The following is a 68878-nucleotide window of genomic DNA, read 5'->3' as shown; positions in this document are numbered from 1 at the left end:
TGGCCACCTTCAACCCAGGATGTGGTAGCAGGAAACAGTTGATGGAGGTGAAGCAGGAATGAATGTGTTCCCTCACTGTCTGTAGTTCCTCATGCTGGGTCTCTTTCACCTGCACAACATCACAAATACTGGTTACTATCACCAATGCACACTTAAACCTGGCAAAGTGTACTCTCTCATCTTACACATTGCAGCACCAACAACATTAAATGGTACCCTAAAAAGGGTCTAGTACCTGTAGACGTTTATCAAGGAACTCACTGCCTCCCTTCAGACCATATTTATATTCATAGGGAAAGCTCCAATCCCTGATTAGGAACATCAGAGACTGAGAAAATGGGAGAATGGAGCGACCAATATAATTAAAAACAAGGCACATATAATAATGCACTTTTAGTTAGCAAATATTATAACCTAAGCAGCAAGCAAAGTCAAAGGGAACTTAAAGATGATTGGTCTAGATTCTTAATAACCAATTGCTTTGTATTTATAAGACTTTTAGTTCTCATACCTGAAATGGCTTCAGGAAGATTTCATCCATGGCGAGGCGTCCATACTCTGTGAACAGCTGGAAGAAGACAGAACATAAAGGATGTCCTTCATTATGCAGAGGAAATAAAATAATAAATGACAAAAATTTACTTTAGGTACATTCAAATTCTCTGATTTTGAATGAGCACATTGATATCCAAAACCCGTGTCAGGTTTTTTAATCCCCTGATATTTCCATGCCTTTGGGGAGCAATGCTCTCAGGTTGTGGAACAGGTAGAACATGTTAGTCTGTCTGACACCAGACCACATGGCGAGCTGTGTACACACTGTTGGGTCTGAATACCCTGTTTATTTTTTAACTCTCATTGAGTCCAACATTTACAGTAGTTTTAGAACTCAGTTTTGAGCAATCAAGCTGATTGAGTCCTCTTGCTGCTTGGATTTGAAAAATGAATAGTTGCAATGGAAGGTGATGGGGCTGGAGGGCTGTGTGTGTGGGTGTTTCAGTGAGAGAGACCCAGAGAACCAACCACTGTAAGAGCACAGCCCCTTTCATTATCGGAACATTACAGTGTCTCCCGAGAATCGAGTTAGCAAGAGTCTGTCGTTTCAGACAGGCAAACATGTTACTGCTGAGGAAGACGGACCTGCAGCTGCTGCAGATCATCTTCCTGAATGTTCTGTGAGAGGTTGTAGATCTGCAAGAGAGAAACAATCACAACCATATTACATACATGTTTTTAAAAAGTAACATCAATTACAACAAATTACATGAGTGCATAGCAGACCACCTGTATTGAGCTGGTCATAGTACTGAGGGCAAAGATTGTGGCACAATCTTTCACGGTGGATTGGTTGTCAAATGCACCCTGGGTGTCCATCAGTAATACTGCCACCTATCGAGGGCAGAAATCAATGCATCAATCAAATGCATAATACCAACACAAACATTACAATTTGCATACTTCTGTGTTCCAATGCACATATCAATTTTTTGCACAATCATTCCAAGGAGCATAGTTTTGAATGTTGGAGTCAGTACCTCCATCCCATCACTCTTCTCCACCAGGAAGACCTCACTCCACAGCTGGATGCCGGTGGTCTCTGGCTCTGAGCCCCCCCTCCATTTAAACCCAGTCAGGGGCTCATCCTCCTGACCCAGCCACTCCTCACCATGCTTCTGGAGGAATACAGACGTCGCTACACATTACTGACTGGTCAGCAGCCCTGGGATTAAGTCTGATATCAGGAAACAATTCACGTCACAGCGAAAGATGGTATGTGACATAAAACAAATGACATACTGAACTTTGAACCAAGTGTGGCTGTACATGTTCCATTTTCAGAAACACTGACCTTCCTGTACATGTAGCGGAGCATGAAGTCCAGAATGAAGCTCTTGCCTTTCCGGAAGGCCCCGGCCACCGAGAGCACCACCACATGTTTATCCCGAACCTCCGGTGCAAGCAGAACCCGTCCTAAAGCCTCTGTATCCAAGGCAAAGGAGTGATCTTTCTTGCACACTGTCACAATCTGGACTGGACCTGGCTCACTGCCCATCGCTCCCTGTGGGTGACGGGACAGACATGACATTTTGACTTATATGTAGGTACTTATCTGAGGCGTGAATTGTTTCATGTTATTGCCGGTTAGATGTAGGCCTGTCTCACATCAAGCTGATATCAATGCTGATGATACTGTATAACTACTGGGTGTTACAACTCTGGTAACTTATGCCCTTATATTTGGACATGTCATCTCACTCCTTGTATAAACAATTCAAGCTCAAACTGAGGCCATGAAAGACAGAGTAGCATAGAAATGTTATTCCCCCCCACCCACGAGGAAAACCCAATGAGAAATTATTCATACAGAGATACTCTTTAAATCATTAGACAATGTTGGTCTATGTGCAGGACTGTATCTAAGTAATGTGCGATACATCAACCCTGCTGAGAGCTAATGCACGCTCCACATCCACGCGGAGATTCCTTTAGCCTTCTCAATGAGGCTCTTTGTTGCAGTGCTAGTAGCCACCCTTGCTGAAAGGTGGGGAAAAGGCCAATAGGGCTATATCAAATCAACACAACATTCCAATTCTTTACCTGGTTGGAAGCTACATCAATATCCCACCTTACTAGACATTCTTAGATCAGACTAAAATGAATGTGTTCACACACTATTACATTACTCCTGTCATAGACAAGATAGCCAATTAGCAATTATGACCGGTGCTCTGAAGGTGTGGTACCATGACTGTCTGACAGGCAGTGTACAGAGTAACACAGGTTTCGCTTATCTGTGTAACTAGCTAACAGTACATAGAAAGGCCCAAACAATTTCACACTCCTTTTATACTACTACCAGTCTAGACAACAGTTTATGCCTACTCTAAATCAATAACAATTTGATACATTGAGGGCATTAGTTGGCAAGTGAAATTATTCAGCAATCTAGCTAGTTGACACGGCATAGTACAATATTTTAGCTAACGTAACTGACCGCACGCTCAAATTAGCGATGCTTTTAGCTCGCCGAAAAAAGCAACTAGCTAACAAACATTCTCACAATTATTAACATTTTACTGTTCATTAACAGTCGTTATTTATTAACTGAAACACTGTTTTACCTTTGGTATCCCAAATGAGCGAATTTCACAGGAACAAGCTAGATAGCTATGAGTCAGAAAAATAACAACACTGCAACCATGAAAACTTTCCAACTACGAATTGTCACTTCCGTGTCCGATCGCCTTGTAGTTTTAGTGTTGATCAATGGTGTAATCCAGGGAAGTAGTTAAACTACATTTACAAAGATCCTCCAGGCAATAACAGTTGCGCTAATGATGATGGCAAATGTAGTTTTATCGAAGTGCTACGAACGCGGAATATAAAGTGTGGTTATGCCATCAACACCACACCCAAAATCGACTTTCCTACATAGCTATGATTTTTTTCAACATGTTAATCTTGCGCTTTGGCTCTTGACATAATACCTAGACGGACACAAATAAAAATTTGCATTTATTTCGGTTACTTGTTATTTCCAGTCAAATGTCTCCCCACTAATTAGGGGGTGTCAGTCTGCACATTGAATCCAAGGAATGCAAAGATCTTTAGAAATATAAAACTATAGAAATATTTGATTCCTTGATAGATTCCCATAAAGTATTTGAAAAAGGTGTACATGATAAAACGTTTGAACACAAAAAAATATTAACAGTTCGTATAAGAGTTTGGTGCTTTATTGTTAATACAATTATGAAATGAAAAAAAAAATAAGAGTTGAATTAATGACAAATGTCTAATGTTTCTTTCTAAACATAGACAAAGCCTATAAAATAAATTCTGCCCAATAATAAGTGTTCAATAAAAGATGCACTTGGTAGAGATTATTATAAATTCAGATTCAGGATTCAGAATTGAACATACATTTCTTTGTCCCCTGAATCTGAGAGTGGATTAATTGGCAGTAGATTTCTCATGTTATCATTCATCTGTTGTATTCCATCAAAATATAGAGGCCTTGATTCTTATCAGTACAGCGTCAATATTTTTCCTCCTCAATTTATACCAAAAGCATACGCCAATGTCTGGTATATGTCAATGAGTGTGGCGAGTGGCTTAAATGTGTTTACATGCATCAGGTAAGGTGGCTTGGATGTGCAATCATAGTAGCTACAGTATATCACTTTATGACAGCAAATCAAATCTCAGGCAGTGTCAAAATGTCAGCACACAGCAACGTATTGCCAATTTATATTACTCAGGTTACACATAATCCCCTTACATCACAGTGTACTTCAGTCTATTGGTCAATTTGTTTAGACCACACTGCATGTCCTTATCTGTAGATCAGTCTAATGTCCACCCCCTGCCAGGTCCAGAAGTGACCCAGCAGCCTCTTGGGCCTCAGCATCCAGCTGCAGGATCTGTACGGTCTCCAGATCCAGTTCAGTGTCCCCGGGCAGGACCAGATACTGGTACTGGTGATACTGGTAGTAGTGTAACTCTATGTAGCCACTGTCTGACAGGGGGTCTTTCTCCATCTCCTCACCAACCTCTTCCTCATATTCCATTGCCTCCATGTTGACCATCTCCTCATGGTCAGGGGTTAGAGGGCAAAGTGGATATGAGGAGAGAGGTGGGTTGTCTAAGGTCAAGGCTGGGGTAGAGGGGGAGGAGAGGAGAGTTTGACAATGGGAATCTGTGTGAGAGAGACCCAAAATAGTTTGTATACTGCACATTGAAAAATGTGGCACATCAACATCCATGTGGTTGATGTGCAATTGTTTATAATAGTGTCCTATACAGTAGAACAATTGAACAGTTTAAAGAGATTACAGTAGGTCTGGGTATTGCTAGGGACCTCATGATACGATATTATCATGATACTAAGTTAATGATACAATTGTAATTTTCACAATTCTATATGTATTGTGATTCAATTCTGCATTTTATTGCAATTTGATGTTCCAAACATGTTCCTCACAAAACAGTGCATTCGGATAGTATTCAGACCCCTAGACTTTTTCCACATTAAAGTTACATTACAGCCTTATTCTAAAATGAGATAGCCTTATTCTCCAGAGATGTTTGATCGGGTTCAAGTCAGGGCTCTGGCTCGGCCACTCAAGGACATTCAGAGACTTGTCCCGAAGCCACTCCTGCGTTGTTTTGGCTTTGTGCTTAGGGTCGTTGTCCGATTGGAAGGTGAACCTTCGCCCCAGTCTGAGGTCCTGAGTGCTCTGGAGCAGGTTTTCATCAAGGATCTCTCTGTACTTTTCTCTGTTCATTGTTCCCTCAATCCTGACTAGTCTCCCAGTCCCTGCCACTGAAAAACATCCCCACAGCATAATGCTGCCACCGCCATGATTCACCGTAGGGATGGTTCCAGGTTTCCTCCAGACGTGACGCTTGGCATTCAGGCCAAGGAGTTCAATCTTGGTTTCATCAGACCAGAGAATCTTATTGCTCATGGTCTAAGAGTTCTTTAGGGGGCTTTTGGCAAACTCCAAGCGGGCTGTCATGTGCCTTTTACTGAGGAGTGTCTTCCATCTGGCCACTCTACCATAAAGGCCTGTTTGGTGGAGTGCTGCAGAGATGGTTGTCCTTCTAGAGGGTTCTCCCATCTCCACAGAGGAACTATGGAGCTCTATCAGACTGACCCTTGGGTTCTTGGTCACCTCCCTGACCAAGGCCCTTCTCCCCCGATTGCTCAGTTTGGCCGGGTGGCCAGCTCTAGGAAGAGTCTTGGTGTTCCAAACTTCTTCCATTTAAGAATGGTGGAGGCCACTATGTTCTTGGGGACCTTCAATGCTGCAGAAATGTTTGGTTACCCTTCCCCAGATCTGTCTCTTTACACAATCATGTCTCTGAGCTTTGAGGAGAATTCATTCGACCTCATGGCTTGGTTTTTGCTCTGACATGCACTGCCAACTGTGGGACCTTATATAGAGTGCTGTGTGCCTCTCCAAATCATGTCCAATCAATTGAATTGACCACAAGTGGACTCCAATCAAGTTGTAGAATAGCAAAGGGTCTGAATACTTATGTAAATAAGATGCTGAGGCCCAAGAGGATGCTGGGTCACTTCTGGACCTGGCACGTGGTGGACATTAGACTGATCTACAGATTTAGAAAGAAACATACCTGTCTATATAAAAGGTCCCACAGTTGACAGCGTATGTCAGAGCAGAAACTACACCAGGAAGTCCAAGGAACTTTCCGTAGATCTCTGAGATAGAATTGTGATGAGGCATCCATCTGGGAAAAGGTATAAAACTATTTCTAGAGTGTTGAAGGTTTCCAAGAGCTCAGTGGTCTCCATCATTGGAAAATGGAAAACAATATTGAACTACACAGACTCTGCTTAGAGCTGGCCATCCAACCAAGGAACTGGGAAAGAAGAACTACAGACTTAATTGGCTGAGAAGGGAGAACCCACAAAAAGGACAACAGTCTCTACAGCACTTCACCCAATCTGGGATTTTTGGGAGAGTGGGCAGATGGAAGCCACTCCTAATAAAAAGGCACATGACAGCCTGCCTAGAGTTTGCAAAAAGGCAGATGGAAGACTCAAAGCAAAAAAATATTTGGTCTGATGAGACTAAGATGGAACTCTTTGTCCTGAATGCAAAGCGCTATGTCTGGAGAAAACCAGGCACAGTTCATGACCCATCTAACACCATCCCTACCATGAAGCATGATGGTGGCAGCATCATTCTATGGGAATGCTATTCAGCGGCAGGGACTGTGACACTGGTAAGGATAGAGGGAACAATGAATAGAGCCTAATACAGGCAAATCCTTGATGAGAACCTGCTTCAGAGTGCAAACGACCTTAAATCTTCACCCCAGTCTAAGTTCCAACAGGACAATGACCCCAAGCATACAGCCAAAGCAACGCTGGAATAGCTTAAGAAACATAATGTTAAAGTCCTTGAGTGGTCCAGACAAATCCCAGACTTGAATCCTATTGAAAATCTATGGAAAGACTTGAAGATTGCTGTTTACCACCACTCCCCTTCTAACTTAAGAGCTTGAGAAACTCTGAAAGGAGGAATGGGATAAAATCCCCAAATCCAGATGTACAAAGCAGATACAAACATACCCAAGATGACTCAAAGCTGTAATCCCCTCAAAGTATGACACAGGGGTGTTATTACTTATGGAAAAAATATATTTCTGTATTTCATTCTCAATCAATTTGCCCAATTTTTTAAAACACGTTTTCACTCTGTCATTATGGGATATTGTGCTTAGATTGGTACTGTATATCTCACCTGTCAAACGTTTGGACACACCTACTCATTCAAGGGTTTTTCTTTATTTTTGACTATTTTCTACAATGTAGAATAATATTGAAGACACAAAACTATGAAATAACACATGTAATAACCAAAAACAAGGTAAATTAAAATATATAAATATATATATTTTAGATTATTCAAAGTAGCCACCCGTTGCCTTGACAGCTTTGCACACTCTTGGCATTCTCTCAACCAGAACCTTGAGGTAGTCTCCAGGAATGCTTTTCCAACAGTTTAAAGGAGTTCCCACATATGCTAAGCACTTGTTGGTTGCTATTCCTTCACTCTGCGGTCCAACTCATCCCAAATCCTCTTAATTGGGTTGAGGTCAGGTGATTGTGGAGGCCAGGTCATCTGATGCAGCACTCGGGGTAACTCTGGGTCTTCCAATCCTGTGGCGGTCCTCATGAGAGCCAGTTTCATTATAGCTCTTTATGGTTTTTGTAACTGCACTTGAAGAAACTTTTTTAAAGTTCTTGAAATGTTCCAGATTGACTGACCTTTGTGTCTTAAAGTAATGATGGACTGTCGTTTCTCTTTGCTTATTTGAGCTGTTCTTGCCATAATATAAGGACTTGATCTTTTACCAAATAGGGCTATCTTCTGTAAACCACTCCTACCTTCTCACAACACAACTGATTGGTTCAAATGTATTAAGGAAATAAATTCCACAAATTAACAAGGCACACCTGTTAATTGAAATGCATTCCAGGTGACTACCTCATGAAGCTGGTTGAGAGAATGCCAAGAGTGTGCATAGTTGTCATCAAGGCAAAGGGTGGCTACTTTGAAGAATCTCAAATATATTTTGATTTGTTGATTACTACATGATACCATTTGTTTGATTTCATAGTTTTGATGTCTTTACTATTATTCTACAATGTAGAAAATTGTAAAAATAAAGAAAAACCCTGGAATGAGTAGGTGTGGCCAAACTTGAGTGGTACTCATATATATACACACACAAATCAATACTTGGAGTCAAAGTATCAATATAATATCATCCAAAATAACATCGCAAAATATAACTATCAATTTTTTCCACCCATCACTACATTACAGTGTATACCCTGTAGACAATCTAAGTGGAATGTAGGGAGTTACTGGCCTTGGCCAAAACCAGTTTTACATAAGCACTGCACTAAAAGAGAGTGACATAAAGAACTGAGCCAGCGTGTTGCTATGGCTATAAGTTGCCAAGGCAATAGAAGGTTGTTGTCAAGACAACAGCACACAAACTCACCAACCATGCAACATGCAGAGAAAGGGTTAGGGGGAGGAAAAAATTTAATTAAAAAAATCAGCAGACGAGTTGAGGCGTAATAGATAGATCAATTGTTCCTCAATTGAAAATAAGTATTTAGATTAAACTATGAATGAAAAATTAAGAGGAAACTCACATCTTAAAAAAAAAACTTTTGTAAGAGGCATTACAATACTGTCAGGGGCTGTAGTTTACCCCAAAGTTCAGCATGGTTATCAAGATCTATGAGGCTGACATGCTTAGTGATGGAGGGCTAACCTGAGATCTCCACAGTGTCACACACCATAGATACTTCGTAATCAGCTCCCTCCAACCTGCTCCACGGACACACAGGACAGAGAGGGATGAAAAATACAGTTAGTTGGACTACTGGTAAGGTTCTGACTGGGCTGTGATAAGTCTACTACTGTAAGACATATCATTAACTGACATTCATTAACCAACAAGTCTTTGGGCAAATTGGTCATGATATTTAACACTGAACTAAACTGCAAATGTGTTTGTTCATACTCACAATACAGGGTTGTTTAGTAAGTTACTGTTGGTGCCGTGGTAATAATGCGCTTTCCTGAGCACCTCCAGAAGAGCATGTCGATATTCTGGACACACACACCACAGTGAGCCCTTCCCCACAAACTGAAAAATAAATCATACCACAATCTTTAATATCACTAAAGACCATAATTTCAAACCAAAATCTAGACCATGCAAACTGACACATTGAAAACCAGTGAACACATCTCACCTGGCTCTTGTCCCTGTGAATCCGACGGAAGCTCTTACTCAGAGACAGGTTGTGTCGAACAGAGTTTCTCCATCCCCCAGGTGCTGCTCTGTAGTAGGGGAAGCTGTTCACTATCCATTCATAGATACCCTTTACTGGGAGCCTCTTGTCTGGCGAGTCCTCTATCGCCATGAAGATTAGACTACTAAAGGAGTAAGGGGGCTTGGATGGGGAGGGAGGAAGGTGTGGGGTAGGTATGGGATCCTGGGGCTCCAGCTGAGGCAGTGGTGTTGTTTTGGGCAGGGGCTGCAGGGGAAGCAAGTTGCCTCTTTGATGCAGCCAGTTGAGGCAGGTCAAGTCATCTTCGTCAGATGTGGTTAGAGAGTTTAGGCAGTGTAAGTTTTGTCCATCAAGAAACAAAGGTGGGGACAAGGTGTGTAAAAGAGGGGAGAGAGGTTGAGTCTTGAGGTGAACTGAAGCTGGGGCTGTGGGACAAAGTGAAGTAGGGGATGGCGGGATTGATAGAGGAGACAGAGGGAGTGAAACATGAACAGTGGAAGAAGTTTGCAAAAGAGAGGAAGATAAAGGCAGGCAGTGGTAGAGAGTGGCGGGATAAGGAAGAGACATAGGGAGGAGTGGCAGTGTGTGAGAGTCACTCTCCATCTCTCTACCAGCAGCAGACTTCTTATACACTCATTCAATAGTTGATCTGATGGGCAAAGCAGAGGAGACAAACATTATTTCAATGGCATGGTCAAAAATTCAGCTGAAGTTGATGGCAATGCATTTACACAATTAGAAAAATGTAGACAAACCCAATTTATAATAGCCTTAGCAGATCAGATGGTAGACCAGATCAGTCTACTGGTTCCCAACCTGGAGTACATGTACCCCTGGAGGGGGTACCGAGTGGCACAGCGGTCTAAGGCACAGCATCACAGTGCTTGAGGCGTCACTACAGACCTGGGTTCGAACCCAGGCTGTGTCACAGCTGGCGTGACTGGGAGACCCATGAGGCTGAGCACAATTGGCCCAGCGTCGTCCTGTGGTGGGCCGGGCGCATGTACGCTGTCACGGTCGCCAGGTGTACGGTGTTTTCTCCGACACATTGGTGCGGCTGGCTTCCAGGTTAAGCGTGTATTGTGTCAAGAAGCAGTGCGGCTTGGCTGGGTCGTGTTTCGGAGGACGCACGGCTCTCCCGAGTCCGTACGGGAGTTTCAGAAATGGGACAAGACTAAATAGGATACCACGAAATTGTGGAGAAAAAAAGGCGTATTGCCAGATTGAAGTGCCCGGCGGGCCGTACTTCCCTCCCCTTGCTATAGGGTGTACTTGGGAAGACTCAAAAGACCATAGGCCTACTGGTAAAATGCACACGAGGAAGTACTTCGTGGGTTCTCCGGACTGATTCGGGGTACAGTAACCAAAAAAGGTTGGGAATCACCTTTTGAATAAAAAAAAATAAAAAAAACAATCGCTCTTCAAAAGCTTCACTGTGCACTCCCTGCACAAAGAACCTTCAGTTGGTAAGAATAAAAAAAATACATTAGCTAACAAGTTAAAGATTAAGACAAAAGTCTGAACAAAGTCCTCCCCATTTCACTTCTGTAGCGGATAAATGATTTCGCTATAAACTAAGTTACTAGCATTCAGACAGCTAGCAAATAGGCATTGGACAGGTGCATGCATAAAATCCTTTTGATTGGAAAACAACTTATTTTCATAAGGGTAAATGGAACATTCTGCCCATAAAGCCTCATGGTGCTCAACAAAGGTGCTCAATGTGCTCATACTTCGGAAAATGGCGGTAGAATATAAAGTTACATTTAGCACCATCAGTCAAGCAGTCTTTTGTCAAATAGCCCTCTGGAGCAGAAATACTTGAGAATGAAAATAGACAATGCATGTCTTACCTATAAAGCAACGTAAATAGTTGTCAGGGGATATTAGTAAAAGGCTTGAGACATGCTAAATCTCCCATTCAACGGTTTAAAATATTGTTAGAGAACCATACAAAGAATCTAAATCTAATTCCCGACTATCCGCGATCTCTTCCAGGGTTCCCTTGGAAACCAAAAGGACGCTTTATAGATTGCCCGCCGCCTGCGCGTTCTCGCCTTAAAGATACAGTTCTGTCTTTTGCCAACAAATTCTTTATTTTACTAGGCAAGTCAGTTATGAACTAAATGTTTATTTACAACGGATGGCCTGCCTCAGCCAAACCCTAACGACGCTGGGCCAATTGTGCGCTGCCCTATGGGACTCCCAATCACAGCCAGTTGTGATACAGCCTGGAATCAAACCAGAGTCTGTAGTGACACCTCTAGCACTGTGATGCAGTGCCTTAGACCGCTGCGTCACGAAGGGAGCCCCTAAAATTCAGGATGATCCAACTGAGCGACAGACATTTTTTCCTTTTAAACATTGCATTCAGTTAACAAAATGACAGAGGCATGGATAAAATTATATTCCATTTTATTTTTTACAAAAATAATCAAAATGGTTCATGCTCCACAAAGTTTAGATAAATAATAAAAAGGAGGGATTAACATAGGTTAAAATGCAGAAGAGGGCACTGATAGCACATCCTCCAAGTCCCCCCTCCTCCCCTGTAACTATTCCCCAGGTTGTTGCTGTAAATGATTGTGTTCTCAGTCAACTTACCAGGTAAAATAAATAAAAAAATATAAATAATTTTCCATTTAACCACATTGCAACATTTCTGTTAAGCCCAAACGGACAACATACGCAGGAAACTTTAGAGGAAGAACTGGAGTGTGACAAAGGTTTATCATAACCATAAATTCCAATTTCATGAATACAAAGCCCTTCTTTCTTTATGGTGGCCAAAAATGACTGTCTGTAAAACACTCATTGTGACAAGTGATGTCTTGCATACAAAAGTCTCACCTACAGAAGTAAAAACTAAAATGTTCATTTTAAGCTTTAACCCACAAGCTGAACACAAGATACAGCTCGATATCCATCATCCCGCTTTCCCTGGCAGATGAGCTGGTATGTAGGTAAATGACACTCGCAAGAGCCAAGTTTGTAGAAAGCATCAACATTTTTTTATTTTTTTAGTTCGATAATAATGACCCTCAGGGTCAGACCCTGTACCAGGTCACCTGACCAGATGCGAGGTGAGCCAGTAGATAATGATTGGCTGAAAGGCTGCGGTGGCCACGGTGATGTACAGGCGGAGTCTTGGTTTGGCTGTCGCTCCAGCCCCCATGGAGTCATGGGAGAGAGACGACAGAATCTTCATTTTGAGAGAGCGGACCTGATGTGGTGATCAAAATGCCGTTTAGTCTAAAAACAAAGTTTAAAGTAAAATAAACTAATTAAACCATGTCAACTTGCCTACTATCTTGCATTAAGCATGCATTACTAGGTAATACAATATCTGAAACAGTTCCAGAGTTCTGAAGTACTTACAATGAAAAACATAAGAGCACAAGATGACCAAGTGAGAGCCACGAAGTACCCATCACTGCCAAACAGCAGACCACCCAGCACTGTGAAAATCATTCTAAAACAAAGAATCATCATGCTAAAAAAAAATAAAAAAATAAAAAAAAGGAGGTATCACAGTAATGTGTGAACAAATGTAACAACTTGAGGTTAAAAAAATATATCTATTGGATCCCTTACCCCACATATTTGTATCCACTGTATGCAAAGAGGTCAAAAATGGACAAGTCAGAGTGAACAGAGAGAATGTAGAGACACAGCAACATGACCAAGACCTCTATGACGACCCACACCAAAGCAGTGCTGGCACACAGACCAAGGACTTCTGGACTGAACCTGCCATTGAAGAAGAGACAATAATAATGAGGGAAGAACTTTAGTTTGTTGATTAATTTACAAATAGAGACAAATACAATGTATTAATTTCATTAACACAGTATCTGTAACATTACAGAAATCATATACAGTGGGGCAAAAAAGTATTTAGTCAGCCACCAATTGTGCAAGTTCTCCCACTTAAAAAGATGAGGCCTGTAATTTTCATCATAGGTAGTGCCAGACGTGTCCCCCTGCTTAAGCCAGAACATGTCCAGGCCCGTCTGAAGTTTGCTAGAGAGCATTTGGATGATCCAGAAGACGATTGGGAGAATGTCATATGGTCAGATGAAACCAAAATATAACTTTTTGGTAAAAACTCAACTTGTTGTGTTTGGACGACAAAGAATGCTGAGTTGCATCCAAAGAACACCATACCTACTGTGAAGCATGGGGGTGGAAACATCATGCGTTGGGGCCGTTTTTCTGCAAAGGGACCAGGACGACTGATCCGTGTAAAGGAAAGAATGAATGGGGCCATGTATCGTGAGATTTTGAGTGAAACCTTCCTCCCATCAACAAGGGCATTGAAGATGAAACGTGGCTGGGTCTTTCAGCATGACAATGATCCCAAACACACCGCCCGGGCAACGAAGGAGTGGCTTCGTAAGAAGCATTTCAAGGTCCTGGAGTGTCCTAGCCAGTCTCCAGATCTCAACCCCATAGAAAATATTTGGAGGGAGTTGAAAGTCCGTGTTGCCCAGCAAGGAGATCTGCATGGAGGAATGGGCCAAAATACCAGCAAGTGTGTGAAAACCTTGTGAAGACGTATAGAAAACGTTTGACCTCTGTCATTGCCAACAAAGGGTATATAAAAGTATTGAGAAACTTTTGTTATTGACCAAATACTTATTTTCCACCATAATTTGCAAATAAATTCATAAAAAATCCTACAGTGATTTTCTGGATTTTTTTTCTTATTGTCTGTCATAGTTGAAGTGTACCTATGATGACAATTACAGGCCTCATCTTTTTAAGTGGGAGAACTTGCACAATTGGTGGCTGACTAAATACTTTTTTGCCCCACTGTATTTGCTTGGCCATGTTTGTACAGTTGTAAAGAAAAAGTAGTTGAAGTAACCTCTTCTGAATGCCAAGGGCCATCCCAGCTAGCAAAATGTAGGTGATGAAAGCCATTGCTGAAAAACAATACAGTAATAATAAACAAAACAATTCAAAGTGTGTATTCCAATTCAAAAGATTCCGTCATGAAAGATGAATGATATTAAACATCTTTCTGATATCATAAAATTAACTTACAAGGTATGTAAAGGTCGTCCGCATTCACATCATGCCTGGGTGTGAGAGGAGTGTCCCTGTGGTAACGAACTTCCCAGTCCTATTGACATTACAATATGTGCAATATATTTACACCTCATAGAGAAGCCATATAGTTTTTGCTGAACCTAACATTTAATCAGGTCACAGAATGTCTAACAATTTCTCTAAGTCTGAGTATGGAACCTGATCAGGCTTGTTAATATAAAACATTGATGAAACACAAATGCAGCCGTCCCTTCTACATCTGTAATCTTCTGTGTGACATCCACATCAAAACACATCAGTGCTAGCCGAGTGATTATCTTGTTTGGAGGCCTGACTATTTGATAGGCGCATGAGACGAGACGAAGGTGGAACGCCGAGACCATCTCCATGACACACCAGTGTGTGCTACAGTGCTGTTGGGTATCATAAGCTGTGGAAATTCAAGTGTAAGGTCGTGATATGGTGTGTTTGGTGTAATAAAATGACTTCATTACCTGATGTGTGTACGGGAACACGAGGAGCAGTAGTTTCTTCATTACATATTTGGAATCGACGGCAAAGAAGTACTTCAGCTTGTTCACAGACACGTACCTGCTGATCTAAAGAGGGAGATTGCGCAAATAATTCTCTGTCAAAGACTGTTGGCGCAGTCTCATCCAGCATCAAGAGACGGACAGAGAAATGTTTCATAATGCTAAGGAACAAACTATGGAAAAGGTAAACAGTGGGCTCCATCAGGCACAAACTGAGCCAAAGGAACAGATGCAGGCTAACCCTAACAATCCTATCTTGATCCATATTTGGCTGAAGCATTTTCATAAAACCTCATCCTGAGTTGATCTGAAAGGATCCTTCGGGAAAGTATTTCAGACCCGTTGACTTTTTCCACATTTTGTTAGGTTACAGCTTTATTCTAAAATTGATTTTTTTTAAAGTTTCCCCCTCAATCAATCTACACACAATACCCAATAATGACAAAGCAAAAACTGTTTTAGAAATTTCTGCAAATGTATTAAAAATAAAAACGAAAATATCACATTCACATAAGTATTCAGACCCTTTACTCTGTACTTTGTCGAAGCACCTTTGGCAGCGATTACAACCTCAAGTCTTCTTGGGTATGACGCTACAAGCTTGGCAAACATCTATTTGTGGATTTTCTCTCATTCTTCTCTGGAGATCCTCTCAAGTTCTGTCAGGTTGGATGGGAGCGTCGGTGCACAGCTATTTTCAGGTCTCTCCAGAGATGTTCGAACAGGTTCAAGTCCGGGCTCTGGCTGGGCCACTCAAGGACATTCAGAGACTTGTCCCGAAGCCACTCCTTCGATGTCTTGGCTGTGTGCTTAGGGTCATTGTCCTGTTGGAAGGTGAACCTTAACCTGCTCAGGACCTCAGACTGGGGTGTTCAAGGATCTCTGTACTTTGCTCCATTCATATTTGCCTCGATCCTGACTTGTCTTCTAGTCCCTGCCACTGAAAAACATCCCCACAGCATGATACTGCCACCAACATGCTTCATCGTAAGGATGGTGCCAGGTTCCTCCTATGTGATGCTTGGCATTCAGGCCAAGGAGTTCAATCTTGGTTTCATCAGAGTCCTTTACATGCCTTTTGGCAAACTCCTAGCGGGAGGTCATGTACCTTTTACTGAGGAGCGGCTTCCATCTGGCCACTCTACCAAAAAGGCCTGATTGGTGGAGTGCTGCAGAGATCGTTGTCTTTCTGGAAGGTTCTCCCATCTCCAGAGGAACTCTGGAGCTCTGTCAGAGGGACCATCGGGTTCTTGGTCAGCTCCCTGACCAAGGCCCTTCTCCCCCGATTGCTCAGTTTGGACAGGTGGCCAGCTCTAGAAAGAGTCTTGGTGGTTCTAAACATCTTCCATTTAAGAATGATGGGAGGCCACTGTGTTCTTGGGGACTTTCAATGATGCAGACATTTTTTGCATACTTCCCCAGATCTGTGCCTCGGCACAATCCTGTCTCAGAGCTTTAGGGACAATTCCTTAGATCTCATGGCTTGTTTTTTGCTCTGACATGCACTGTCAACTGTGGGACCTTATATAGACAGGTGTGCCTTTCCAAATCATGTCCAATCAATTGAATTTACCACAGGTGGACACCAATCAAGTTGTAGAAACATCTCAAGGATGATCAATGGAAACAGGATGCACCTGAGCTCAATTTCAAGTCCCATAGAAAGGGACTGAATACTTACGTAAGGTATACGTTTTTTTATTTTTTTATAAATGAGAAAAAAATGTGTTTTCACTTTGTCATTATGGGGTAGTGGGTGTAAATTGCTGAGGAAATTGTTTCATTTAATCAATTTTAGAATATGGGTGTAAGGTAACAAAATGTGGAAAAAGTGGTCTGAATACTTTCCGAAGGCACTGTACCTGCAGCAACTTTAGTGCATTCAGCTGCTAGTTTTTTGGAATGTAGCCATCATCCTAATGAAAATGAGACCAGCCTCTGTGATTCTCTCACCTCCTTGTTAACAATTTCCTTTCCCTGGTTGGCCAGGGAAGAGCCATACATCATGGCTGCACTGGCCATTGGGTCAGCAAACAGGTTGTTGACCCCAGCATCCGCTGGTCCTCCAACTGGAGCCCCTCCAATGCTGTATCCAGGAGTGTAATAACCCTGATTGTTCATTGGTGGCGCTGCAGAACTGGTATCTGCAAAGAGGAGAGGGTCCCCGGTGTGGGGACCTGCACGAGCTCTTGGCTTTGCTACAGAGGGATGAAATGAGATGGAGATTTGTCCCTCTGTAGTATTGTATGACATCATATCAGAAATATTTTGTATTGATAATAAATGTGAAAAATGACACTGTCAAAAGTTGACACTCATTCCAGGTTTTTATTTTTACCATGTTCTACACTGTAGAATAATAGTGAAGACATCAAAACTATGAAATAACACATATGGAATCATGTAGTAACCAAAAGAAAGTGTTATATCAAAATACATTTTAAAATGTTAGAATCTTCAAAGTAGCCAACCTTTGCCTTGACAGCTTTTCACTCTTGACATTCTCTCAACCAGCTTCGTGAGGTAGACACTTGGAATGCACTTCAATTAACAGGTGTGCCTTGTTAATTTGTGGAATTTCTTTCCTTCTTAATGCGTTTGAGCCAATCAGTTGTGTTGTGACATGGTAGGGGTGGTATACAGAAGATAGCCCTATATGGTAAAAGATGAAGTCTATATAATATGGCAAGAACAGCTCAAATCAGCAAAGAGAAATGACAGTCCATCATTACTTTAAGACATGAAGGTCAGTCAATCCGGAATATTTCAATAACTTTGAAAGTTTCTTCAAGTACAGTCACAAAAACGATCAAGTGCTATGATGAAAGTTCATTAGGAGTTACCAGGCTCAGGAATTGCAGCCCAAATAAATGTGTCAGAGTTCAAGTAACAGACACATCAACATCAACTGTTCATAGGAGACTTTGTGAATCAGGCCTTTATGGTAAAATTGCTGCAAATAAACCACTACTAAAGGACACCAATAAGAATAGACTTGCTTGGGCCAAGAAACATGAGCAATGGACATTAGACCAGTGGAAATGTGTCCTTTGGTCTGGAGTCCAAATGGGAGATTTTTGGACCCAACCGCCATGTCTGTGAGACGCGGTGTGAGTGAACGGGTGGGACTATCATTTGTTTTTCAACAGAACAATGACCCAACACACCTCCAGGCTGTGTCAGGGCTATTTGACCAAGAAGGAGAGTGATGGAGTGTTGTATCCGATGACCTGGCCTCCACAATCACCCAACCTCAACCATATTGAGATGGTTTGGGATGAGTCGGACTGCAGAGTGACGGAAAAGCAGCCAACGAGTGCTCAGCATATGTGGGAACTCCTTCAAAATGGTTGGAAAAGCATTCCAGGTGAAGCTGGTTGAGAGAATGCCAAGAGTGTGCAAAACGGTCATCAAGGCAAAGGGTGGCTATTTGATTTGTTTAACACTTTTGGTTTCTACATGATTCCATGTGTTATTTCATAGTTGATGTCTTCACTATTATTTCACAATGTATAAACGTTCTCTTATATAGAGGCGAAGTTAAGTTTTCAGGACTGGTCTCTGGATCTGTTAGCAGCAACATCTAGTCACCATACCTGTACGCTTACCTGTACAACTGCGGTCCTTCCGCAAGGTGTCGAAATTCATACTTTTAACGAATACAACCGACATTTTCCTCGTTGCTCATACTACCTAAACTGAGATTACATTGTTTCAATGCAAACCGGGATCATTGGGACGTCAACGGGAAAATAAAAAAGAAAATCGGTAGTTGTATTCGCTAAAAGTCATTATTTTAAGTATTAATTTCGGCACCCCGCGGAAGGAACGCACTTGTACAGAACAAACATATACCGTTAAGCGTTTTCATAATCGTCTGATGGTGACTCAATGTTGTTGCTAGCAAATTCCGCGACCAGTCATGAAAACCCAACTCAGCATCCATATAAGAGAATGGAGTTGAGCCGGGGTTCGTCAACTATGGTGAAGCATGACAATACTGAGTCCCAAAGCAATTCTGAGACTCTAAAAGTGACTGAGTATCCAACCTGTAGCATGATGCAAAGACAACCTTGCTTGCCAAACTCTAGCTAGCTCCAGAGAACATTTTAGCTGTAACTAACGTTACTTACCACTTGCTCTGTAACCATGCTGTGGAAGGTCCATTGTAAACAGCTGTTCAAAAATAGAAACAATATTCGGGTTTGATAACGGCCTGCAACGCTCCTTCATACGTTGCTGGATCTTCACATCCAGTAACGTTAATTAACTAGCTATTTTCAATGGTATACACTAACGTCACTAGCTAGGAAGCTATAGCTGGTTTCTCTTGCTAGTTCGCTAATGTGTGCTAGCTAACTGAGAGATGGTTCGTTTTTGCCACCATTTCTGTGAGAACAATTGACAGTTAATTAAAGTAGAATAACATATTTCAACGTACACAATTATATTTAAAAGAAAAATGATAATAACACTATGACCTAGTTACTCATGGAATAAAATATAAACTATTTAAAAAGCCCAAACTTCACCTACATACGTATGCTGGGCCTTCGTAGAACCCGCCCCTTTTAAACATTATCTTAACCTATTATTGGTCTCCTTCTCTGCCTGCGTGGCAGCGTGGATAACCATTTGGCTATCTGGCATCCTTGGGACGTCCCAACTCTGACGTTACCTCTTATTGGAGTTAATATTTAAAATACTTCAGGTAAAATATAATTATTTATTTAAGAAATTCTGACATTGATAAAGTTTAAGTATATTTAATTCAACTGCTAATAATATTAGGTAAATTTCATATTCGCAAATGCATATTGCTAATTCAAAACCTAACTTGTGATGAATTTGAATTTCAACAACATGGCACTACTTTAACTAAAATTAAAAACAAAAAGGCAATCAACTTGTATTATTAATTAATATAATTTGTTTGTTTAGGATTCCTGGCAATATAAATAGTTTGTATGTATGTTTGTTTGCATGTGGCTATTCCTCTTTTGTTTGTTGATATTTGTTTGTTAATATAAAATAAAATGAATAAATAAATAAAAACATTCAAATAAAAAAAATGGATAAGGTTAAGGGTTCAGGGTTCAAGTTAGGTAGTGGTTAAGGTTAGAATCCATGGTAGAGACGTCTTAGAGACGATAGCACTAACTATTAGCAAAATACTTATATCAAAGTTGTATTGTTCTATTTGCGCTTATATTGGCATAAATAAAGATGGGTTCTGACTAGAGAGTGTACAGCTACTACCAGAATTTACTTTTTCGTAACAGGTTTGAAGAATTTAAAGGCTTTACATGGTAAATCTGACATCTGCATTGGCCGTGCAGCATTTACGGTTATAGGGCCTCTTGCAGAAGTAAGAGCATTCATGCTTCTTGCACTTTGCAGCACAGCTCAGAGCTGTTGCGAAGGATGTTGTCAAGCAAGTGAGTTTGTGTTTACACAGGACCTCCCGCCCCCACCTACTATCAAAACAATCATGTCAACACGGAGCTACACAGAGCCCTCTGCATTGTTACAAAATTTGGGAGGCCCACAGCCATGCGGTACTGAGCTCCGAAGTCCCCTCAATTGCGTCACCTCCATACAGAGTCTCCGACAACATTTTCGGATCAAGTATAAGTTGGCTCTTATGCATCAGGTTATGAGACTTAGGTTAAGGTTAGAGTTAAGGTCTGGACAATCTGGACCCTTTCTTTCTAAAAATTATCTGCCAAAATTGTTGCAACCCCTGTCACTAGCCTGTTCAAACTCTCTTTTGTGTCGTCTGAGATTCCCAAAGAATGGAAAGCAGCTGTGGTCATCCCCCTCTTCAAAGGGGGGGACACTCTTGACCCAAACTGCTACAGACCTATATCTATCCTACCCTGCCTTTCTAAGGTCTTCGAAAGCCAAGTCAACAAACAGATTACCGACCATTTCGAATCCCACCGCACCTTCTCCGCTATGCAATCTGGTTTCAGAGCTGGTCATGGGTGCACCTCAGCCACGCTCAAGGTCTTAAATGATATCTTAACCGCCATCGATAAGAAACAATACTGTGCAGCCATATTCATTGACCTTGTCAAGGCTTTCGACTCTGTCAATCAACACATCCTCATCGGCAGACTCGATAGCCTTGGTTTCTCAAATGATTGCCTCGCCTGGTTCACCAACTACTTCTCTGATAGACTTCAGTGTGTCAAATTGGAGGGCCTGTTGTCTGGGCCTCTTGCAGTCTCTATGGGGCTGCCACAGGGTTCAATTCTTGGGCCGACTCTCTTCTCTGTATACATCAATGATGTCGCTCTTGCTGCTGGTGAGTCTCTGATCCACCTCTACGCAGACAACACCATTCTGTATACTTCTGGCCCTTCTTTGGACACTGTGTTAACAACCCTCCAGACGAGCTTCAATGCCATACAACTCTCCTTCCGTGGCCTCCAACTGCTCTTAAATACAAGTAAAACTAAATGCATGCTCTTCAACCGATTGCTGCCTGCACCTGCCCGCCCGTCCAGCATCACTACTCTGGACGGTTCTGACTTAGTATATGTGGACAACTACAAATACCTAGGTGTCTGTTAGACTGTAAACTCTCCTTCCAGACTCACATCAAACAACTCCAGTCCAAAGTTTAATCTAGAATTGGTTTCCTATTTCGCAACAAAGCATCCTTCACTCATGCTGCCAAACATACCCTCGTAAAACTGACCACCCTTCCGATCCTCGACTTCGGCGATGTCATTTACAAAATAGCCTCCAATACCCTACTCAATAAATTGGATGCAGTCTATCACAGTGCCATCCGTTTTGTCACCAAAGCCCCATATACTACCCACCACTGAGACCTGTACTCTCTCGTTGGCTGGCCCTCGCTTCATACTCGTCGCCAAACCCACTGGCTCCAGGTCATCTACAAGACCCTGCTGGTCACCATAGCAGCACCCACCTGTAGCATGCGCTCCAGCAGGTATATCTCTCTGGTCACCCCCAAAACCAATTCTTCCTTTGGCCGCCTCTCCTTCCAGTTCTCTGCTGCCAATGACTGGAACGAACTACAAAAATCTCTGAAACTGGAAACACTTATCTCCCTCACTAGCTTTAAGCCCCAGCTGTCAGAGCAGCTCACAGATTACTGCACCTGTACATAGCCCATCTCTAATTTAGCCCAAACAACTAACTCTTCCCCTACTGTATTTATTTATTTTCCTCCTTTGTATCCCATTATTTTCATTTCTGCTTTGCACATTCTTCCACTGCAAATCTACAATTCCAGTGTTTTACTTGCTATATTGTATTTACTTCGCCACTATGGCCTTTTTTTTTGCCTTGACCTCCCTTGTCTCACATCATATATAGACCTATTTGTCTACTGTATTATTGACTGTACGTTTGTTTTACTCCATATGTAACTCTGTGTTGTTGTATGTGTCGAACTGCTTTGCTTTATCTTGGCCAGGTCACAATTGTAAATGAGAACTTATTCTCAACTTGCCTACCTGGTTAAATAAAGGTGAAATAAAAATAATAACAAAATAAAAGGTACGCTAAATTGCTCTCCTGACGTGCTACCAAAAATAACTTTCGGTCGAAGCTGTACTCACTCTCGTCACAACCATAAAGATGGTTGTTACCACAGCCACAAAGTAAAAATGGTCTATATCTTAAAATGTAAGGTTAGACATTTAAGGTTAGGCATAAAGTTAGCAGTGTAAGAAGATCAAATGTAGAAATTGGCGGGGTTTAGCCAATAATTATGACTTTGAGGCTGTGGTAATTTTATGACGACCAATAAAGATTCAGCCTGTGCACTGATTGGTTTTCCGGGATATCTGTCGTGGTGAATCAGGAATCGTGCATTATCATCAGCTCCTTCAACCTTGGCCGGTGTAAAAAGGATTGCTGTAGAGTCTTTACCATGTCAAACATTTAGAATATTATGACATGAATACACATGTATTCTAAATCAAATCAAATTGTATTGGTCACATACACATATTTAGCATATGTTATTGCGGGTGTAGCGAAATGCTTCTGTTCCTTGCTCCAACAGTGCAGTAATATCTAACAATTCACAACGATACACACAAATCTAAATAAATAATGGAATTAGGATGAGCAATGTCGGCGTGGCATTGACTGGTCACTTTAATACTGGAACACTAGTCTCTTGAATAATGTTTACATACTGCTTTACTAATTTCATATGAATATACTGTATTCTATTCTACTGTATTTTAGTGTGTATGATGTGTATATATGCTATAGAGAGCCACATAGACTGCGTTACCACAGACAACTCAATTCTGACCCTTTTTCCACTAAGTAATTGGTACTTTTTACATCAAGATCTTTTTCAGAGCTGATCTGATTGGACCAATTAGTGAAAAAAATATCTGAATAGGCTCTATATAGCACAAGCCTGCCCAACCCTCTTTCTGAGATCTACTACCCTGTAGGTTTTCAGTCCAACCCTAATTTAGCGTATCTGATTCAGCTAGTTAAGGTCTTTTTGAGCAATTAATTAGTAGAATCAGGTGTGTTAAACTAGGGTTGGACTGAAAACCCACAGGACCGTAGATCTCCAGAAAGAGGGTTGGGCAGTCCTGGTAGCATATATATACATTATACAGCCATATAGATATTTTTATAAGTATGGCCAAGATCAAGCAAAATCAGCTACCTCCTGAGTGTCTATGGTACTAGCAGTATCCTATCTCCTTGAAGAGGTGGATTGTCATCTAGAGCTTGGATACAGAAACAATTTATGCTCAAAGAATGCACTCAAACTACACATTTATCAAGAATTGTAGGCAGCTTGTGCCAAAAGTCAAAAATGTTGAACAGAGGAACATTACTTCAGCTTGACCCTGCTTGCTTCAATTAGTTGGCTATTTTCTGCTTCTATGCTTATCTGTCACCTAAGAAATGTAACAAATATATATAACAAAAACCGTTGTAAACACAGTGTTGATTTACATAAAACCAAATTACAGTGCACTATTCCTCTGGCTAACTTTAGTTTTATAGAAGGTAGCCCATGTTGTCTTCTGAAAGAAACAGTGACTCATGGTGACTAATTAAATACACTTGGTAATTGTGAAGGTTATTACTTGTAATCTGATTCATAATCAAATGAACAACATATCAACAAAACATTATTTATCAAAGATACACAAAAAAGACAGGGAAATTACTCATCCATATTAGATGTTAGTGTGTATGGTAGGAGATTGCATGTCTTTGTGTGTGTGTGTGTTATGGGGGATTGGATGAATAGGTGTATGTGATGTGGCATATGAAAAAAACATGGAGACTTAGAAAATGCATCTGGGTGTTGTAATGTGCATGGTTGTACGGTGTGTACCACTGTAGCTACCTCTGCATGTATATGTAGTCTACGTCTGTGAGGCATCAATGATGCATGTCTGAGTCAATTGGTGTGGAAAAAAATCCTGGGCTGGTCAGCATGTTGTGGCATGTCATATAGAGACAGAAACGGTGTGTCATCATGGCATTCCAGAGGCATTAAGTCATCTTCACCTTCCCCTATATTTTCATTCAACAGTCTGATGAGGTGTCATTCATATACTATGCCACAGAGAGAGAAGTGCACGTGTCTCCCCACAAAAAGAAATAATACAGGCAAAGTAAACCTGAAAATAAGGAAGTGAAAGTAATATTAGGTCACTGTGATGCATAAGACAAAAATGCGATGCTTTATAAATCTGTTGTTCTGCCCCTGAACAAGGCAGTTAACCCACTGTTGCTAGGCCTTCATTGTAAATAAGAATTTGTTCTTAACTGACTTGCCTAGGTAAAGGTTAAATAAAATTAAATAAATAAAATGTTGTATACATCTTTCACTTTCACGCATTGTGATGTGCCAAAAACAACAGTAAGAGCAAAATGGCTCAAATGATAAAGATGATAAAACAGTCATGATTCACTGTATCTTCAATACATATCAATTTATCATAATGCATGCTGCTAAGTTGTAGCGTTATTCTATATCCTAAAAGACAAGCTGGTATAAATTGCAACTGAATCATACAGTAGGCTATGTATTGGCTTTGATAATACTCGGTAGTTATTCACAAAAGATGAGTCAACCATGGCGGGAACTCAACCCCAATCGAGCCATAAGGGAGAGCAGGGACTGCAGCGGTTCAGTGATATCGCCACTACTAGAGAGATGGTTGGCAGTCTCTGCACATTTAGGATTTAAGAAGCGTTTGACAGTAGACTACATAGAAAACAGCAAGTTACTGACACTGCCAAACACAGTTGAAACAGATGGAGAAATAATTCACATTTTGCGTTCACACTGGCAAACCAAATTCTGATATTTTTGCCATAAATTGGTATTTTGACCAATCACATCACATATTTTCCAGAGCTGATCTGATTGGTCAAAAGACCAATTAGTAAAAACGCCAGTCTAAACGCAGCCAAAGTGTCATTCCGCTGACTGACCTCCTTAAGGCAGTGTTCCCTAGATTTGTGTGTTCAAGAAAAAGAAAGTGGCTGCAAAGTATGGGGCAGAGAGCGTGCTTTCCACTCCTGTTATGGGTTAGCTGACAATAACACCAAAACAATACACACGCTTCAATTGGACAGATGTCCGTGAGTTGTTGTGATTCTGGATGGCCAGATAGCTACCAACAATGACAAGAAACTGCCATGTGGGGATTGGGAATCGTACGTGAGTCATTTAAACTAGTTTAAGCTTGTTCTTGATAACACGTTTTGATTTGAGGTGCTTTGACTGATTTCATGTCTGCTAAAACTCGCAGGCTAGCTAACCAACAACTAACAATGTATTTGAGACAAGTGGTCATTGTGCAAACGTCTTTTCATGTTTTCAATAAACATTGGAGACCAAAATATATAGTTTACATGTTGTCACAAATCTAAGCCAACCCCATCTGTTTTGCCCCATAGTTTTGTAGGTTCGGGAGCTGAAGAAATTCATATTGGTCCCTAAGACCCTCACGAACTTTTACAGGTGCACAGTTTAGAGCGTCCTGTCCATAGGACGGCAACTGCACCGACCGCAACCGCAGGGCTCTCCAGAGGGTGGCGTGGTCTGCCCAACGCATCACCGGGGGACACATACAGCACCCGATGTCCTTCATGATATTTTTCGCCTTCCTGTGACATCAACCAACCGAGCCACGGCCTGTTCACCCCTCTATCATCCAGAAGGCGAGGTCAGTACAGGTGCGTGAAAGCTGGGACGGAGACTGAAAAACCGCTTCTACTGTATTTTAGTCAATGCCACTAAGACATTGCTCATCCTAATATTTAAATATTGTGTGTATTGTTGTGAATTGTTAGATACTACTGCACTCTTGGAGCTAGGAACACAAGCCTTTCGCTACATCTGCTAAATACGTATATGTGACCAATACAATTTGATTTAAACAACCAAACTGGCAATGAGGATTCCCGGGAACACTTGCTGGAGGAAACTCACCATATATGGCCAAAAACGTCATTCGCACGTGGTCAGTTACACACCGAAAACCAGACAACACCATTTCCAGTAATTTGGGAGGGGCGTGGAAAAACTATAGTATTGGTTTAGACGTTTATAATTCTACGATCACTCTATACTTTTCAGTCCAACTGGAATGATCCATGTAAGTAAGGAGTAATTTTAAATTTATTTGAGAGAATTTAGTCATACACAAGAACAAGCTTTTCATTAGAAGTTTCCTCCTTCCCCTTTCAGGATACATATTTTCAGATCCTACCAACTTCCCGCAACAAGGAGGGTTTCCCCAACGTTTGAAAAGTGAACGTGACACTACTCGAACGCTTCGTTCACTTTACCGCTTGCTCTTCATAAAACTCCTCTGGGTTACTTTGCATTCATCGGGGTGGCAGTTTACAATCAAAGATGTACCGGAACTTTGGGGACATGGGCCGCGGAGGCAGCTCTACGTACCCCAACAGCGACTCTGGGTCCCCACACACCGGATCGAGCGCTGTATCCCAGGACACCAGCACCTCAACCACTCAACAACATCAGGTAGGCGGCACACATATGGCTATGTTGATAAACTTTAATAAGAGTAATACATTCTAATTTTTGTTTTGAGTTTTCCCCCAATAATTATATTGCTTAATAGTATTAATTGCAGAATATATTAATAATAGAGTAGTAATGGAATAATAATGACATAAGAAATGTAGTAGGCTAATAATTGTATTATAGCCATGGTGTAAGTCTGATTACCACTGTCTGAGTGTGGGTTTTATGTTGACTTGATACACGTGATGGATGTATTTAACCATTAATTCTCAGTCTGGTTGCCTTTATGTCCTTTATGCCCTGATGCATGCATATGTCCATGTCAAATATCTGGTTCAAAATAATAGTTTTGCTTTAAATCCTTCTGCTTGTCAATCTCTTTACGCTAATCTCGCTCTCTTTTGCTCTCATTATTTTTTTTGCTCTTGCTCTCCTCAGAAGTTCACTGTGGCAGGAGGCAGTCAGTTTATTCCCAGTCTCAACGACATCACTTCCAACCAAGACCTCCAGTGGTTGGTCCAGCCCTCCCTCATCGGTCCAGCTGGCCCCTCGCGGCCTCCACGTCCTCCTTACCCACCTGTAGCAGGAATGAGGTCCTTCAACCCCTCACCTTCCCAACCACACCTTTACAGACCAGGGGTCATAAGGGCCGCGGCAAGTTCTGGAAGCACGACCAGACGCAGGAACGATGAACATGTAAGAATATGTTTTGTCTTTAGCCGGCAGAGTGTGAAACTGTTATTTCAAAAGGTAGGTAGGTATTGTGCCAGAATGTCGGTGGATATTTGACCAAAATGCAGATGAATCGTAAGGTCACTTATCACAACATGCATTTCGAAGAGGTGGTTGTCTTTGAAGAGGTATAGTTTAGTAGGCCATAGTGCTGAGTGATTAGTACCTTTTGAAGTCGGTTTGGTTTCAGTTCGATTTATTTAAAAAATCTCATGGTTTTTGTGTGGGCTGAATGCTTTAACACTGAATAAACCAGTTAATAAAAGTCCCATGATGGTCGTGACTTATCTCTTATTAATCATCATTTATTCACATAACTTTACTTTAATATACTTTAATAAAATATTTGTTTTATTTGATGACTTAATTATTTCATTCTGAGTCATCTCATCTCTGTAGAGCTCTGATGCCTATGCTGTCTGACAAAATCACTATTTTAATAGTTTTTCCAAATAAATAAGGCATACTTTGACTGCTGAATACCAACTATCAATCACTTAGATCAGGGTTTCCCAAACTCGGGCCCTGACTTAGATCATGTATTTTCAAGCTCGCAAAGCAACTGCTTTCTAGCCCTCTCGATCGCGCATTCTCTCTTCTGTCTCCATGTCTGCTCCGCCCCGACAAGTTTAAGCAGGAGCACAATGGATTATGGTCATTGTAGTTAATTACAACATTTTCTGAGCTAAACTGTAGAATATTGGCCTGGTGGAAACTACACCTCCCTACTACACCGGACAGTTCAGGCTTCATCTGATTTATCTCTACAGGAAAAACAAAATGGAAATCAAATAATTGAACTGACTTCTGTCAATTAGTTCTTTAAAAAAACAGTAGACATTTCGGTTAATCGCTCTGCACTAGTAGACCCTTTTCCGTGTAGTTGTCTTGTTAATAATGCTACACTGGATACAGAGAGGCTTAGAATTCCAGTGCTTCGTTGGGACTGAGAGGGGCATGGAAAGGGGCAACTAGGGACTTCACAGAGGTGTATAGACGGATGGCTGAGTCGGTGTCAGTAGTGAGTAATATCCTGTAGTGTCGGTGACTGACTTATACTTCTGATATGGCAGTGAGACATTACCACACCCATTCTGTCTGATAGGATGAAAACAAAATTACAGAAACAAATATTCCTGAGAGCTCTCTTTTGAATGGGCTAGATTTTTGGGGGGTGAAAATTTGGAAATTCCAGATGATGCAGAGGTTGACCACATCTGTTTCGGTTGACACCTAGGCCTATGTACTTTGGAACAGCTATGTACACTGACCTGCTTTATAATTGTTTGAGATACGCCGCTCATTTGACGTTAGTGACTTATTAGGCTAAGTGCTAGAAAATGAGTGCTTTTATCAGCCTGTTTTTGATTTTGAGACCAAATATAACTGACGTGCGTGCGGGTTCACGAAATGTAAGACGGCAACACATCAAGTAATTATCAAATTGCTTAACTACTATTAGTAGTGCGTTTTTGTTTTCCTTGAGGGTATATGCTTTTTATACCCGTTGGCTATCAGTTACACTTCCAGAATGTGTGGTTGATTGAGCTTGATGGGATGGAAAATGGGCTATCATGTGACTCAGCAGGGGCAAGTCATATGACTCATACCGGAGTCACAACGGGGGTCTGAGTGAATCATCATAATACAGGGGCGGGAAAAATTGCATGTAAAGAAACAAATAACTGGACAAAATGTTAAATTCAATTGGAGGAAGGGCGTGACAAAAGTCTCAGATGTTACAAAATGACGTTGTGAAAGTTTGAATGTAGTGACTCAATTTATACACAAGGTGGTAGTATTTCAAAGCACATTTTAGTAATCTGCTGTTTAGTGCAGTCCCCTTCAGTTGCGTTGAGCTAGATGTCTTTCAAGTTGTAGTACATTTTTGTCAAACTTATTGGTACTTTTTTTCATAGTCATCAAATGTCTTTCTCTCACTTTAGTTGTCCCCAGAGGAGTTGGCAAGACGCAGAATAAGGAGGGAGCGAAACAAACAGGCAGCTGCCAAGTGTCGTAACCGCCGACGTGAGCTGACAGACACGCTGCAAAGTGTAAGTTTAATTTGAAGAGGCTTATTAACATATTTTTTTACGTTTTGTGAATCATATCACCCGTTTATAAGACACTCACATTTAATGTTTTAACTACTGGGGTTTTGTGCCAATTGAAAAAAGAAATAGATTGACAATACAACCCTAACCTTTTCTCTTTCGTTTTCCCTTAGGAGACAGACGAGTTGGAAGTTAAAAAGTCCCATCTGCAGAAGGAGATTGCTCAACTACAGAAGGAGAAAGAAAAGCTAGAGTTGGTCATAGAGGCCCACCGTCCCATTTGCAAGATCCAGGACTCTGACTTGGATTCTGACCCAAGCTCAGGGCTTCCCTCATTAGGAATTAAAATCGAGCCTGAGGACCTACCACGGTCCTCAGTAAAGAGCCAATCAAAGATTAAGAAGCCCAAACCCCAAATTATTATCCCTGCTCGTCCTGTGACATCCTTTACCGTCCCCATAGAATCTGAGTCCCTTCACACCCCAATTCTTATTTCTACTCCATCTCTTACTCCTTTCATGGCTAGTCTGGTCTTCAGTTATCCCTCTGGCTCTCTAGACTCCAGTTCCACTAGTTCATCCCAGGCTCTACCGCCTCTGCCATCTTCCTCTCAACAGGATGTGGCCCAGCAGTCTCGAAACCCCCAGCCCTGTAGTATTGCCCATCGCCGTAGCAGCAGCAGTGGGGACCAATCAGATCACTCCCTAAACTCCCCTACCATCTTCACACTGTGATTTAACGGGCTTCCATATTGGAAAAGACTGAGTGACAACACTGGCAGTTATGAAGATGACGACGATTATGACAACGACATGGGTGCCATACAAAAGCTAACACACTGACACTCACAAAGCATTATGGTGACGCAAACGACTCATATTTAAAGGATTGTATTGTTACACTATTTTTTTTGTTTTCCCTGATGCATTTAACATCTGACTAACTATGTGTTATGCTCAAAACCCAAGAGGTAGAATTGTGCAAATGTTCAAACAAAAATGCATCAGCTTTGTGCACTTTGTCAATAATGGTGATATTTCTGAATTTGAAATGTAGGAACCACAGCAATTTACTGAAGCCTTACATGTTCTGTATGAACACTGGCCTTTATTACCTATAACAACATGGTAATAAACACATTGGTTTTGTTTTAGGATAATCATACATGCGTGCCAAGTTGTAATCTTTCTCATGTATGCTATTTTTATATAAAAAAATGTATACATATTGTAGTTTAATACAATAGAATTTATTTCATTTATGCAAAACCGCATTATTCTGGGAACATATAAGACAACTAAGGCAGGACCATGGGAGTAAATATAGAATATATATAGACATGTATTTGAGTGTGTAGTGTATATTTTTGATAATGTGTTCTCTTTTGACTGTGGGTTTATAGTGGGCAGTGCCTTCATTTTGATGCGATCTTACAAAGCAATGCAATAAAAGACTATAAAGACAAGGTTACGGATGTTGATTTGGTGGTGATCAAGTATGTTTGATAATGTACCGATGCAAATATCACATTGTCAAGTCCAAGCAAATTCTATGCTTTAAAATAGTACAAAAGGGTTAAAGAAAATTCCTTAGTGTTAAACCAATTAGTTAGTAGTTCCATTTTGAATAGATCCTGCTTGATGCTGCTGCCTAGCAACCTTACAGAAGGGGGTAATGGATGCTGGGGAGGAAAGGGAGTGGCAAACTGGCCATTCCTCTATGGTTGTCCTTGTAAAAGGCAAAGAACTGGATCACTGGCAGATACAAACAGATGAAAAGAACACATTAACATTTCAGATGTGCCGAGTATGAAAGATAACGAGCAAGAAGAAAATGAGGTCACAATGAGACATCTTGGTTTGATTGAATGGGAAAGCATGTTTACAGTAAGAGGGAGTCCAGGAAAGTAGAGGAGTAGATCATAATGAGTCTAGTAAATGGAGAACTGTTTACCATGACCCTGATTCCTGAACACAAGAGTTCTCTTGTTACTGTACTTCTCGCAAATGAAGTGAGTCACTCACTCACACGGGGCCCAGAGAGCATATGATAAGTATAGGGGTTAGAAGAGAGAGTGCCTATGTGTGTTCCTCGCTGTCAAAGGAGCTCTCTGTGTTTCACTAAGTTGATGAAAGTGTTACTGTCCACTCCAGATCTCCTTGCTGTGCAAACAGGTCCAACAATACATCTGATGAATATCCACAATGTCAGGCTGTATGACATGGACAGGAACATCAATCAACTGCAGTCTGGGACAAACAGATCGCGAGATCAATCAATCACTCACGTTACACCATGTAAAATGGCCTTCCTGCACACACAAAGGTCATAACACGATTGAGTGTCTCAGCCAGTGTATTTAAAGGTCTTCAATGCACTACGAGCAGCCCACCAATTAAAGCCAAAAAAGCAAATCTTATCCAATCCAGGAGCATGTTCTATATGCACAAAACAGAAATGTGTATTCATTAATGAAGTAATACTGATAGGTCAAGTTAATGAAGACAATGAGAGAGTAGCTCTACAGAATTACCACAAAACATGAGTTATATTGGGATCCTGACTACTGGCAACTTATACAGAGAATGTGAAGCAGTTATAATAAACATAACAATAATAAAGAAATGTGTCTTGCCTAGTCGCCAGCATCTATAAATCCATCATCTCGTAAACTCCAGTCTAGACCTACCAGTTTGATACAAAAGTGGCTGGTTGAGAACTGCCTGGGCAGTTCAGTTCTGAGTGAGTTCAGTTCATAGGTGCAGGTGTAAGACACAAACCAGCGGTGCCATGTTTAGTGTATTGTACAGCCTAAATTACTGTAGCACACTATGTCTCTCGTGCAATTTCAGTGTAAAACTGAAGGGCTGCCAAGACAGCGCTGATAATACACAATTTCATTGTTAGTTTGTGTTTTCATACACACAGCACTCCAATCCTGACCTGAGGGACTGAATGCATAATCTACATGATTTAAATGTTATTTAAAGGTCTCTCACAAAAAAACTCACCCTTCAAATTTTTCAATGGTTTTGGATATCATGTACTAGTACGGCTCAAATCTGTGTTGAGATATGAATCTACAGGGATCCATGGTAGCTTTGTCCAGTGCAATACGGTGCCAGGACAGTCCAGTGCATGAGATAACATCCTAACTCAACCTCCTTCCAACAACACCTTCTAATGTTAACCATATACAGTCTCAATCACTGAAAAGAGGAAAACCTCTGACAAGATTGTTCAAAAAAATAAATACAAATTGAGAAATTATAATTCCAAAAAATCTTGATCTTTAGTGTCTAATGTCTCTGTAGGGCTGTCATCTTTCCACGAAAAAGCATTTTTATTTTCTCTTCAGGGTTCTTTTTCAAGTTTTCGTTAGGACAGCAGCAGGTGCTGAAGGCACACCTGACTGGCTGCCATTTTGGAGATGTTGCTGTATTTCGTGTAATATGCTATCTTCTTAAAAGAATCCCAACAAAGTTCGTGTTCTAGCAATGAATGCTGTAAACAATTATATTCCTACAATGTCAACATATTTCCTCGACCCATATTTCGCTGTATCGTGCTTTTTCACTAATCAGTGAAAGTATCCAGCTCTGTTCCATCTTCAGTCATCCGGTGAGCAAACCAGGTGGAGCTGGTCCGGACTACCAACGCTCCCAGTGCTTGAACTTCCATCCCCGAGGTCTCGGGACACCATGCACGGCAGGTTGAGCTCAGTGGATCCACCCGGACTGGAGTCACTCCTGCTGACACACTCCTCCTCCAGGACCAGACAGAGCTCTTTCAGGTCCAGATTCTCCTTCACTAATCCGTCTTGCATGCGCTCTAGGTCGGACAGTTTTTTCAAGTAGCCGCCCAGATCCTCACGCATCACTTTGGCTGCGTGGTGACCGAACAGCTGCCATTCCCGGGCCAGTTTATTCACCTTTAGTCGGTCATCGTCAAGAAAACAGCACAAGTCGCGCAGTTCTGTGTTTTCTTCCTGGAGACGCTGGTTGATGGTTTTTAACTCCCTGATCTCAAGCAGGTGGCCTTGTAATTGTTTGTTGACTTCTTTTATCAGCCGTCCACGCTGGATAAGAGCAGAGATCTTTTCAGACTCCTCTTTACGCAGTCGCCTCACCAGTTCTTCTTTAGAGCAGGCGAGTAAATCCTCGTCAGACATCTTTGACAACTCTCTGTTGTAAATCTCACTGTCACTCCCCATATTGTTTTAACTGATTGTAATACAATAACCTGAGAAAAAATGACTTTCCTGATTACAGGCAGTTGAGGGTAAAATAACTGTAGCCTTTAATTCCTGGGATGCTCTGCAATGGGGCATGAAAAGCAAGCTTTTTAGTCTGCCCTGAATTGTGACTATCAACTGTCTCTTTCCCACCTTTGAAACAAATGTAGGCCAACAGCAATTCTTGGCTTTGCCTATGGATAATGGGAACAGTGCACATGTTTCACATGATGAAATTGACGTTTTTCTATGAGCTATAAAATGCCCTGAACAAGGTCGCTATTGCTATAACAAAACCAAGCAACAATGGCAATATTTGTTCTATCAAATGTCAATCAATCACTCTCAAATCTCACATGATAATCTGTGATTAGAGGCCTTAATGAAACAAGTATGCATTACTGTCTGTCCTGTTTCCCCTTTCTTTTCCTTGGTTACCGTCGGCAGGGTGAGGTTTTCATGCTGCTTCAATCCGTTATTTCGTTTTTATTGTAGCTGGCTCGTAATCCTATAACGCAAAACCTTGGACAAAGATATGACAATGTTCTTTCACTGAGATCTTCACGTCTTTTCAGAAAAGACCTGCTGCAGAGCATCTGCGTTCGTTGTCCGAGTAAATGTTGTATTCCCTCTGTTTGACGGATTTGTTCATGGCATAACATGCATTCCTTTTGATTATGAACCTATGAGAGGCAGTCATTTGAAATTCACCATAGAAAAACAATCAAACCATAAGGCTTTGAAGTCACTCAAAAAACATGAATCCAGACTCATGCTTGTCCTATTGCGTGGTGTGTGAAGGATAACAATGTCCGCCTTCTTCACTGTCACTTATCAAACGGATGTCTCCTCTCTCTCAAACTCGGTTTTTCTCTCCACTCTGTGAATTTCAGAAAATGACGCCCATTTAAAAAATAATGGGATTGTGCTTTTTACTCTCCCCTCACATAAAAAGTAATAGAAGTGTCAAATCATCATCCACAGGCGAGGCTTATCAAAACAACACGGATAAACACAATAAAAATGTACGAAATCGATACAGACCACTTCTTTGGAAGATATGCTCGGCTTAACATTGAAGATAAAAATATACAGTACATTGAAGTAAAAAAAAGCGGACTATTATCCTACAGTATGTCGTTATGAGCATTCAAATCTGGTTGTCTGATTGCGGTTGTGAAGGAGGCGCTGTAGGAATGTCCCCTCTGCTGAAGCCGTCTCCCCCTCTCCCTTTCCGTTTGGTTTTCCTTTACGGTAAAATAATAGCTTACGTATTGTGTCCAGTGGAAAGAAATGACATCACACATGCAATTTGAGTGCATGTGTTTATGGGCATACTCATTTTTTGTGTTCACATTTGTGTTCAAATCCATGTATAGACCTAATCTATAAAATACACACAAAGAATAGGCTATATATCATAGTATCTTTTTAGTCTATCGTTTTTTTAATATTCATTTTTTAATATATATTTTTAAAGACTTCCTGCACTCTGCACCCGCCCCCCCCCCCGCCCCCCCCAAGCTTTGGCCCCCTCTCTCTCTCTCTCTCTCTCTCTCTCTCTCTCTCTCACACATACACACACACACACACACCACACACACACACAAAGCAGAATATGACACAAAGGTATCAGCATCACACTTTGACGCATAACAAGAAGTGTAGCACAGTTACAGTGTACACAGTTTCATATACACAGTTTCATATACACAGATTCATATACACAGACAGAAAGTGTGACAAATGGCTCTTCTAAGGTTTAAGCTGCGGCATTCGGCTCTATCCTTCCGCCCTCCACTTCCTACTCTATTGTTTCAGTGAGGCCTTAACAATATAGGGTGTTAGCCAGGACTGGGGTTCGCTTGGGACAGAATCAGGGCACTGTGAGGTTAGCTAACAGAAGGGCTGGAACTGAGAGAGGGAGGGGGTTGGCTGGTTTGCAGTGAGTGGTGTAAAACAAAAAGACAGTTGACTATGTAGTTTTTCTCTTTTGTAATTTTGAAAGGACACAGACAGATAAAGCAAAAGAAGGATGGGAGGGGTGAGGAGAGGGATTTGGTGAGATTTAGTCAGATTCATCTCTGTGGGGGAAGTGTGCAATGCGCACACACACACCACAATTCCTCATAGTATCTTTCTACTCTTTACTATTTTATTTGTGTTTATTATTTGAAAATAACAGTTCTGATTTTCCTTTTTAAATAATTTGATTGAGTAATGCGGCGTTCCTAACCAATTGGGAAGTGGGAATTTACCACCATCTAATTACATGGAAGACTCTAAATGGATAAAACCCATTTTGGCATGGACATTGCCATTGAGGGCTACCACCATTTTAAAGTAGTCAACTGAGTGCGTCGTCCTGTGGGTGAAGGAAGGATTTACATGATTCCATCCGGGTCATCAGGAGGAATCAGTCAAATAATGATTCTTGTGAGCAAACATTCCATAACTGTAGGTGGCAGTAAATGACCAACCGTGGCTTTATACCCATTCAAACAACACACTCTAGATGGTAGTATGCACCCTTTCAGTTTGTTTGCCAACTCGTAAAGTAGTAGTAAAAAGAAAAATGTACTACTTCAAAATGGAGATGGTCTCAATGGCACTGCCCGTGCACCCACAGACATCATAATGGGACATATATAAAGATGATATCTCTATCATTCTCTATGTTTACCACATACAACTGGGAAAATTCTATTTGAACGGCCCTCCAACTGGTAGTTACTAGTGGGAAACCCGTCTGTCATCCTTAAGCTTCTCTCACACATCTCCCACATGGTGACTGCTGACAGCGATAACAGCATAACAACATTTTCAGCAGTTAAATGCAACTCCAAAACATTATTGTTTAAAAGCAATCTATTAATATGCTTTTTGAACAATATTATTTGTTTAAAAGCCTGATAGCTGTACTTTTAGTTTATGGTTGACACAACTTGTTGGCCATTAGCCAATCGGCGCTTCTCAACGAGTTCAAAGCATGTGAATGCATCCAACTGGTATTTACAACTTCACAATTCCCACCTCCTACTTGGAGCTCAAGGATGATAGATGAGTTTCCCACTAGTAATTACCAGTTGGAGGGCCATTGGTATGAGGTTCTTAACTTGGAATGCAGTGTTTGGTTTTCGCCAGACATAATGGGAACCATCTCAACCAAAAAGTTGACTGAAGTTTTCCAAAAAACACCTGGAAGCACCTGGATGATCATCAAGACTCTTGGAAGAATGTTCTATGGATAGATGACACTGCATTCCACAGTAGGAACCTCATATCAACGGTCAAGCATGGTGGTGGTAGTGTGATGATTTGAGGATGCTTTGCTGCCTCAGGACCATGGATGATTTGCCTTAAAAAAGGAACCATGAATTCTGCTCTGTATCAGATACAGTGGGGCAAAAAAGTATTTAGTCAGCCACCAATTGTGCAAGTTCTCCCACTTAAAAAGATGAGAGAGGCCTGTAATTAGGTACACTTCAACTATGACAGACAAAATTTATTGTAGGATTTTTAATTTATTTATTTGCAAATTATGGTGGGAAAAAAGTATTGGGTCACCTACAAACAAGCAAGATTTCTGGCTCTCACAGACGTGTAACTTCTTCTTTAAGAGGCTCCTCTGTCCTCCACTCATTACCTGTATTAAGTCTCTTCTTCTTATCGGTGTCCTTTAGTAGTGGTTTCTTTACAGAAATTAGACCATGAAGGCCTGATTCACGCAGTCTCCTATGAACAGTTGATGTTGAGACGTGTCTGTTACTTGACTCCAGGAAGCATTTATTTTGGCTGCAATCTGAGGTGCAGTTAATTGCTGATTTCTGAGGCTGGTAACTCTAATGAACTTATCCTCTGCAGCAGAGGTAACGCTGGGTCTTCCTTTCCTGTGGCGGTCCTCATGAGAGCCAGTTTCATCATAGCTCTCAATGATTTTTGTGACTGCACTTGAAGAAACTTTCTTGAAATGTTCCCGGGTTGACTGACTGCTATCTTCTGTATACCACCCCTACCTAGGAAAGAAATTCCACAAATCAACGTTTAACAAGTCACACCTGTTAATTGAAATGCTTTCCAGGTGACTACCTCATGAAGCTGGTTGAGAAAATGCCAAGAGTGTTATCAAGGCAACGTGTGACTACGTTGAAGATTCTAAAATATATTTTTATTTGTTTAACACTTTTTTGGTTACTACATGATTCCATATATGTTATTCCATAGTTTTGATGTCTTCACTGTTATTTTACAATGTAGAAAAAACCCTTGAATGAGTATGTGTGTCCAAACTTTTGACTGGTACTGTGTATACTCTACCGTTCAAAAGTTTTGGGTCACTTTAAAATGTCCTTATTTTTTAAAGAAAAGCACATTTTTTGTCCATTAAAATAACATCAAATTGATCAGAAATACAGTGTAGATATTGTTAGTGTTGTAAATTACTATTGTAGCTGGAAACGGCTGATTTTGAATGAAATATCTACATAGGCGTACAGAGGCCTTAGTGAAGAGGTGACTCCGGGATGCTGGCAATCTAGGCAGAGTTGCAAAGAAAAAGCCATATCTCAGACTGGACGGAGGAACTCTGCCTAGAAGGCCAGCATGCCGGAGTTGCCTCTTCACTGTTGAGACTGGTGTTTTGCGGATACTATTTAATGAAGCTGCCAGTTGAAGACTTTTCAGGACCCTATCTTTCACAGATAATTAGTAAAAATCCAAATAACTTCACAGATCTTCATTGTACAGGGATTAAACACCGTTTCCCATGCTTGTTCAATGAACCATAAACAATTAATGAACATGCACCTGTGGAACGGTCGTTAAGACACTAACAGCTTACAGACGGTAGGCAATTAAGGTTACAGTTATGAAAATGTAGGACACTAAAGAGGCCTTTCTACTGACTCTGAAAAACACCAAAAGAAAGATGCCCAGGGTCCCTGCTCATCTGCATGAACATGCCTTAGGCATGCTGCAAGGAGGCATGAGAACTGCAGATGTGGCCAGGGCAATACATTTCAATATCAGTACTGTGAGACTCCTAAGACAGCACTACAGGAAGACAGGACGGACAGCTGATCGTCCTCGCAGTGACGGACCACGTGTAACAACACCTGCACAGGAACATCACACCTGCGGGACAGGTACAGGATGGCAACAACAACTGCTCGAATTACACCAAAAATGCACAATCCCTCCATCAGTGTTCAGACTGTCTGCAATAGGCTGAGAGAGGCTGGACTGAGGGCTTGTAAGGCCTGTTGTAAGGCAGGTCCTCACTAGACATCACCGGCAACAATGTCGCCTATGGGCACAAACCCACCATCGCTGGACCAGACAGGACTGGCAAAAAGTGCTCTTCACTGACGAGTCGCGGTTTTCTCACCAGGGCTGATGGTCGGATTTGCGTTTATCATCGAAGGAATGAGCGTTACACTGAGGCCTGTACTCTGGGGCGGGATCGATTTTGGAGGTGGAGGGTCCGTCATGGTCTGGGGCGGTGTGTCACGGCATCATTGGACTGAGCTTGTTGTCATTGCAGGCAATCTCAACATTGTGCGTTACAGGGAACACATCCTCTTCCCTCATGTGGTACCCTTCCTGCAGGCTCATCCTGACATGACCCTCCAGCATGACAATATCACCAGCCATACTGCTCATTCTGTGCATGATTTCCTGCAAGACAGGAATGTCAGTGTTCTGCCATAGCCAGGGAAGAGCCCGGATCTCAATCCCATTGAGCACGTCTGGGACCTGTTGGATCGGAGGGTGAGGGCTAGGGCCAATCCCCCAGAAATGTCCGGGAACTTGCAGGTGCCTTGGTGGAAGAGTAGGGTAACATCTCACAGCAAGAACTGGCAAATCTGGTGCAGTCCATGAGGAGGAGATGCACTGCAGTACTTTTTGGTCACACCAGATACTGACTGTTACTTTTGATTATTCCATTTCTGTAGTCACATGTCTGTGGAACTTGTTCAGTTTATGTCTCAGTTGTTGAATCTTATGTTCATACAAATATTTACACGTTAAGTTTGCTGAAAATAAACGCAGTTGACAGTGAGAGGACGTTTCTTTTTTTGCTGAGTTTATATATAAGTTGACACCTGCTCATCGAACATCTCGTTCTAAATCATTGGCATTAATATAGAATTGGTCCCCCCTTTGAAGCTGTAACTGCCTCCACTCTTCTGGGAAGACTTTCCACTAGATGCAGGAACATTGCTGCGGGGACTTGCTTCCATTAAGCCACAAGAGCATAAGTGAGGTTGGGCACTGATGTTGAGTGATTAGGCCTGGCTCACAGTCGGCGTTCCAATTCCTCCCAAAGGTGTTCGATGGGGTTGAAGTCACGGCTCCGTGCAGGCCAGTCAAGTTCTTCCACACCTATCTCGATAAACCATTTCTGTATGGACCTCAAATTGTGCATGGGGGCATTGTCATGCTGAAACAGGAAAGGGTTTTCCCCAAATTGTTTCCACAAAGTTGGATGCACAGGATCGTCTAGAATGTCATTGTATGTTGTAGCGTTAAGATTTCCCTCACTGGAATTAAGGGGCCTAGCCTAAACCATGAAAAACAGCCCCAGATCATTATTCCTCCAACAAACTTTACAGTTGGCACTATGTTTAGCCTGGACTGATGGTTTCCCATGTGAACAGCATCCAAACTTATCATGTTGGACAATTTTGAAAGTCAGAATGAAATTATGAAAGAGGTCATTTTAATGTGAGATATTCATCTTACAACGTACAACCAAAACAGAATGGCATTTGGAGTATACAGAAGGTGCTTTAGGTCTTGACTTGGAGGGGTATCATGTTATCATCATGGCTAAACCAGTTGGACATTACAAGCATCTAGCCTAATCTGAATCCTAAAGAAACCCGCCCCTCCTCACAGACCCCTTTTTCTACACGTGACATTTCTGAGAATGTACCACGTGTACAATGTACCAATTCTAGCTTGGCATGGCAACAGGACTATAATGAAAGCCAGAAAGAAAATAACACAAGAGGCCTTTGGCAGTATTTCTTGCATTTCCATGAGTGATCAAAAAGGATTTTCTCATGGCTCTCTTGTCTCACTGCAGCAGACATATAGTGAGCAATATGTTTAGAACATTGAATTGCAGAAACGCAATAGGCCATATATAGAATAGTGAGAATTGCAATGCATATAGTGTAGGCACCTAAGTATCGTGATATTGTATTGTGAGGTCCCTGGTGATATTCACCCTTTTTTTCATGGTTTGTCACAAACTGTATTCCCACATATACCATTTTAGAAACAACTGCTGTAAAAGATGGGCCTTGTTGTATTTGTGTCTGTGTACATTCCCTCTGAACTTAAAGGATATTAAAGAACAGTATTTTTAACAGCCAGATGTCTAGAGCTCCACAAGGGCTCGGATATCATCTACGCATGAAGTCTTCCTCTCTCTGGGGAAGCCAAAAGCCTTCTCCACCAGATTCTGCTTCTGACTCTTGATGCTGTTCTCCTCACTGTGCAGTCTGAGCAGGCTAGACATTACAGCCTCCACCTTGGAGCTGCTCCTCCAGTTCTCTGAGAGGTTGCTCTCCTCCTCTTCCTGAGGAAACTCCACCAGCTCATTGGCATTGATCTGGCCTCTGCACAGAGGGCACCACGTCTGCTCCTGCTTGGTACATATGACCTCTGCGCTGCAGAGTCTGCAGTAGACCTGTGTGCACAGTGCGCGGTGAAGGGCAAAAGGACAGTCCAGACACACAGCACACTCCTCATCAGAGCCACTGCCCAGCACCAGCCTCAGCATCTCTATCAGATGCCCTCTCAACTCTGCAGGAGTCACAGCTACCACACCTGTGTGTTTAGTGGTCTTGCCCAGTAGGGGTAGCAGCAGAACCGTCTCAGTATGACCAGAATAACTAAAACATCCACGTAGTTCCTGAGGAAGGACCCCTCCACAACGTGCCTGCGGATGGTGGTGCGTCCCTCTGCGCGTGCCATCACCACCTCTTCTATACTAATGCTCCTTTCCGGCAGAGAGAACAGAGGCTGCCCACACACATGGCTGGTCTTTGTACAACGCAGCGTGATACACTTCACCAGAGCCTGCAGGTTCTGAAGGCCGGTCCTGTCCCCCGATTGTAACAGGTCTCTATATGACTCTGTTTTACCATTCTCTCATGTCGAATGGTTTCAGACGCAGAGACGCCACCAGCATCCACAGATCCCTCTGAAATGACAAAAACTTAAATACTAAGTGTTAACGGAAGGGGATGCAAATAGCCTGGCTAGTCTATATTAAACAAGGTTATCATGTGATGACAGGGGAGGACCTAGTCAAATTAATGGTAGGCTTTATGTGGCTAGGCCTATGTGTAGCTATCTGCAATATTATTACCCCCCCCCCCCCCACACACACATTTTTTTACGCTGCTCCCCTACTGGGAAATCATCATTTTCCATTTGATTAAGATATTATGGCGCAATTACTGTAGCTACATGTGCTTACCTCTATGCGGCACAGACTTCAATCTGTGAGAAGCATAAATTACCAATAGTTTAGTAAGCTAGCTAGCTAGATGAGTTGATAACGTTAGCTAACAGTCGCTCACAGCAAACAGTACTCTCAATGATGATAGCTACTTTAACAGCCTAGGTTAGTTAATGTTAGTTTAGTAGATTATAGCCACGTGAATGTTAGACAGCAATAACAAGCTAGTATACATCTACGAAGAACTTAGGTAGCTACACCAAAGACACAGCTCAAAGTGAAAGGCAAAATGATAGCCTAACTGTAACGTCCGTTGTTTGAAGGAGACCAAGGTGCAGCGTAATTTGTGGTCATCATATTTATTTAAATGAGAACCAGCAACAAAATAACAACGTGAACCCAAAAGACCGTTCCGTAGGCTACAAGAGCTGTACAAAAACAAGATCCCACAACATAGGTGGGAAAAAAGACTACCTAAGTATGATTCCCAATCAGAGACAACGATAGACAGCTGCCTCTGATTGGGAACCACACTCGGCCAAATACACAAAGAAATACAAAACATAGGATGCCCACCCCACATCACACCCTGACCTCACCAAATAGAGAAATAAAACAGCTCTCTAAGGTCAGGGCGTGACACTAACTGAACTTCCTTACCGTCATCTCTCCCGACCAAGACCACACACATGGAAAGTTTGAAATCACAGCAGCCAAACAAAATAAAATAAAATAGTATTTGTCACATGCGCTGAATACAATAGGTGTAGACCTTACTGTGAAATGCTTTTAAGAAAATAGTTTACCAAAAATGTACCAAATAAACTAAAGTTAAAAATAGTTACACAATGGGGGGGGGTCAATGCAAATAGTCCAGGTAGCCATTTGATCAGCTGTTCAGCAGTCTTATGGTTTGGGGGTAGAAGCTGTTAAGGAGCCTTTTTGACCTAGATTGGCGCTCCAGTACCGCTTGCTGTGCGGTAGCAGAGAGAACAGTCCATGAATAGGGTGGCTGGAGTCTTTGGAAGTTTTTAATGCCTCCTCTGACACAGGAATCAGGAGGATATAATTATGGTCAGATTTGCCAAATGGAGGGCGAGGGAGAGCTTTGTATGCATCTCTGTGTGTGGAAAAAAAGGTGGTCCCTCTGGTTGCACAAGTGACTTGATGGTAGAAATGAGATAAAGCGGATTTAAGTTTCCCTGCATTAAAGTCCCTGGCCACTAGCAGCGCCGCCTCTGGATGAGCATTTTCTTGTTTGCTTATGGCGGTATACAGCTCGTTGACTGCCGTCTTAGTGCCAACATCGGTTTGTGGTGGTAAATAGACAGCTACGAAAAATCTAGATGAAAACTCTTGGTAAATAGTTTGGTCTACAGCTTACTCTTACTCAGGCGAGCAAAACCGTAAAACTTCTTTAATATTAGATTTTGCCCACAAGCTGTTATTGACAAATAGACACAGACCACCACCCCTTGTCTTACCGGAGGTAGCTGTTCTGTCTTGCCGATGCAAGGAAAACCCAGCCAACTGTATATTATCTATGTCGTCGTTCAGCCACGGCTCAGTGAAACACAAGATATTACTGTTTTTAATGTCCTGTTGGTAGGATAGTCTCGAACGGAGCTCATCCAGTTTATTCTCCAATGATTGCACGTTGGCCAATAGGACGTATGGTAGAGACGGGATCAGAATTGTCCAGTGCGAGAGAGGCAGGTTGAGCTGGCTAGAGTAGTGCAGAAGATGTCATATGCTGAGACAGTGAAGAAAGTAGAGGAGGATGGGTCAAGGGTGAGGTATCCTGAGAGGATTCCTGTGAGTAGTAGATCTGTGCCAGCACAGAGGGATAGGCCAACGAGTGATATACAGTATGCTTCAGTAAGGTTGGCTTCTTAGCGTTCATTGCAATGGTTGTCAATTGTACCACAGAAATGGAACGTGAATCACAGAGAATAGATGTTGTGGTGGCAGCTGCAGAGAAGTATTTGGGTATACCAGACTTGACTTCAGAAAAGTTACAGGGTGTGTTGACTGGTGGTGTCCTGTTCTCCCAGGCCTTTGGCATGGTGCAGTGGCAGATAGGGTTGAAGTAGTGAAATGTGTAAGGTAATTAAAAATATATTTTTATTTTATTTTTCCCGTTCCCCCTTTTGTATCACAAAGTGTAATAGATGCAATGTTCCCTCTAAGCTGTGTGTGTGCATTCAGGACTGCCGTGCAGAGCACAGAAGCCCACAGAGAGAAGCATAAGATTGAACTTCACTCAACTTTCTATAGTTTTCCCTGTTCGGTAGTTAACACTATCAACATTTCCCTTTACTGTGGCAATTGTGATTGATTAAATGCAATATTAGCTACTTCAATTCAACATACCGAAAACAAAACAAACTATGCAATAGATTTTCTTGTAGGCAGAACGCATCAGAGTAGGATTCTACTGCTCATGACAGCCTGTAGTCTAGACAGACCGGTGCTGCATAACCAATCAGAGCTGCAGTAGGCCTATATGCAAATAGACCATTGCCATAAATTAATCTGTGCCATTTACTTAGAACTGGACGGTTTTTACAGCTGTGGTCTTTAGTAATGTGCTTGTTTTGAGATCAAAGCAAGAGCTGCATGTAGCCACGTGCACATTTTGTTCATATCCTTTGCTAGTTAGTGACTTATTAGCCCAGTTATAGATAATTTGTAGTCAGCAATGAGCACAAAACATGTACATTTCTGTCTTAAAGGGGCAGTGTTGTATTTTGAGACAGGCTTGAATAAGCCAATAGGCAGAGGGTAGAATAATTTGTCTGATTCTCTGTAATAATGGTATGTGAATCATGTATTTTAGTTTATAAAGTGGTTTCTTGCATCAAACAACACAAACATTTTCAGTCACCTACTTGTCTGAAGGACAAGTGGATAAAGGTTCATGTCAAGCCCTGCATGTTTTTTTTTCTCTCATAAGTCTCATGGATTGTAGACCTACATTGAACGCCACACATTGGCTGCTACTGTAGGCTGAATGATAGAACAGCTATTTCCATGTTAAACTGTTATGGGATGCATTTTCTCCATAGTTTATTATTTTAGGCCACTCTGTTAGGCCTATATTGTGATCAAAAAACCACAGTAGCCTACTTGGCCACTGTTAAAACTGTAATTTAAAGTGGGTACAGCCTCAGGGTTCACAGTAAACGTGCGCTGGAAGTTGCACAGAATTTTCACAACGTTCAAGTTTGCTCTCAGCAGACCTAACATTTGCTCAGTGACGTTTTTTAAGGGAACATTGAAGGGATGTACACTATAGTTCCTTTGGGGGCGGCAATGCACATATTGGATGCCAACCGACGTTAAACTCCACCGAAGAAGAAGAAGGACCTACGACTCCATCTGCGTGACAAAACACGGAAGTGCTCAGCTGTATGGAAGCAAGTCTGTTGTTGACAGGTCTTTTCTTCTTCTTTTTTTTTAAAGGGCATCACTACAGCATTAGCAACGGATAGAAATGTCTCCTGTAGTAAATATATATTTTATATGAGGTTATTATCCGATATGTTTTTAGATACTAATTCATATTTCACCTGTTTTATCTTGGGTGATAATCGCTGGTCAACTCGCTAGCCACCTTAACCAACGTTCATTTACCAATTCTGGACAGCCTATGGATTATTACTCCCAGTTTTTTTTAAACTTGCAGTATAACAATATAGAATATTGGAACTATAATTTAAAAGGGTAAGTATCTTCTTGTTTAGTCAGATAATGTATGTAACTTTAGTTAATATAATAAGTAGCTAGCTACCTTGATTTGATAACTTAGTACAGTAGTTATGGTTAATGATATTCCACAGGTATTGTGACAAGTTAAATGAAAACTTTTAAGCTTATTAAAACAATTGTTCTTGTTTCTGCATAGATGTCAGTTGAACTTGATGTGTTTGTTGTTAACACCACCATTATGGATGAGGAAGTGTATCAGCTATGGCTGGATGGCTACACAGGTTTGGGCCACAACATTAACCAACTCACACACATAGATATACTAGACACAGTCATCCATCAAAGTTATTTAATCAAATTCTTTATGACGTAAACCGTGAATCCTGTTACCTTTCTGCCCCATCCTCAGTGAATGATGCAGTGAAGGTTCGTATGGAGGGAGGGGTATTGGAGGGGTGTGAGGCCAGTGCTGAGGTTCTGCACAGTGACACCATGGACCAGTACAGAACCTTCCAGATGTGTGAGCGCCTCCTACACAGCCCTGTCAAGCTGGCCAATCAGTTGTTGTTCCAGATCCCACCTCATCGCCAGGTCATGCTCATAGAGAGGTGCTCTACCAACTCCTGATACACATCTTTATATCTTATCTTCTTCTGGCTTAAACGTCACCTAATCTGTCTGTCTCTCCTCTGTGTAAAGGTACTATGCGTTCGATAGCGTGTTTGTGCGAGAGGTCCTTGGGAAGAAGCTCTCAAAGGGGACCAAGAAGGACCTCGATGACGTCAGTGCAAAGACTGGTGTCACACTGAAGAGCTGCAGGCGGCAGGTAGCAAAAACCTAAGACGGACTCTCCCAATAACAATGACTATATCTCTGACCTGTAACATTAGTGAAACTGTCCTGCCTGTACAGATTCTATGAGCTTCAGAGCTCTAGACACTGCAATTTTAAGGCCAAATGTAACTGTTTTTCTACATGTGGACTTCTGAACTATCACCTTTTTCTCCTAGTTTGATAACTTCAAGCGTGTATTCAAAGTTGTGGAGGAACTGAAGGGACCCCTGGTGGAGAACATTCGTCAGCACTTCCTTCTCTCTGACAAGCTGGCCAGGTAAAAGTAGAAAATAGTGGAATTTAAATCTTGTATCTATCTGTTTTTTTTATTTGTATAAAACTCCCCTGTGTCTCCTCTTCTCAGGGATTACGCTGCCATCGTTTTCTTTGCCAATAATCGCTTTGAGACTGGGAAGAAGAAGCTGCACTATCTTACATTCCAGGACTTTGCCTTCTGTGCAGGGCAGCTCATCAGCAACTGGACAGTGGGAGCATTGGGTGATTCCCTGGTCTATCAGATCTGCAGTTGTACAGTGCAATCAGTCCTGATTCCCTATGAGACCCGCATTATAATTGAAGTTCTGCAAACAATTATACGATCCCAGCACTGTAATCTAATATGACAACATCAGAGGTCTGAAGTAGTTTTGTCTTCTCAGATAACATGGTGGAAGACATGGACGTGGATCTTGAGAAGGAGTTCTTACAAGATCTAAAAGAACTGAAGATTTTAATCACTGACAGGGATCTGCTGGACCAGCACAAGAGGCATGAGAGTGTGGTTGATTTGTTATTGATCGCCTGATGTGTATGTTATTTTTGTATTTTTTTTTAAGTTCCTGTCAAGAATTCACAAATTTTTATTTCTCTCCATATTATGTGTGTTCTATTATTATGAATGATAATATTTGGTAAGGTCCCTCATGCCCTTGCTCCTGTTTTCTCTCGTCCCCTCTGCTCCACTCAGTTTGGTGTGCACGGCTCTCCGGGGGAAGACCAAAGCATTTAATGAGATGGAAGCCAACTTCAAGGTGAGTGACAACACATGCTTGTGTTTATCCAACACGGCTGGACATCACCCATTTTCATCGGTGATGTCCAGCCTACTACAACAATCTGTAAATCAGTCAATAGTAATTGTGGTAACCATGGCTATATGGGGTCAAATGTGCACGTACGTTGTCTAATTCAATCAGTTCACTTGAGTTTAATTATTTCTAAACTGCAGTATCAATTATTTCTAAACTGCAGTATCAAAAAGCTTTTCATTATTTGATAAATATTTGAAACAAACTCTTCTCTCTATTTTCGCCAAAGAATCTCTCCAGAGGCCTTGTCAACATTGCTGCCAAACTAACCAACACAAAAGAAGTCAGAGACTTCTTCATTGATCTGGTGGAAAAGGTACATTTATAAATCATTAGTAGTGTAGTAGTACATCTTTCGTCTCTATATTCAACACTGGCTCTGGGTTACGAGGCCAATAAGGTCTACAGACATTTCTGCTGCCCATGAGACTGATGTCATCTTTCCTCCTCCCTCCCTGCCAGTTCATTGAGCCGTGTCGGTCAGACAAATGGACAGCAGGAGACATGAGACTCTACCTCACTCACTACACTAACTCTGCACACGTACTCGACACATTCAAGTGAGTATAATATAATTGTTATGCATATTGTGCTGTCTGGCACTCATCAAGGTCACAGGCTGTTTTATGTTTTTCTTCATATTCACATCCCAGTTGTCACCAGTGGGTGTCACTGCATCTCTCTCCACGTTTCTTTAACCTATAGTTACCTTGTTTCTAGCGCAGCCATTCTGGAATGTAGTTAACGGTTTACACAACCCTGCACCACGACACACTCAGCAAAGACATATTCATCAGACAACCATATTAAAACATAGGCCTCTCCTTAAAGTGAATTAACAAAGAATCGCTCCATATTAGGAACCTTGGCCAGTGCTCATAATGAGAATTTGTCTTCTTCTTTCTTCCTCCTCTCTCTCAGACACCAGGTAGTGTGGGACAGGTACATGGGAGTGATAAAAAGCTGCATCCTCAAAATGTACCATGACTGAGACGTAGACCTCGCTCAACTATCTACTCGGAACTTTCTGTCCTCTTTTATATCGGAGTCATGTCTTCTTTCCCTCTTTCTGTCTGCAGTCATCATGTAAATCCTCCGCTCTGTCTGTCAGATGTCTTCCTCCTCTAATGCCAGTGCCCACATTTCTCCATCCTTCATGCCGTTATGCAGTTTTTTCCCCCCTCAGTCTCTTCTGACGACCTACTTTGCGACGTCATCATGTATATCACCTCATTTTTATTGTAAATAAAGTCAACTGATTTTATACCGACGGTGTCTCTGTGCTGATTGTATTGCAGATCTGTGAAGGAGATAAGGTGTATATTTGGGCTTATGTTGTGAGTGCTTGTTTGTGTTAATGTCAGATGCAAAGTACTACGATTAAAAAAACTGACGGCAGCTGCAGGTGTTGGGACCCTTTTGGTTTAATGTAACGCTTCGATCTTTCACAGTTTTAACATGCCAAGGAAGTGGTTAGAATCTCATACACCCCAGTATGGATGAATGAATATTGGTAATGACTATATTGGGAATGCATCTGCATAGTAAAAATAAGCCTGAGTGGATTATGAAATGCTAAGACCGTAGTGAATTGTGTCTGTGTGTGGCCACTGGGGGTTGGGTAGCAGCAACGGGAGGGGGCGCAATTTGTCAGCTGGGGGAGGGTTGGGGATTTCTGACAGTGATGTCTCCTGTGACGACAGCTTCCCCCCCCCCCCCCCCACACACACACAAAAGCAACCCATGATTAGGTGTGTGTAATGACAATAATGACACTGCTCATTTCCTTGTCAACTAGGAATTTGAAATTATAACTAACAATTTAGACACTTCGATAATAATATTGTAAAAAGGATGAACATATTTCTCTGTCTGTATACGGTAGTAGAGCTGTCCTGGAGTACACAGCTTTCATGTAATTGTTAGAAGAGATACTGTGTTGCCAAAGTAGTAGTACTGTAGTTACAACAAAACCGCTTGAAGAAATGGATGATTACTTCAGTCACTCTTTCCATGCTTTTACATATAAACATGTCTGTCTCTGTATATCATCCAGAAAGGACCTCCAGTTTAAATATTTATTGGTAGTTAGAAAAGCTAACCACTTTTCCAAGAGGGCTTGTCTCTTTCCCTCTCTCCTTCGCAATTTTTTTTTGTCCACATTCCACCAACTTCTCTCCCAAGCTATAAATATCTGTCTGTGTCAGATTGGACGAGAGTGAAGGAAACTAAGTGGCTGTACAGAAAGAGAGAAAAAGATGGGGGAGGTAAGGATAGATAGATGGGGGTGAGTGGGGGAGTGAGTTGTGAAGCTGTGAAGGGTGATTTGAAATGAAACCAGGTGCGTTACGTGACCAGTGAGTGGGGGCACAGGGGGGAGGTGGGAGTATGTGTGTGAATCTATGCAAGTTGTTGTTCCGCCTGTGATTTGGACAGATTTTGAATTTGGGCCGCAGACCAGGAATTTGCATCCTGGGGGGTCAGGGAGGGGGGTCGTGGGAGGGTGGAGGATGGCAGTGCAGGGGGCCAGAGTGGGGGTAGAAATGGGCTGTCCTTCTCTCCTCTCTCCCTCTCTCTTTTTCTCTCTCCCTCCCCTGCATGCATTCAGCTGCTCCAGCTGTCGATCTCCCCACTCACTCTCTCAGGGCCATAGAGGCAGGAGCAGGACAGACAGAAGGACCACTTCAGCTCTTCATGCTCACAACACACCAGGGACTACCACCACCAGCGGACTAGAACAGCACATCGAGCACAGAGCAACAGGGACACAAACTAGGGACCTGAAGATAGCAAGAAGAAGAAGATTTCACACAGGAAAGAAGACTTGTCTGTGAGTTCACCATGTTTTACAATGACAGTGTGTGCAGGTTTGAAAGAGCGGGGGGGGGGGGGGGGGGGGGGGGTTGTGTGTGTGTCTACGAGAGTGTTTGCGAGTGAGTAACCAAGTGTGTGTGTGTCACAAAGAAAAGGGAAAAAAAGTGTGTAATGCCTCTGACCCTCTGTTTGCTCCTGGAGGGGGTGGACACGTCACAGTTAAACCATTCTCTCCTCTCAACCTCCACAGCTGCAGTTCAACCCTTACAAGAGCTGAGGTGGCAAGGCCCTGCACTTGTGTATGTGTGTGTGTTAGAGAGGGAGTGGGAGGGAGGGACAGAGAGCATGTGTAATATAGTAGGTGTATTTGTTAATGGAAATGTATTACAAAACTCTCTTACAGATCCAACTACTATTTCACAACTATTTAATGTCACAATTGCAAAGTCTATTAATATCCCCTGCGAACCTTTTGCATGACAAATCCTGCCAGACAACATGGTCAGTTAAGAGAGAACCTTAAGTTCAGGATTTGTTTGTTGGAAAGTCTTCCATTAGTGTGAGGAAGAGCAGCCAGGCCTTCTGTACCATATGGTCACACTAAGACATCCACATCAAACTAGAGAGACAGGTGCACTAAACACACCCTGTATACACCCTCACTCCTATATACACACACCATCACAGTACAGGACACTGCCTTCCCACTCCGTTACATACGTACCACTTCTGTGCAGAGCAGGGCCCCATTTTTATCGCTTTGTTTATATACTCTCAATAACTAACATTTGACAGAAAGAATAGTCTGTTCATAGGCCTGCATGAGGCTGGAATGACTACAGTGATTCAGGGGAAAACGCAGAAGCATGCCAAGGAGGGCCAGAGAGTTGCACCCCAGAGGACCAAACTCCCCCCTCTGACCCACCCTGTGTCCATTATCTCCTGCCCTCGGCACGCCTCACCTCATCCATTTACTACAGCAATGTACTCCCCAGCAGACTGCCGCCCTGTGCTAATGGGACAACAGGCTAACTCCATAGGGAACTGTTATGTGTTATTCTGCAGAGCTACTGTCTGGCAATGTGAAAGAAATCTCCCATCACAGGAGTTCAGTGGTATCACATGTAAGAAGTTCTGGCCTCTGGGTGGCAGGTTCAGTGCAGCGAGGGGAGCAGAGCACAACTTGAGCCCACCGGGCCACCATGTTAGGGAGAGAGCAAATCCATGCGCTACTGAGCAGAACAGAACAAAGCTGGCTATGTACAGTATGCACATCTCAAGACAAGACCATCTCTGGTTGGCTCTCCCACGTGTGTGTGTGTGTAGATGTAGTTGTATGTGTGTATAACTGTGTGTGTGTGGTCTCGCTGTGTGTTTTGCCTAGTCCCCATGAGGTCATTTCTTTTTGACCCTGTGGATATTTTGCTTAGTCATTCTGCTGATGGTGTGGATTCAGGGAGAGTGATGCCTCCTGTTGCACGAGTTAACATACTACTGATGCCAGTAACATAAGTAAGCACCTGGGCCAATTAAAGACATCACATTGTCCCCCAAGAGTAGTTGAATTCCTTGTTCAAACCAAGTAAAGTTTCCAGACCCCTTGACTTTTTCCATTCCACACATTTTTTCCATTACTGCCTTATTCTAAAATGTATTAAATACAACAAAAAAATCCTCAGCAAGCTACACACAATCACTCATAATGACAAAGAGAAAACAGGTTTAAACAGAAATATCTTATTTTACATAAGAATTCAGACCCTTTGCTATAAGACTCGAAATTGAGCTCAGGTGCATCCTGTTTCCATTGATCATCATTGTGATGTTTCTACAACTTGATTGTAGTCCACCTGTGATAAATTCAATTGATTTTACATGATTTGGAAAGGCACACACCTGTCTATTTAAGGTCCCAGAGATGACAGTGCATGTCAGAGCAAAAACCAAGCCATGAGGTCGAAGGAATTGTCCGTAGAGCTCCAAAACAGGATTGTGTCGAGGCACAGATCTGGGGAAGGGTACCAAGAAATGTCTGCAGCGTTGAAGGTCCCCAAGAATACAGTGGCCTCCATCATTCTTAAATGGAAGAAATTTGGAACCACCAAGACTCTTCCTAGAGCTGGCCGTCCGGGCAAACTGAGTAATCGGGGGTTAAGGGCGTTGGTCAGGGAGGTGACCAAGAACCCGATGGTCACTCTGACAGGGCTCTAGAGTTATCCCAGCTCCTCTGTGGAGATGGGATAACCTTTCAGAAGGACAACCATCTCTGCAGGACTGAACTAATTAGGCCTTTATGAAAGAGTGGCCAGGCGGAAGCCACTCCTAGTAAAAGGCACATGACAGCCTGCTTGGAGTTTGCCAAAAGGCAAATAAAGACTCTCAGACTATGAGAAACAACATTCTCTGGTCTGATGAAATCAAGATTGAACTATTTGGCCTGAATGCCAAGCGTAACGTCTGGAGGAACCTGGCACCATCCCTACAGTGGAGCATGGTGGTTGAAGAATCATGCTGTGGAGAAACCTGGCACCCTCCCTACAGTGGAGCATGGTGGTTGAAGAATCATGCTGTGGGGAAACCTGGCACCATCCCTACAGTGGAGCATGGTGGTTGAAGAATCATGCTGTGGAGAAACCTGGCACCATCCCTACAGTGGAGCATGGTGGTTGAAGAATCATGCTGTGGGGAAACCTGGCACCATCCCTACAGTGGAGCATGGTGGTTGAAGAATCATGCTGTGGGGATGTTTTTCAGTGGCAGACGCAATGGACAGAGAGATCCTTGATGAAAACCTGCTCCAGAGGGCTCAGGACCTCAGACTGGGGCGAAGGTTCACCTACAACAGGACAACGACCCTTAGCACACAGCCAAGACAACGCAGGAGTGGCTTGGGGACAAGTCTCTGAATGTCCTTGAGTGGCCAAGCCAGAGCCCGGAGTTAAACCTGATTGAACATCTCTGGAGAGACCTGAAAATAGCTGTGCAGCAACGCTCCCCATCCAACCTGAGAGCTTGAGAGGATCTGTAGAGAAGAATGGGAGAAACTCCCCAAATACAGGTGTGCCAGGCTTGTAGGGTCATACCCAAGAAGACTCGAGGCTGTAATTACTGCCAAAGATGCTTCAACAAAGTACTGTACCAGTTAATCAATTTTAGAATAAGGCTGTAACCTAACAAAATGTGGAAAAAGTAAAGGGGTATTCAAAGGTTTGGACACACCTATTCATTCAAGTTTTTTTTTTTTTTTTAATTTTTTTACTATTTTCTACATTGTAGTATAATAGTGAAGACATCAAAACTATGAAATAACACACATGGAATCATGTCGTAACCAAAAAAGTGTTAAGCAAATCAAATATATTTTGTTATATTTGAGATTCTTCAAAGTAGCCACCCTTTGCCTTGATGACAGCTTTGCACACTCTTGGCATTCTCTCAACCAGCTTCATGCATTTCAATTAACAGGTGTGCCCTGTGAAAAGTTAAGTTGTGGAATTTCTTTCCTTCGTAATGATCACACCCTTTTTCCCCCAGTTTTCCCTTAAAATGACATACCCAAATCTAACTGCCTGTAGCTCAGGACCTGAAGCAAGGATATGCATATTCTTGATACCATTTGAAAGGAAACACTTTGAAGTTTGTGGAAATAAACTAATGTTGGATAATGTATCACATTAGATCTGGTAAAAGGTCAAACAAACAAAAAAAAAGTTTATTTCTTATTTTTTGTTCCGTTATCTTTGAAATGAAAGCGGGAAGGTCACAATGTACTATTTCATGTTAGGCGCAATGTCGATTTTGGACACTAGATGGGAGCAGTATATGTGCAAAGTTTTAGACTGATTTGATGAACCATTGCATTTCTGTTCAAAATGTTGTATCAAGTCTGCCCAAATGTGCCTAATTGGTTTATTGATACATTTTGAAGTTCATAACTGTGCACTCTCCTCAAACAATAGCATGGTATAGCTACTGTAAATTGGACAGTGCAGTTAGATTAACAAGAATTTAAGCTTTCTGCCCATATCAGATTTATCTATGTCCTGGGAAATGTTCTTGTTACTTACAACCTCATGCTAATCACATTAGCCTACGTTAGTTCAACCATCCCGCGGGGTGACACCGATCCTGTAAAGGTTCATGCTTCTACACCTGCGTTGCTTGCTGTTGGGAGTTTTAGGCTGGGTTTCTGTACAGCACTTTGTGACATCAGCTGATGTAATAAGGGCTTTATAAATGAATTTGATTGATTGATTGATTTGAGCCAATCAGTTGTGTTGTGACAAGTTAGGGGTGGTATACAGAAGATAGCCCTATTTGGTAAAAGACCAAGTCCATTTTATGGCTCAAATAAGCAAAGAGCAACGATTTTAAGACATGAAGGTCAGCCAATGCAGAAAATGTCAAGAACTTTGAAAGTTTCTTCAAGTGCAGTTGCAAAAACCACCAAGCGCTATGATGAAACTGTTTCTCATGAGGACCACCACAGGAAAGGAAGACTCAGAGTTACTTCTGCTGCAGAGGACAAGTTCATTAGAGTTACCAGTCTTAGAAATTGCAGCCAAAATAAATGCTTCACAGAGTTCAAGTAACAGACACATCGCAACATCAACTGTTCAGAGGAGACTGTGTGAATCAGGCCTTCATGGTCGAATTGCTGCAAAGAAACCAATACTAAAGGAGTGCTGCGTCAGATGGCCTGGCCTCCACAATCACCCGATTGGCTAGGCCAATCTGCAAATCCCGCAAAACACCAGTCTCAACTTCAACAGTGAAGAGGCGACTCCTCCGGGATGCTAGCCTTCTAGGCAGAGTTCCTCTGTCCAGTGTCTGTGTTTTTTGGCCAATAAAAAGAAAATATTAAGATGGGCAAGTCTGAGATTTGGCTTTTTCTTAGCTACTCTGCCTTTTTCTTTGCGACTCCGGCATCCCGGAGTCGCCTCTTCAATGTTGACGTTGAGACTGGTGTTTTGCGGGCACTATTTAATGAAGCTGCCAGTTGAGAACTTGTGAGGTATCTGTTTCTCAAATTAAACACTATAATGTACTTGTCCTCTTGCTCAGTTGTGCACAGGGGCCTCCCACTCCTCTTTCTATTCTGGTTAGAGCCAGTTTGCGCTATACTGTGAAGGGAATAGTACACAGCGTTGGACGAGATCTTCAGTTTCTTGGCAATTTCTCGCATGGAATAGCCTTCATTTCTCAGAACAAGAATAGACTGACGAGTTTCAGAAGAATGGTCTTTGTTTCTGGCCATTTTGAGCCTGTAATCAAACCCCAAAATGCTGATGCTCCAGATACTCAACTAGTCTGAAGAAGGACAGTTTTATTGCTTCTTTAATCAGAACAACAGTTTCCAGCTGTGCTAACATAATTGCAAAATCATTTTCTAATGATCAATTAGCCTTTTAAAATGGTAAACCTGGATTAGCTAACACAACGTGCCATTGGAACACAGTGATGGTTGGTGATAATGGGCCTCTGTACGCCTATTTAGATATTTCATAAAAAATCTGCCGTTTCCAGCTACAACAGTCATTTACAACATTAACAATGTCTACACTTTATTTCTGATCAATTTGATGTTATTTTAATGGACAAAAAATGTGCTCTTCTTTCAAAAACAAGGACATTTCTAAGTGACCCCAAACTTTTGAACGGTAGTGTATACACAGTACCAGTCAAAAGCTTGGACACACCTACTCATTCAAGGGTTTTTCTTTATTTTTACTATTTTCTACATTGTGGAATAATAGTGAAGACATTAAAACTATGAAATAACACATATGGAATCATGTAGTAATCAAAAAAGTGTTATTTTTAATATGTTTTATATTTTAGATTAATCAAAATAGCCATCCTTTGCCTTGATGACAGCTTTGCACACTTGGCATTTTCTCAACCAGGTTCACTTGGAATGCTTTTCCAACAGTCTTGAAGGAGTTTGCACATATGCTGAGCACTTGTTGGCTGCTTTTCCTTCACTCTGCAGTCCAACTCATCCCAAACCATCTCAATTGGGTTGAGGATGGATGATTGTAGAGGCCAGGTCATCTAATACAGCAATACATCACTCTCCTTCTTGGCCAAATAGCCAACTACACAGCCTGGAGGTGTGTTGGGTCATTGTCCTGTTGTAAAACAAATGATAGTCCCACTAAGCGCAAACCAGATTGGATGGTGTATTGCTAGCCATGCTGGTTAATTGTGCATTGAATTCTAATTAAATCAATGACAGTGTGACCAGCAAAGCACATCACACCGTCTACTCCATACTTCACGGTGGGAACTAGATCATCCGTTCAACCCACTCGGCGTCTCACAAAAACCCGGCAGTTAGGTCTAAATTTGAGGATTTTGGTTCTATCAGACCAAAGGACAGATTTCCACCGGTCTAATGTCCATTGCTCGTGTTTCTTGGCCCAAAGCAAGTCTCTTCTTAGCATTTATTTGGGCTGCAATTTCTGAGGCTGGTAACGCTAATTAACTTGTCCTCTGCGGCAGAGGAACTCTGGGTCTTTCTTTCTTGTGGGTGTCCTCATGAGAGCAAGTTTAATCATCGCGCTTGATGATTTTTGCGACTGCACTTCGAGGTTCTTGAATTTTTCCGCATTGACTGACCTTCATGTCTTAAGGTAATGATGGACTGTCGTTTCTCTTTGCTTATTTGAGCTGTTTTTGCCATAATATGGACTTGGTCTTTTACCAAATAGGGTTATCTTCTGTATACCACCCCTAACTTGTCACAACACAACTGACTGGCTCATACGCATTAAAAAGCAAAGAAATTGCATCACAATTCCAGTGGATCAGAAGTTTACATACACTAAGTTGACTGTGCATTTAAACAGCTAGGAAAATTCCAGAGAATTATGTCATGGCTTTAGAAGCTTCTTATAGGCTAATTGACATCATTTGAGTTAATTTGAGGTGTAACTGTGGATGTATTTCAAGGCCTGCCTTCAAACTCAGTGCCTCTTTGCTTGACATCATGGGAAAATCAAAATAAATCAGCCAAGACCTTAGAATTTTTTTTTAGACCTCCACAAGTCTGGTTCATCCTTGGGAGCCATTTCCAAATGCCTGAAGGTACCACGTTCATCTCTACAAACAATAGTCGCAAGTATAAACACCATGGGACCACGCAACCGTCAAACCGCTCAGGAAGGAGACGCGTTCTGTCTCCTAGAGATGAACGTACTGTGGTGCGAAAAGTGAAAATCAATCCCATAACAACAGCAAAGGACCTTGTGAAGATGCTGGAGGAAACAGGTACAAAAGTATCTATATCCACAGTAAAGCGAGTCCTATATCGACATGACCTGAAAGGCCACTCAGCAAGGAAGAAGCTACTGCTCCAAAACTGGCATAAAAAAGCCAGACTACGGTTTGCAACTGCTCATGGGAACAAAGATTGTACTTTTTGGAGAAATGTCCTCTGGTCTGATGAAACAAAAATATAACTGTTTGGCCATAATGACCATTGTTATGTTTGGAGGAAAAAGGGGGAGGCTTGCAAACCGAAGAACACCATCCCAACCGTGAAGCACGGGGGTGGCAGCAGGGGGTGCTTTGCTGCAGGCGGGACTGGTGCACTTCACAAAATAGACGGCATCATGAGGGAGGAAAATGATGTGGATATATTGAAGCAATATCTCAAGACATCAGTCAGGAAGTTAAAGCTTGGTTGCAAATGGGTCTTCCAAGTGGACAATTATCAAGCATACTTCCAAAGTTGTGGCAAAATGGCTTAAGGACAACAAAGCCACGTTATTGGAGTGGCCATCACAAAGCCCTGACCTTAATCATATAGAAAATGTGTGGGCAGAACTGAAAAAGTGTGTGCGAGCAAGGAGGCCTACAAACCTGACTCAGTTACACCAGCTCTGTCAGGAGGAATGGGCCAAAATTCACCCAACTTATTGTGGCAATCTTGTGGAAGGCTACCTGAAACATTTTACCCAAGTTAAACAATTTAAAGGCAATGATACCAAATACTAATTGAGTGTATGTAAACTTCTGACCCACTGGGAATGTGATGAAAGAAATAAAAGCTGAAAGAAATAATTCTATCTACTATTATTCTGACATTTCACATTCTTAAAATGAAGTGGTGATCCTAACTGACCTAGACAGGGAATATTTACTGGGATTAAATGTCAGGAATTGTGAAAAACTGAGTTTAAATGTATTTGGCTAAGGTGTATGTAAACTTCCGACTTCAACTTTATATATATATATATATATATATATATTTATATTTCTGTGAAAAATGGTAAACTACGTGGTTCTACACTTTAATGTCAAGTTTGTCACGCTACCCATTTCCCTTTTGTCATACAACTGTAATTCCATTTCAATGATAGTCAAGGAAATCATATATTTCTTCAACAACGCTTGTCTTTACCAGAACCACAAACAATGAACAGACCAGTGGTTGACCTGTGGAGGGCTGTCAGAGTGACGAACCATCCGCCCACTCAGAGACCAGAGGCTGTAGGGTTGGCAGCAGCTGTCCTACATGAACCATGGGGGGCTTTCCCAGAACCTGATACTCTGGGAAACACTGATAGTAGGGTATCCCTACTGGGAACTGCAGCCCACATCCTTGCCACGGGCATTCCAGAGGTCCAAACACCACTTGGTGCTCACTGGTCAGCGGTGGCGGGGCAGTACATACCCACGTCTCCCTGCTGCCCACAGTCCTGGGTGACTGAGTGGACTCGGGCGAACAGTTTTTGTTTTTTGGTGGTTTTAGGTCAGATCCCCTCCGCCCTGGCTGTAAGAGTACCACAGTGTCTACACAAGGATTCTGACGTGTCCTCATATCAGGGCTGTATATAAGTGTCCTCCTGCTTATGATGCAGACCTATTGAAGATGATATGACGCAAGGCCCACTATAAGACTTTTGTGAGTGTATGAAAGATTGTGAAGTTGTGTGACAAGGGCATTGTGTGTACTGAGTGGGTACTTGTCCTGGGAACTTAGTGGAACATCTGCTGTTGGTTTTGGTGCTTCAGAGCGAAGGTAAGGCTACATTTGGAGTGTGATGTAAGACAGTATTTACGTGTGGCACGCACATCACTCTGTGGCTTCTTTTTTGTTAATTAGCATAATAGCCAACACACTCGGCATGAGGTTTGTGTGTGTGTGTGTGTGTAGGTGTGTGCATGTACAGTAGATGTGGCTAGGTACTTCTCTGTTTTGGCAGTTATGGGCCACCTAGCTGTGTGGAGGAGAAGCTCTTTTTGTTCACGTGAGTGACTCTTGAAATGGGTCCTTTGTGATGTAATGTGATTGGTGGATTCAATAAAATATTTAAAGTGTGTGCGTGTGTGTACACGTATAAAGAAAGCAGTGATTATAGCTTTCCTCTTTATCTATTCTGTCTGGAGCCTCTGCTGACAGTTTTGCACGAACAACGGTTACTCAGAAATGGGGAGCTGGAATTGAGGATTTATTTGTCTAGGTACATGTTCTACTTAAACAGCTGTGCTTCCTCATGCCAAGAACATTACATGGAGGATGGTTGGGTTCTCCTGAAATGGGCAGCAAAGCCCTGTCTGTATACTTCTCCACCTCCATATGCAGTACTTCAGTGATTAATAACACTAGCCATGATGATGAATGAAGCCAGGCTCAGATAAAGACAACAATGGATTATGTGGTACTAGTAACAGTGATGTAGATGGATGAACAGAGCAGATACCTGTCTGAGAGCCTGCGGCATCTGGGAGAACGGAAAGTAATGTCTTGAAATTGACAGATAATACCCTGAGATTTTGGACCTCTTACAGGGTTATTGTTTTTAGTGGCCCACTCTGGTATACTACTGGTTCAGCCTCCACAAGTTTTCAATGTGAAGTCCCAGCGGGCTTGTGTGTGTGTGTGGTATGTGTGTGGGCGCTTCCGTGTGTGTGTGTGTGTGTGTGTGTGTGTGTGTGTGTGTGTGTGTGTGTGTGTGTATATTCCTAGTTACAGTGGGGCTGTCTAGGGAAATAGATGGCTGTGTGTGGAGAGCTATAATGAAAGCATTTCCTTGCTGTTGACTTTATTTTTAGCTGATGGATGGAGAACACCCTTATATTTTTCTTTCACCAGCAGGGGGAGACGTACGTCCTCTCCATAATACTGGCGTGGATTCAGGGGGAAAGATGTTTGATTAGCAAATCATGTCACATGTCACTTGTTTGACTTGACTTCTGCTCTGTGTCTGAGCCTTTGAGAAGTTTATGAGGTGGATGATTTACCACTCAGGTTGCTGAGTCTCTCTCTCTTTCTGAAGTGTTCTCAACCCAGGTCAATGAGTCGCCAGAGTATCTAACTCTGAGTGACTTCCACTACGACACGACACAACTCATATTCTCTCTCTCTCTCTCTCTCTCTCTCTCTCTCTCTCTCTCTCTCTCTCTCTCTCTCTCTCTCTCTCTCTCTCTCTCTCTCTCTCTCTCTCTCTCTCTCTCTCTCTCTCTCTCTCTCTCTCTCTCTCTCTCTCTCTCTCTCTCTCTCTCTCTCTCTCTCTCTCTCTCTCTCTCTCTCTCTCTCTCTCTCTCTCTCTCTCTCTCTCTCCCTCCCTCTCCCTCTCTCCCTCTCTCCCTCTCTCCCTCTCTCTCTATACAGATACCACTGAACTGCTCTGAGCACCACAACAAGTCGGAAGCTTCTTTCATCCTGACCTGAGGCGCCGTTACCTGTGTGACCCGCCGGCTGTGCCAGTGTGTGTTAACGCGTGCGATCCTGTTCTATCTGCCAGTCAGTACGTGAGCATGCGGGGCGTGTGTGTGTCCATCCTGTGTGTGTCTGTGATCCTTCGCAGTGCTATTTCACAGCCACCTACAGAAAGTGACACCTACACGGTAAGGATGGGTATTTCGGCGTGCAAACCAGGACTCTCGTTCTCTCACTCTCTCAATCCCTCTCTCCTACCTTGCTATCTTTTCGTCCCCCTCCCAGCATGTACCAGACTGATGATTTGGCCCCTTTTTGTACTGCAGCTGCTCTTCTCTTTTCAGTTGACCTCCGCTGACCTGTTCTCTGTGCTCATGACTATGTGTCATCATCTCCTCCTCCCTCTCATCCTATTGGTTAAAGTGCATATAATAGCTGTACATGAAAGGTTATTTGGATGATACACTACATGAGACTCTCTCTCCTGCTATCTGTAGGAATGCACAGATGGGTATCAATGGGACTCCCAGACTCAGCACTGCAAAGGTAAAGGCTCTCGCTTATCCTCATGTCCCCATGTCCGTGTCGTGAGCGAGAGCATTACAACTTGAAACCACTCGTGTCTGTCAGTCCTTTTCCTTCAGCCTTTCGCTGTCTCTCCCTCTCTCCCGTCAGACATAAACGAGTGTGAGACCATTCCGGAGGCCTGTAAGGGTGAGATGAAGTGCTTCAACCACTACGGGGGCTACCTGTGCCTCCCCCGCTCTGCCTCAGTCATCCCAGCCCAGGACCCCCCCAGCCAGCCTGGGACCAACCTGGAGAGCACTGCCAGAGAGCCCTTCAACCCCTGTCCTCTGGGCTACGAACCCCAGGGAGACAGCTGTGTGGGTGAGTACCGGCTGGAGGATGAGACAGGGGAGGGATAATGTGTGTATGTACGTGGATAGCTGGTACTGGAATGTGTAGATTTCACGAGGACAGCTGCTCTTAGTTTTATGGGACGGAGAGTGGTGAAAGAGCTGTTTGTCCTGTTGTCCTTGGGGTCGGGGTGGTAGGTGTTGTTGATGGGGAATGCATGAGACAGGAATAACAATTCAGCAATGTGGGGAATTCTCAGCTGTTGGTGCATCAAATGTATTAACTTACTATGTTACTTAAAACGGTGTGTTTCATTGCCATATGACACACACAGATGTGAATGAGTGTGAGAGAGATGAACACGACTGCCAGCCCAGCCAGCAGTGCATCAACACACCTGGAGCCTTCACCTGCCAGTGTCCTGATGGTTACCGCAAGGTTGGCACCGAGTGCATTGGTAGGTCAAAATATACTCTTAAAAAGGGTTCTATAAAAGGGTTCTTCGGCTGTCCCCGTAGGAACTCTTTTGGGTTCCACCTAGAACCCTCTGGGGAAATGGTTCTACCTGGAACCAGAAAGGGTTCTTCAAATGGTTCTCCTATGGGGACAGCCAAATAACCCTTTTAGGTTCTAGATAGCACCATTCTTTCTAAGAATGTATAGCACTCTCCATAGGACTCTCTCTAACCAGCCTACCCCTTGGCCTGAGTCACACCAACTCACTGTTTGTGGTCTCACTGCATTGTTGTGGTTCAGCTTAGTCATTGTAGCATGTTATTTGACCTCTATTTAACCAGGCAAGTCCTTGGATCAAATTCTCCTTTACCATAACAACCTGGTTGGTCAAAGCAATCTCCTCTTTCTCTGGAACTGTTTCTGAATGCTCTCCTTCCATCTGTGCTGTTAGATATTGATGAGTGCAGGTACAGGTACTGTCAGCATCGCTGTGTCAACGTCCCCGGCTCCTTCTCCTGTCAGTGTGAACCAGGCTTCCAGCTGGCCGGCAACAACCGCTCCTGTATTGGTGAGGCATGGTCAGACACGCACACACGCAATACCGCATACTGTATACACACAGAGTCATGGTAAAACTAATAGCTACAACCAGACAAAAGTACAGAGTCCCACACTATCCAGACTGATGTTAGAATGTATATATACTGATAGACTTCTCCCTTTCCTCCTACTTCCAGATGTGAATGAGTGTGACATGGGCGCCCCCTGTCAGCAGAGGTGTTATAACACCTACGGTACCTTCCTCTGTCGCTGTGACCAGGGCTACGAGTTGGGGCCTGACGGCTTCGCCTGCAATGGTGAGAGGATCTGTCTGTCTGTCTGTCTCTATAGTGCCATTAAAATCGCAGTGCTACGATCTGAAAAGAAAAAACATCTCTTTCTTTCTTGCATTATTTAAAAGCTCTCTGTCTGTTTCCTTGGTTAAAACAGCTGCGCTATGATCTGAAACGCTGTTCCCCTCCCTCTCCCTCCTGCGTTCTGCAGACATAGACGAGTGCAGCTACTCCAGTTACCTGTGCCAGTTCCAGTGTGTCAATGAACCCGGGAAGTTCTCCTGTCAGTGCCCAGAAGGCTACCAGCTGCTGGGCACCCGACTATGCCAGGGTAAGCACTCTCTCCATCTGTTCTCCATTTGCCCGTCTTTCACTTCAACGTCAGCTAATTGTACCTGTGTCCTTTCGTTGTCCTCGTTAGTGGACAACTTGATTCTATTCTATTCATTGAGATTCTGTGTCCTATTGTATTCGAACCTTCCCTTTCCCAAACCTTTTCTCTATCCCCTCCCCCCCAGATATAAATGAGTGTGAGACCGGAGAGCACCAGTGTACTACAGGACAGACCTGTGTGAATATCCACGGTGCCTATCAGTGTGTGGACACCAACCTCTGTCAGGACCCTTACATCCAAATAACTGACAAGTAAGTGAACATTTATTAAAACACGCTCACACACACACACACACACACACACACACACACACACACACACACACACACACACACACACACACACACCTTTCCCCCATTATCAACCTCTGTCCATATCATCAGCCTCGCTCTGCATGGAGCACAGCTCACATTATTTCTAAGATTGCTCCAATTACTTTTTCCATATTTCTGTCCAATTCTGTGCCCTTTTCAGTTGATCATGTTCCAGTACAATTAGAACGCTGTTAGAAGAGGGAAACAAGTGTTAAATTGATAACAGGTGTGGACAGTGGTGTATTTCCCTCAACTTGTTTTGGCTCTATGAAAAGGTTTCAGAAAATTACTTGGGGAAATGGCCACTGTTCAAATACAGTTGTATGTAATCCGTCTTGGTTTGAGGATAGTTCGCCAGTGCTCCTTCAGTATTGCAATATACCCCTCTAGTGGTTGAGTTATGAACTACTCTTTTGAACATTTTATCTAGAGGCATGAGCATTTCAGAGGACATATTCATCACTAAATATACAATATTGATGAACAAATATTCTGTTTTAATTTCAATGAAACGGAATCAAAAGTGAATCATTAAGCCATCTAGTTCATGATGTCAAATTTCAGGAAGTGACTTCCACTACGACACAACTCATATACTCTCTCTCTCTCTCTCACTCTCACTCACTCACTCACTCACTCACTCACTCACTCACTCACTCACTCACTCACTCACTCACTCACTCACTCACTCACTCACTCACTCAGAGAGACTGTATATGAGTTGTGTCGTAGTGGAAGTCACTTCCTGAAATTTGACATCATGAACTAGATGGCTCAATGATTCACTTTTGACTCCGTTTCATTGAAATTAAAACAGAATAGAGAGAGGACTAAAAACTGCAACTTTTCTCTCCTGTGTGTCTAGTCGTTGTGTTTGTCCTGTGACCAAGCCAGCCTGTCGAGACCTACCCTTCTCTATCGTCCACCGCTACATGAGCATCACGTCGGAACGCTCCGTCCCCTCAGACATCTTTCAGATCCAGGCCACCAGCGTCTACCCCGGAGCCTACAACACCTTCCGTATCCGCTCTGGAGACGACAACGGAGACTTCTACATCAGAGTGAGCACAGATATAGTGTAACAACCCTTGTATAGCACCAGCCTGAGTCACCCTCCCATCCACTTTGTGAATATATGATGATAGACTAGTGAATTTATGATGACAGTGGAGGTCTAGAAACGTATTGTATTGCAGTTTTGAGACCTTGCATCATAACAACACTTAGATAAGCTTCTTGACTTCGAAGACTAGGAGAAATAACCCCCACTTTTTCTGCCTAATGTAGTGTGACTGACTCTGACTAACCTCACTATCATCTCTGTGTCTCCCTCAGCAAATCAACAACATCAGCGCCATGTTGGTTTTAGCCCGGGCCGTGACAGGACCCCTGGAGTACACATTGGACCTGGAGATGGTGTCAGTCAATCCCCTCCTGAGCTACCAGACCAGTTCGGCCCTGCGACTGTCCATCTACGTAGGGCCTCATGCCTTCTAGAGGAAGGGGAGAGAGACAGAAAGAGGGGGGGGGGGGGGGACAGTATAAACACAAGAGAAGGAAAATAGGAAACACAGAACAATCTAGTATTGAAAGGGGTCAGAAACAGAACAGTCAGATAATGTAACATGATGTCAAAGGTAACACACGACTCTGTCAAATCCCAATCATTTGGGAAAGCTAAGACAGAGTGAGATAAAAAATACATTGGAATACTGCATCAATAACGTATGACTGATAAATATGAATACTACGAAGTAGTTTTGATATACTGAACATGTTTGCTCCCTGCCTCCTAGAGTATCATTCTCAACCGCTCCACGTTGCCCATTACCCTAGTAACCTTTGGTACCAACCAAACACCCTCCAATTGAAGATCTAGAGAGAACCAAAAAACGTATTACGTTGTCATTGTATCATAATCATTCTCATCCCGACTCTGTCGTTCCCTTGCTTTGAACAGACTCATTCTCACTCCTATGTTTTCGTGCTATTCCCATTCCTTTATGACAGTTTCCCTTATCATCCATGGACACGACTCAATAACCACTCAGATCAATCCTCTTCATCCGCCCTGTCGCTCCCGCATCCATCCCGCTCCTGAATCATACCTAGTCTTGGTGCTGAAGCTCTGACTCACTCACACACCGTTTGTAGCTTTGTAACGTTACAGAAAGCTGTATCAGAAAGCTGATACAAAATAAAAACGATATACATTTAAATCACGTGTTAACCATAGCTTTTTGTGCATATTATTTCACCATGTCACCCTTCTTAATATAGTCCCATTTCTCTCCTACTTCTTCAACTTCTGTTTCTCCTTTTCCTTCAACCAGTATGTCCTAACTTCCCCCACAGCGTGCTATGGTCATAGCCAGTTGACCTTTCTGAATGTATCCCCCAGGTCCACTGTGCTCCAGTGCCAGTGGCACTCTGTCTTTCCACAGCTGCAGAACATGCCTGGGCTTCTTGTGTGACAACCACTGAGAGAATGGAAAAGATCTCTTGAACAATGAGAGCAGGCAGAAGGTCTCGCTAGAGAAATCAGCTGGATTATACGGGTCAATATTCACTTAAGACTCATTAGCCTTAATATGTGGGGCATAACAAGGCGACCTGCTCTGCAGTGGCATACTGATGGAACAGCCACAGCCTCTCCCCTGGGTGACTAAAGCCATATTGCTTGCTAGTGATTCTTCTCCAGTCCACAAAAAAAACAGGGGAAAGCCCTAATGCACCGTCCATCGCCTCCGCTCACTCTGCCCGGCCAGCCTCCACCTTGACACACACACACACGCCCCCCCCCCCCCCCCCCTCCCCTCTATCCTCAGCTCAATGGTGATGACTCATACGCCACGCAGTCTTACGTAATCAGGCCCAGAGTGAAGTGTGTAGCCAGTACAGCCACAAGGAGCCGAGGGTGAAGTCTGTAGCTAGTACAGACACAAGGAGCCGAGGGTGTAGTCTGTAGCTAGTACAGACACAAGGAGCCGAGGGTGTAGTCTGTAGCTAGTACAGCCACAAGGAGCCGAGGGTGTAGTCTGTAGCCAGTACAGACACAAGGAGCCAAGGGTGAAGTCTGTAGCCAGTACAGACACAAGGAGCCGAGGGTGTAGTCTGTAGCTAGTACAGACACAAGGAGCCGAGGGTGAAGTCTGTAGCCAGTACAGACACAAGAAGCCGAGGGTGAAGTCTGTAGCTAGTACAGACACAAGGAGCCGAGGGTGAAGTCTGTAGCCAGTACAGACACAAGGAGCCGAGGGTGAAGTCTGTGGCCAGTACAGACACAAGGAGCCGAGGGTGTAGTCTGTAGCTAGTACAGACACAAGGAGCCTAGGGTGAAGTCTGTAGCTAGTACAGACACAAGGAGCCGAGGGTGAAGTCTGTAGCCAGTACAGACACAAGGAGCCGAGGGTGAAGTCTGTGGCCAGTACAGACACAAGGAGCCGAGGGTGAAGTCTGTAGCCAGTACAGACACAAGGAGCCGAGGGTGAAGTCTGTAGCCAGTAGAGCCACAAGGGGGCAGTGTGACACACAGCTCTCTCTCCCAGACTGAGACAGGAATAGTAACAACCCGAGGTGATGGAATCTGCTGGTTTTGTAACCTGACTACTGAACCTGCCTTCCCTCTCCCTATCAGTGAACTCCTAGGCTTGAGAGATGCATAGGCAATGTGAAGTGTACACAAGTATGTGGATTTTTCAGCCACACCCGTTGCTGACAGGTGTATAAAATAGAGCACACAGCCATGCAATCTCCATAGCCTAACATTGGTAGTATTACTTACTGAGGAGCTCAGTGATGTGGGATGCCACCTTTGCAACAAGTCAGTTTGTCAAATTTCTGTCACAAGGGGGCAGTGTGACACACAGCTCTCTCTCCCAGGCTGAGACAGGAATAGTAAACTGCTCTGTACCCAGGCTAAAGACATAACGTGCTCTAATAGTCAACAGGACTGCCGAGTGCTGAAGCGCGAAGCCCATAAAAATTGCAACACTCACAGAGTTCCAAACTGCCTCTGGAAGCAACATCAGCACAAGAACTGTTCATCGGGAACTTCATGAAATGGGTTTCCATGGCCGAGCAGCTGCTCACAAGCCTAAGATCACCATGCGTAATGCCAAGCGTCAGCTGGAGTGGTGTAAAGCTCGTCGCCATTGGACTCTGGACCAGTGGAAACGTGTTCTCTGGAGTGATGAATCATGCTTCACCATCTGGCAGTCTGACAGATGAATCTGGGTTTAGCAGATGCCAGGGGAACGCTACCTACCCAAATGCATAGTGCCAACTGTAAAATTTGGTGGAGTAGGTATAACGGTCTGGGAGCCAGGCCTAATCGCCCAACGTCAGTACCCGGCCTCACTAATGCTCTTGTGGCTGAATGGAAGCAAGTCCCCACAGCAATGTTCCAAAATCTAGTGGAATGTCTTCCCAGAAGAG

The 68878-nt window shown here is 42.7% G+C and overlaps 7 protein-coding genes across 32 annotated transcripts in view; 3 read left to right on the top strand and 4 right to left on the bottom strand.

Moving 5' to 3' along the window:
* Nucleotides 1-3275, bottom strand: part of LOC109864752 (atlastin-3) — a 6210-nt gene extending 2935 nt beyond the window's left edge. Inside the window, exons 1-8 of one of the 3 annotated variants that reach the window (XM_020452679.2) lie at nucleotides 3123-3275; nucleotides 1850-2059; nucleotides 1536-1673; nucleotides 1285-1389; nucleotides 1141-1191; nucleotides 512-568; nucleotides 236-328; nucleotides 1-109 (exon numbers count right to left, since the gene is read on the bottom strand). The exon at nucleotides 1-109 is cut by the window's left edge and continues 30 nt beyond it. In XM_020452679.2, coding sequence (XP_020308268.1) covers nucleotides 1-109; nucleotides 236-328; nucleotides 512-568; nucleotides 1141-1191; nucleotides 1285-1389; nucleotides 1536-1673; nucleotides 1850-2053 — 757 coding nt within the window. In that variant the 5' untranslated portion in view covers nucleotides 2054-2059; nucleotides 3123-3275. Of the gene's footprint in view, nucleotides 110-235; nucleotides 329-511; nucleotides 569-1140; nucleotides 1192-1284; nucleotides 1390-1535; nucleotides 1674-1849; nucleotides 2060-2598; nucleotides 2758-3122 lie in introns of those variants that run through there. The other 2 variants (XM_020452680.2, XM_031798260.1) reach the window with 2 other exon arrangements.
* Nucleotides 3276-3721: 446 nt separating this feature from the next.
* si:ch211-145o7.3 (forkhead box protein N2) lies at nucleotides 3722-11378 on the bottom strand. 5 transcript variants are annotated; one of them, XM_020453078.2, is made up of 5 exons: nucleotides 11206-11378; nucleotides 9314-10001; nucleotides 9083-9204; nucleotides 8827-8882; nucleotides 3722-4699 (listed from the first exon to the last, which is right to left on the bottom strand). In XM_020453078.2, the coding sequence occupies exons 2-5, from the start codon at nucleotides 9953-9955 to the stop codon at nucleotides 4353-4355; spliced, it is 1167 nt and encodes a 388-aa protein (XP_020308667.1). In that variant the 5' UTR covers nucleotides 9956-10001; nucleotides 11206-11378; the 3' UTR covers nucleotides 3722-4352. The 5 variants fall into 5 exon arrangements, with proteins under 5 accessions (XP_020308667.1, XP_020308669.1, XP_031654119.1 ...); XM_020453080.2 differs by having other exon boundaries at nucleotides 3722-4657; XM_031798259.1 differs by lacking the exon at nucleotides 11206-11378 and adding an exon at nucleotides 10108-10422 and having other exon boundaries at nucleotides 3722-4657.
* A 372-nt stretch (nucleotides 11379-11750) lies between these two features.
* Nucleotides 11751-19560, bottom strand: LOC109864751 (protein YIF1A-like). 15 transcript variants are annotated; one of them, XM_031798249.1, is made up of 9 exons: nucleotides 19477-19560; nucleotides 19074-19116; nucleotides 16894-17138; nucleotides 14902-15006; nucleotides 14402-14480; nucleotides 14223-14280; nucleotides 12947-13102; nucleotides 12731-12845; nucleotides 12343-12575 (listed from the first exon to the last, which is right to left on the bottom strand). In XM_031798249.1, exons 2-9 carry the CDS (start codon nucleotides 19105-19107, stop codon nucleotides 12417-12419), a joined length of 951 nt encoding a protein of 316 aa, XP_031654109.1. In that variant the 5' UTR covers nucleotides 19108-19116; nucleotides 19477-19560; the 3' UTR covers nucleotides 12343-12416. The 15 variants fall into 15 exon arrangements, with proteins under 15 accessions (XP_031654116.1, XP_031654117.1, XP_031654109.1 ...); XM_031798254.1 differs by having other exon boundaries at nucleotides 12343-12604; nucleotides 12731-12824; nucleotides 19477-19559; XM_020452673.2 differs by having other exon boundaries at nucleotides 12731-12824; nucleotides 19477-19559.
* A 5830-nt stretch (nucleotides 19561-25390) lies between these two features.
* On the top strand, nucleotides 25391-32558 carry LOC109864749 (fos-related antigen 1). Of its 5 annotated transcripts, none has more exons than XM_031797845.1 (6): nucleotides 25391-25635; nucleotides 25879-26147; nucleotides 26672-26971; nucleotides 27413-27670; nucleotides 29653-29760; nucleotides 29934-32558. In XM_031797845.1, the coding sequence occupies exons 3-6, from the start codon at nucleotides 26840-26842 to the stop codon at nucleotides 30492-30494; spliced, it is 1059 nt and encodes a 352-aa protein (XP_031653705.1). In that variant the 5' UTR covers nucleotides 25391-25635; nucleotides 25879-26147; nucleotides 26672-26839; the 3' UTR covers nucleotides 30495-32558. The 5 variants fall into 5 exon arrangements, with proteins under 5 accessions (XP_031653705.1, XP_031653703.1, XP_020308259.1 ...); XM_031797843.1 differs by having other exon boundaries at nucleotides 25879-26157; XM_020452670.2 differs by having other exon boundaries at nucleotides 25391-25639; nucleotides 25879-26157.
* On the bottom strand, nucleotides 30994-35273 carry ccdc85b (coiled-coil domain containing 85B). The gene has a single exon (XM_020452671.2). The coding sequence runs from the start codon at nucleotides 33971-33973 to the stop codon at nucleotides 33371-33373; it is 603 nt and encodes a 200-aa protein (XP_020308260.1). The 5' UTR covers nucleotides 33974-35273; the 3' UTR covers nucleotides 30994-33370.
* Nucleotides 35274-45816: 10543 nt separating this feature from the next.
* LOC109864918 (acidic fibroblast growth factor intracellular-binding protein B-like) lies at nucleotides 45817-49371 on the top strand. 2 transcript variants are annotated; one of them, XM_020452998.2, is made up of 11 exons: nucleotides 45817-46196; nucleotides 46378-46462; nucleotides 46591-46789; nucleotides 46881-47007; nucleotides 47192-47292; nucleotides 47380-47513; nucleotides 47675-47783; nucleotides 47983-48046; nucleotides 48333-48419; nucleotides 48566-48663; nucleotides 49025-49371. In XM_020452998.2, exons 2-11 carry the CDS (start codon nucleotides 46378-46380, stop codon nucleotides 49092-49094), a joined length of 1074 nt encoding a protein of 357 aa, XP_020308587.1. In that variant the 5' UTR covers nucleotides 45817-46196; the 3' UTR covers nucleotides 49095-49371. The 2 variants fall into 2 exon arrangements, 1 of the variants encoding a protein (XP_020308587.1); XR_004204307.1 differs by having other exon boundaries at nucleotides 45846-46196; nucleotides 47192-47823.
* A 1186-nt stretch (nucleotides 49372-50557) lies between these two features.
* Nucleotides 50558-66671, top strand: LOC109864748 (EGF-containing fibulin-like extracellular matrix protein 2). Its single transcript, XM_020452667.2, has 11 exons — nucleotides 50558-50933; nucleotides 61539-61774; nucleotides 62084-62132; nucleotides 62262-62474; nucleotides 62779-62901; nucleotides 63352-63468; nucleotides 63638-63757; nucleotides 63945-64064; nucleotides 64252-64378; nucleotides 65307-65502; nucleotides 65777-66671. Exons 2-11 carry the CDS (start codon nucleotides 61685-61687, stop codon nucleotides 65936-65938), a joined length of 1317 nt encoding a protein of 438 aa, XP_020308256.1. The 5' UTR covers nucleotides 50558-50933; nucleotides 61539-61684; the 3' UTR covers nucleotides 65939-66671.
* The last annotated feature ends 2207 nt before the right edge of the window (nucleotides 66672-68878 follow it).

The sequence above is a fragment of the Oncorhynchus kisutch genome, linkage group LG19 (assembly GCF_002021735.2).
Source record: "Oncorhynchus kisutch isolate 150728-3 linkage group LG19, Okis_V2, whole genome shotgun sequence".
Taxonomy (NCBI): Eukaryota; Metazoa; Chordata; class Actinopteri; order Salmoniformes; family Salmonidae; genus Oncorhynchus; species Oncorhynchus kisutch.
Note: the sequence above shows the minus strand (reverse complement) of the source record. Positions and strands in the feature narration are given on the sequence as shown.

Coding starts and splice junctions, on each gene's coding strand:
- si:ch211-145o7.3 (XM_020453078.2), bottom strand. CDS start 9,955: ATGGAGAGTGACTCTCACACACTGCCACTCCTCCCTATGTCTCTTCCT. Junction 8,883..9,082: donor TTACTAAACAACCCTGTATT/GTGAGTATGAAC, acceptor TCCGTGGAGCAG/GTTGGAGGGAGCTGATTACG. Junction 4,700..8,826: donor TGACACTGTGGAGATCTCAG/GTTAGCCCTCCA, acceptor TCTCTCACACAG/ATTCCCATTGTCAAACTCTC.
- LOC109864751 (XM_031798247.1), bottom strand. CDS start 19,173: ATGAAGGAGCGTTGCAGGCCGTTATCAAACCCGAATATTGTTTCTATT. Junction 17,139..19,073: donor GCATGGTTACAGAGCAAGTG/GTAAGTAACGTT, acceptor ATCCCTCTGTAG/CAAAGCCAAGAGCTCGTGCA. Junction 12,846..12,946: donor AGTGGATACAAATATGTGGG/GTAAGGGATCCA, acceptor ATTTTTTTTTAG/CATGATGATTCTTTGTTTTA.
- LOC109864749 (XM_031797845.1), top strand. CDS start 26,840: ATGTACCGGAACTTTGGGGACATGGGCCGCGGAGGCAGCTCTACGTAC. Junction 26,972..27,412: donor CAACCACTCAACAACATCAG/GTAGGCGGCACA, acceptor TGCTCTCCTCAG/AAGTTCACTGTGGCAGGAGG. Junction 27,671..29,652: donor GACGCAGGAACGATGAACAT/GTAAGAATATGT, acceptor CTCTCACTTTAG/TTGTCCCCAGAGGAGTTGGC.
- ccdc85b (XM_020452671.2), bottom strand. CDS start 33,973: ATGGGGAGTGACAGTGAGATTTACAACAGAGAGTTGTCAAAGATGTCT.
- LOC109864918 (XM_020452998.2), top strand. CDS start 46,378: ATGTCAGTTGAACTTGATGTGTTTGTTGTTAACACCACCATTATGGAT. Junction 47,293..47,379: donor CTCTCTGACAAGCTGGCCAG/GTAAAAGTAGAA, acceptor TCCTCTTCTCAG/GGATTACGCTGCCATCGTTT. Junction 47,514..47,674: donor CTGGACAGTGGGAGCATTGG/GTGATTCCCTGG, acceptor TTGTCTTCTCAG/ATAACATGGTGGAAGACATG.
- LOC109864748 (XM_020452667.2), top strand. CDS start 61,685: ATGCGGGGCGTGTGTGTGTCCATCCTGTGTGTGTCTGTGATCCTTCGC. Junction 63,758..63,944: donor TGACGGCTTCGCCTGCAATG/GTGAGAGGATCT, acceptor TGCGTTCTGCAG/ACATAGACGAGTGCAGCTAC. Junction 64,065..64,251: donor GGGCACCCGACTATGCCAGG/GTAAGCACTCTC, acceptor CCTCCCCCCCAG/ATATAAATGAGTGTGAGACC.